The sequence below is a fragment of the Rhinoraja longicauda genome, chromosome 20 (genome assembly GCF_053455715.1).
Source record: "Rhinoraja longicauda isolate Sanriku21f chromosome 20, sRhiLon1.1, whole genome shotgun sequence".
NCBI lineage: Eukaryota > Metazoa > Chordata > Chondrichthyes > Rajiformes > Arhynchobatidae > Rhinoraja > Rhinoraja longicauda.
Genome location: NC_135972.1, coordinates 26,395,444 through 26,467,532, shown reverse-complemented (window position 1 = coordinate 26,467,532; position 72,089 = coordinate 26,395,444). Strand labels below are relative to the sequence as shown.

Sequence of the window (72,089 nt, the reverse complement as noted above, 5' to 3'; positions counted from 1 at the left end):
CTACCTGTTGTACTTGTTTGATTGTACTCAAGTACGGCATGATTTGATTGCATGGCACACAAAACAGTGTTTCACTGCATCTCAGTACAAGTGACGAAAATAAACCAATAGCAATACCAATGTCAGAGGAGGAGATTCAAAAGAACAAAACATGAGTATAAATAGTTTAGTTTTGTTTATTTTCACATGTGCCAAGGTACAGTGAAAAGCTTTTTGTTGCGTGCTATCCAGTCAGTGGAAAGACTATACTGTACATGATTACCATCGAGTCACCCTCAGTGTACAGCTACAGGATAAAGGGAATAAAGTATTGTGTCAGATAAATTCCAGTAAAGTCAGATTAAAGATAGCCCAAGGGTCTCCAAGGAGCTAGATGGTTGCTCAGGACAGCTCTCTAGTTGTTGATAGGATGGCTCGGTTGCCTGATGGCAACTGGGAAGAAACTGTCCCTAAATGTGGAGGTGTGCGCTTTCACACTTCTGTACCTCTTGCTTGATAGGACAGGGGAGAAGAGGGAGTGAGACCGGGGTGAGACTCGTCCTTGATTATGCTGGTGGCCTTGCCAAGGCAGCGTGAAGTGTGGATGGAGTTAATGAAAGGGAGGTTGGTTTATGTGATGGTCTGGGTTGCTTCCATAATTCTCTGAAATGTCTTGCGGTCTTGGATGGAGCTGTTCCCAAACCATGTTGTGATGCATCCCGATAAAATGCTTTCTACAGCGCATCTGTAGACGTTGGTGAGGGTTGTTGGGGACATGCCAAATTCCTAAGCCTTCTAATAGTTGGTTCAAGAAACCTGCCTTAGTGTTTTTATTATAGCTAAAATAACATTGAATAAACCACAAAAAAGCTGTTATAGAGTTATTATCACTGAAGTACATGTATGGACCACAAGGTTCATACCTGCCTAATCCCATCTAGCAGAAATCTTGGTGGTTCAGCGGTAGAGTTGCTGCCTTACAGCACCAAAGACCCCGGTTTGATCCTGACTGCGGGTGCTGTCTGTACAGAGTTTATGCCTTCGCCCTGTGACAACGTGGGTTTTCTCTGGGTGCTCCGGTTTCCTCCCCCACTTCAAATACGTACAGGTTTGTAGGTTAATTGGCTTCTGTAAAGTGTAAATTGTCCCTCGTGCGTAGGATAGAGCTAGTGTATGGGGTGATCGTTGGTCGGTGCAGACTCGATGGGCTGAAGGGCCTGTTGTCACGCTATATCTCTAAAGCCTCAAGTCCTTTCTTTGCCTTTATTTACCTACCGTCAATAGCCAGCAGTTAGAAGAAGGGTTCTGACCTAAATTGTCACCGATCCACTTTCTCCAGAGATGTTGCCTAACCCGTTAATTTACTCCAGCACTTTGTGTTTCCTTTTCCAGTAGTTATTGACCTCTCTGGTGAGAGAACTAGCACCCTCTCATCCAGTCCATGTTGGCATCTCATCATTTTCTCCGTCTCACTATAATTTTCCCCTCAGTGTCCAAAGACAATAACCGCTGCTCAGCCAATCTTTCATCTCAACTAACATTCTCTAGTCCAGGCAACCTCACAAAATCGTCTGAACCTCTGGTGCTATCTTCCTGCAATGTGGAAGTCAGAACCGTGTGGAACTCTAAGCTGCTGTTTGAGCATGACCTCCTTGTTGATCTAAATTGTGCTTCAGCCGGAGTAAGAATACATTCCACAGGCCTGCATGACCATCATGTCTATTCCTCCTGCTACCTTTGGCAATCATAAATTCATCAGTTCATAAGTTATAGGAGCAGAAGTGGGCCATTCGGCCCATTAATTCGACTCTGCCATTCAATCATGGCTGATCTACCTTTCCCTCTCAACCCCATTCTCCTGCCTTCTCCCCATAATCCCTGACACCCGCACTAACCAAGAATTTGTCAATCTCCATCTTTAAAATAGGTAAGGACCTGGGGTTCAATCCTAACTATGGGTGCTGTCTGTGTGGAGTTCGTACGTTCTCCCTGTGACCATGTGTTTTTTTCTCCAGGTGCTCCGGTTTACTCCCGCACCCCAAAGACGCACAGGTCTATAGGTTAATTGGCTTCTATAGATTGTTAATTGTCCATGGTGATCGCTGCTCCTATAACTTATGAACTGATGAACATGGTGATCGCTGGTCGGCAGGGACTTGGCGGGCCCTTGACTTGGCCTGCGCAGTCTTCTGTGGCAATGAATTCAAAAGATTCACCACCCTCTGACTAAAGAAATTTCTCCTCAATTTTCTTTCTAAAGGTACTTCCTTTTATTCTGAGGCTCTGGTCCTAGACTCTCCCACTAGTCTAGATTGGTGGTAGGTAGTCCATTTATTCCTGCAACTTTTTTGCTGTGACCTCTGCCTTAGTTTTTCTAACTCTGAAGTTCAGATGTCTTGAGAGACATACAATTGGCAATCTCCAGCAGTCATGCACCTGCATAGTTTGGAACCAGGCCCTTAGTTCCAGATCAAAGCTGAGCCACATGAATCCCTCACAAACTTCCAAGGGTAAGTATTATAAAATAACACCGTTGATTTTAAAGAATGATTTCATTAGCTTGATTAGGAATAAGATCAATTGTTGACATTTTACTGGAAAAAGCTTTCGCATTGCAAAGTTCTGATGTGGCACTGAACCCATAACTAAATCCATCCTTAGGATTGTGATATCTGATACGTTAGTTAAAGAAAAATTGAAAATAAAAGCTAGCAGCACATATTTTATTGTTTTTTATTGAAAACTTCAAGCAAAGAAAATTTGTCATTATCTTCATCCAAGAATTTCTCTCATTTTGGAAAAATAAAATAAGTCCAGGTGGAAATGAATTCGTGACACACAGACCAAAATGTGTGTCTGTAAGTGGCTGCCTGTACTATGTGTAGATTCCAAATATACAGAGAAATTCCCAAGAGCCATCTGAAGTTTTGTGGTTAGTACACTCCACACTGAGACGTCAGTTTGCTGCATTCTTTTCATTAAGGCCAGGAATATCACTATCAACAGTTCACAGTATGCACAGCAACATGGTGAATTGTCCTTTAATTTTACAAAAGAAGTCGCACTTATATTGCACTACATGCTTATAGCAAGCCAAGGTGTGTGTCTTTTTCCGAACTCACTTCAAGTCAAGAGGCAAGAGAGTTTTATTGTCACATGCCCCATAAAGGAACAATGAAATTCTTACTTGCAGCAGCACAACAGATATGTAAGACAAATAAACAAACAATAATAGTGCAAAGTCAAAAAATAATGTCCCCAAGTCTACAGTATAGAGTTCAGAGCCTATTTGGAGGTTGTAGTGTTTAATAGCCTGTGTGTCAGTAGGAGCTGCAGATGCTGCTTTACACCGAAGATAGACACAAAATGGTGGAGTGACTCAGTGGGTCAGGCAGCATCTCTGGAGAAAAGGAATAGGTTGTGGCGAGTCCAGAAGCGGGTGAGTGTTGAAGACGGAGTTTATTTGCATGGACAAAAAACCCCGTAACAAACACAATTCTCACAACTATAGACAGCCAACGAATACGTCCTTACCGGACGGAGTTCAACACTAGACTAACTTGTCTCTCCCGCGCTGGCCCACCTCGTGACATCGTTAGCCAATCCGAGGGTTCGAACTCTCAGCCAATCCCTATGTCCCTACAAGGTGACATTTCGAGTCGAGACCTGAGTCTGAGGAAGGGTCTCTGCCTGAAACGTCACCTATTCCTTTTCTTCAGAGATGCTGCCTGACCCGCTGAGTTACTCCACCATTTTGTGCCTATCTTTGGTGTTTAATAGCCTGATGGTTGTAAGGAAGAAGCTGCTTCTGAACCTGGTCGTTACAGTTTTCAGTTTCTTATACCTTCTTCCCGATGGCAGGAGTGAAATGAGAGCGTGGCCAGAGTGGTATGGGTCTCTGATGACGCTGACTGCCTTTTTGAGGCAGCGACTCCTGTAGATCCCTTTGAAGGTGGGGAGTTTACTGTAATCTATGCGTCTAAAAGGAAATTAAAATAAAACTGATGTTCAACTGCCCAATAAGGATTCTGCTTTTATGTCCCCAGACTGGAGGGCATTCATTATAATCTGGATGAAGTCTTGAATCAGGATCTTTTTAACTTAAATGACTTATGAAGATGGCCATTCTTCTCTTTGGGCTCCATACCAGCTCATAGCAGAACCGTCTTACCAGCCCCATTCCCACTCTTCCTATTTCCCTGTTACCCTGCAACTTATTCTATCTCATATTCCTATCAGTCTTTCACAGATTATTTTTAAAGAATAGTTTAATTCTCCATGAAAAAAAATAACCCATGGATGCACAGTGGCCTAGTGGCACAGCTGGAAGAACTGCCGCCTCACAGCGTCAGAGACTGGGTTCGTTCCTGACTTCTAATGCCATCTGTTTGAAGTTTGCACGTTCTCCTTGTGAGAACGCGTGGGTTTCCTCTGGGTGCTCCGGTTTTCCCCCCAAATGTGCGTGGGTTTGTAGGTTAATTGGCCTTTGTAAATTGCCCCTTGTATGTAGGAATTGGATGAGGAAGTGGGATAACATAGAATTTGTGTGAATGGGTGGGCCAAAGGGCCTATTTCCAAGCTGTATCTGTAAACTAACTAAACTTAATGAATTTTTTAAAAACACGCTTTATTAAAGGTAACTTCTATGCATGTTCCTCAGCAATCTTCTACTTCGTTTTTAAACATTTCTAAAAAAATACAATATGTATATTTGGGCATGTGATAGGGAGAAAAGCAACAATTCCTTATTGTTTTATCGTCAACAATGGCTGGCATGTGTTAAATTGACAATCTTAAGGAATTCAGTCATCTCTCCATATTCCAGTCGCTCAATGGGTATATGATACATGCCAACTTACCCACTCACTGTCTCGTCCAGCAACATCTGAAGAAGCAACCCTTGGAGCCATAATGTTGCAATTTGCCATGGTTTTCAACTGAATAGGCCAATAATAATAAATAAACTGTAATAAGAAACAGATTCTATGTCTGCCTTTTAACGGAGGCTTTGATACAAATTCTTTCTCAATAATTTAATTGATAAATGCAATGAATATGTGGCTGCTAACGGTACAAACTGGCAGATCGCGATTGGGCCATTGTCACAAAGATGTAAAGGGGAATATCAAAATATTGCAAATTCTGGAACTTAAAATTGTGGAAATACTTGGCAAAATGGGCAGCAAGATTGGAAAAAGACACAGAACTATTTTTTCAAGTAAATATCCCTTTAGCAGACACACTCGGTCCTTAAAAAGAACTAAATGCTTAAGTACATGAACATCCATTACATCAGATACAATATTATAACATTTTTAACATGATGAAAATATTTTTTTAAAGTTATTATTGGTTTACCATATTTCATTTTCTAAAATAATCTGCATTCTAATCTTCAGTGAAGTGAAAAGAAACTTTTTCACCCAGACAGTTGTGAATTTGTGGAATTCTTTGCCACAGAAGGCAGTGGAGGCCAATTCACCGGATGAATTATAGATGGAGCTCTAGGGGCTAGCGGAATCAAGGGAAATGGGGAGAAGGCAGGCACAAGTTACTGATTGTAGATGATCAGCCATGATCACAATGAATGGCGGTGCGGGCTCGAAGGGCCAAATGGCCTCCCTCTGCATCTATTTTCTATGTTTCTATGTTTAATTTCAGCCATGATAATTTTTGAAACGTTGGTTAGAAATTGTGCAATATTACATTGTGTTTTTCTGTCTGAGGGGATGAGATTGGAGCTCAGGCTACAAGGTGGCATTGGTGTGGCAGGATCCCTTTGAACTGATGCCTGTGGGGACTTTGCATGGTTTCTCTGTGACCACATTGGTATTGGTATTGGTATTGACTTATTATTGTCACTTGCACCAAGAAACAGTGAGAAACTTTGTTTTACGTGTTATCCAGACACATCATAGCATAGATGAGCACAATCAAACCATGCACAAGTACAAGTTAGTGCAGAGAAAATACAGTGTTGCAGCTTCAGAGAAATTGCAGATAAAAACAAAAGAGCAAGATTAGATTTGAAGACAGGGACGACACTCTTAGCTAATGAAAATAGCAGCAAGGAAGAATCTGTTCCTAAATCTGGTGTTACTTGCAACCAAGCTTTTGTATCTTCAGCCCATCGGGAAAGTGGTCTTTGATTATATAGCAACAAGGAACTGCAGATACTGGTTTACAAAAAAAAGACACAATGCATCTTTAAGGCACAGAGACTGTCTTTTTGTACGAGTGTCTGGGGTTATGGGGAGAAGGCAGGAGAATGGGGTTAGGAGGGAGAGATAGATCGGCTGTGATTGAATGACGGAGTAGACTTGATGGGCCTAATTCTGCTCCTTTCACTTATGGCCTTATGACCTTATGTGCTGGAGTAACTCAGCAGGTCAGGCAGTATCCCTGGAGAACATAGATGTGTGATGTTTCGGGTCGGGACACTTCTTCAGAGCGGTTGTTCATTGTGTAGAAACAAAGAACCGCAGATGCTGGTTTACACCAAAGATAGATACAAAGTGCTGGTCAGCGGGTCAGGCTGCATCTCTGGGGAAAAAAGGGCGACTTTTAGGGTCCCCACCCGAAAAGTCACCCATCCTTTCATGGTTTTCTCCAGAGATGCTGTGTGACCCGCTGAGTTACTCCAGCACTTTGTGTCTATCTTTAGTTGTTCATTATGTTGCCTGTTTTTCTGAGGCAGTGTGGTGTAGTTGGAGTTGATGGGGGGTGGAGGAGAGAGGGGGGGGGGTGGAGACTGGTGAGCATGATAGACTGGGGTGCATCCTCAACTCTCTGCAACCTCTTGAGGACTTGGGAAAATAAGTCGCCAAACCAAGTTCTGCAGTGCATCCTCAGAAATTGGTAGGGGTCATGGAAGGCATGTCAAATTTCCTTAGTCTTCTGAGGTCGTGGAGGCAGTGGTGTGTCTCCTTGCGCGTAACGTGCTGTTCGACCTGGATTGAGTAGATGGTGATATTTATAGAAGTGTTCTAAGTGTTACAACTGCGGATAAACTGGAAGTGCAAGGCCTGCAGTAATATACGTAGACTGGGAGACATGGACTACACCTTTACCTGGCGGGTTTCACTTGGGTGCTCCAGTCTACGTCCTCATTCTGAAGATGTGCGGGTTGGTAGGCTAATTGCCTCTACTTTGCCCCTAGTGTGCAGGTGGAGGAGTCTAATCTGGAGGGGGTTGACGAGGATATGAGGAGAATGAAAAAATGTGTTTAATGTAGGATGAGTGTGATGATCAATGCAGACTCATCGGGTTGAAGGGCTTGCTTTTGTGCTCTATGATGCTATCACCCCGTTGCAGGTCCTGATATCCCTACCATTTAATTTGTTGGAATTTTTGGAGCAATTTTCTTTCAGGTCAGTGGCGAGTGCCCTTTGTTAATGGGCGACTTCTAAATCCAGGCAAATGTTATTTGGAGAAGAGAAGCAAGTAAAACAGTTGTAAAGCAACATTTGAAACATAAACGTAAGTGGTTATATATTCCTCAGTCTTCACAGGGTTGGCTTGGTCAGTTGCAAAAACAATCTGGTTGGAATCTTGAGCAATAATCTCCCAAACAAAGCTATGAGCATGAGATGGATATAAAAGTAAAATTCCTGGTTAATCGCAACTGGGGCTGGAGCCACTGACCTTCACTGCCTTCCTAGAGAAGATTAAGAGACTCTCAGATTACATACAGAAAACACAGATGATTTATTTGTCATACTTATTCCCAAGGGCATTGCAGAATTTTCATAAACTGCAGCTTTTTTAACTCTGGTCGAGAGTAGTTTGTCTAAGTCTGCCTGACTGTTAATCAAAGGTCTTTTTTTATGTATGAAACCAAAGGAGTGTATTTGGGGGGGAAAGGTATCCTTATTCTTAACTATGCACTGAAGAAAACCTCGAGACGTGGCTTGACAGCTTGTTCATATCAAGATGGAAGAGTTGTTTCCCAAAAGTGAGTAACAATTAATTTTATCGTTACAAAGGTTCGGTGAGTTGGCTGATTCCGGCCACAATAGGAGCGGCAGAGCTGGACTTAGGGAAAACTGGACAGGAATTTCCACTAATGGTCCTTCGCATGTGAATCTGCAATAAAATGTGCAAGTGCAGACAATGCGCTGATAATTGGGAATGGTCCGTGTGGATATGGTGCATCAAAGTGCATGTTTCTGCGCTGGACGACTCTGTAACTCTATGAAATCAACCACAACAAGATTGAATCACGGTTTCACAGCAGCACAACCAGAACACTTAGAAGGTGAGAATTCCGCAGGGATCCTGCAACAAACCTATGACAACTCTGATGGAGGATGAAGGACACACACAGTCTTCCCTGGGGTGTTCGCCGATGTTAAGGCAGACGGTCTGGGGAGAAAGCAGAGAGATTCTGTTTTACCTGGTTTAACTGTGATTCCCTCACAGATGAATAGTTTTAAGTGAGTATAACTATTGACTTTATATTCCTTAATGGAAATAATCCTCTTTATTTTCAACAAAAATGTTAGTGTTTAGCTTACTTTAGAGAAGTTGTGTGGAAACAGGCCCATCTGCCCACTGAGTCTACGCCGTCCGATGATCGCCCATACGCCCGTTCTATGTTATCCTAGTTTCGCATCCTGCACATCCTACACACTCGGGACAATTAACAGAAGCCAATTAACCTGCACGTCTTTGGAATGTGGGAAGAAACCGGAGCACCCGGAGGAAACCCACGCAGTCCCAGGGAGAACGTAAAAACTCCATACAGAGACTACCCGGGGTCAGTATCGAACCAAGGTCTCTTGCTCTGTAAGGTAGCAACTGTACCACTGTGCCACTGTGCCACCTTGCGTTTAATTAGGTTTTAGTTGCTCTGCAGCAAATCTAGATCGATTGTACTAATTGTTTTTTAGATTTTTCCCTTGTACGCAGATTTACTTCAGAGATGTAGATATTGCTGACAAGGCCAATGTTATTGCCTTCCTCTAATTACTTAGCAACATCTTGAGCTGCTGCAGTGCATTCTAAATGGCAGCACTTCCACAGAATTATTGGCCTGGGAATTTTAAGATTTGGACTTGTTACCAATGAAGGAACAGCAATACAGTTAGAAGTCAATGTAATGGATCCATAGTAAATTGTGCCATTTGTAACCAGTTCAGTACCGTGGGAGTTTTACTGACTGCTCATCCCCTGTCACCACTGAGCAAGCAAACCAATTTGAAAATTCATGTGTTTGATAGAAGAAGGAGAAAAAGAAGATGAACAATAACAACCACAACAATGGCAACGGCAGCAACAACAACATTAACAAGCAAAATACAAAGTGTCGGAGGAATTCAACAGGTCAGGTTGCACTTGGGGACAGAATTGCCAGGTGACCTTTTGGGTTGGAACCCTTCTTCAGACCTAAAGAAGGGTCCTGACCTAAAAGATTGCCTGGATCTGAAGAAGGGTCTCAACCCAAAGTGTTACCTGTCCATTCCATCCTGAGATGCTGTCTGACCAGCTGAGTTCCTCCAGCACTTTGTGTTCTGCTCAAGATTTCAGCATCTGCACTTCCTCGTGTCTCCAACAACAATAAAATGCACCTTTGTGTCAGAATGTTACAGCCAGGCATTGTCCCACCCTCACATCTTTTCTAGCTTATCCCCCCCCCCCCCCTACTACAATCAGTCTGAAGAGAGGTCCCGACCTGAAACGTTGCCTGTTCATGTCCTCCAGAGATGCTGCCTGACGTGCTGAGGTACCCCAGCACTGTCCTCTGCACCAGTAAGCATGTTGTCCAAGATGTGTTTCAGAATAGCAAGAAAGGCGTATCGGGACATTGGGGGTCGGATCTTTCAGACATTAAATTGAAGTGCTGTCCATTATCTTGGATGGTTGCAAAACACAATCCCATGGCACTATGTAAAGAACAGCAGAGGACTTTTCCCAGCATATATTTGATCCTCGGGCAACGCTACTGCAAAGAGAGAGAAATTCATTGTAAAATACCAGCACTAAATGTATGTGAGAACATCAGCCTCCAGTTGTGTTGACCTTGATCATCCAGTTCAATGGCAATAGACAATAGACAATAGACAATAGGTGCAGGAGTAGGCCATTCAGCCCTTCGAGCCAGCACCGCCATTCAATGCGATCATGGCTGATCACTCTCAATCAGTACCCCGTTCCTGCCTTCTCCCCATACCCCCTCACTCCGCTATCCTTAAGAGCTCTATCCAGCTCTCTCTTGAAAGCATCCAACGAACTGGCCTCCACTGCCTTCTGAGGCAGAGAATTCCACACCTTCACCACTCTCTGACTGAAAAAGTTCTTCCTCATCTCCGTTCTAAATGGCCTACCCCTTATTCTTAAACTGTGGCCCCTTGTTCTGGACTCCCCCAACATTGGGAACATGTTTCCTGCCTCTAATGTGTCCAATCCCCTAATTATCTTATATGTTTCAATAAGATCCCCCCTCATCCTTCTAAATTCCAGTGTATACAAGCCCAATCGCTCCAGCCTTTCAACATACGACAGTCCCGCCATTCCAGGAATTAACCTAGTGAACCTACGCTGCACGCCCTCCATAGCAAGAATATCCTTCCTCAAATTTGGAGACCTTCCTCAAAGATCCGACCCCCAATGGCTTCAATTAATTTACTGCTTTTATGTGTGAGACAAGGTCTATGCATTAAATAAACACTACTTCTCATGGCCTTTATCTAGTTGCTGATTGTGGAAGTTCGGAAATCTAAATAAAGCAATACATGATACGGCATAGGTTTCACCATACTGAGATATCTATTTATAAATACCCGGCTTAACAAAATAATCTTAAATTGCATATTATTTTGTTTATTGCGTTCAGAGTTCCTATGCTTTTATATCAATGATTTCATTGTTGAAAGTTCAGAAACTTTGATAAAAGCATCCAGCATTTGCCGCGTTGAAATTCAAACAAACTTGCTCTGTTTAAACAATGAAATGGTTTGCTCTCATTTTGAAAATACAAATTTAATTTCTATTTGATATATACTTGATACACTTACTTAATGATATATAATTGATATATACTTTAATCAAAGGGTCTGAAGAAGGTTCCCGACCCGAAACGTCACCTATCCATGTTCTCCCAGGATTCTGCCTGACCTGTTCAGTTACTCTTAGGGCTAACGGAATCAAGGGATATGGGGGGAACGTAGAAACGAGGTATTGATTTTGGATGATCAGCCGTTATCATATTGAATGGCGGTGCAGGCTCGAAGGGCAGAATGGCCGATTCCTGCACCTCTTTTCTATGTTTCTATTTTGTGTTTATCCTTGGTATAATCCAGCATCTGCAGTTCCTTGTTATTGCATATAAATTTTATTGTTTTGTTTGCCTTGATAACGTAACCAAAGAGTCTTCCATTAGCAATAAAGTCAGCACTCAAAGGCCACAGATTTGGCAAACAAGAAACAAATACAGAGATGAGGGGTTGAGGCAGTGAGGGGTATTTTTTTCAATGTGGCACGTTTTTATGGTTTGAAACATACTACCTGAAGAAATATTGGAAACAGATTTTATATTCCCTTTCGTAGGGAAAATTGATACATACTTAAACCAAAGGATCATAAGGCTATATATAATGCCAGAGCCAGGGAGCAGGAATACTTGTGCAATATCATGAACAAGCTGTTGTAGACTTGATGGGTCAAATGGTCTCCTTCCTTGTTGTAAGAATTTTTGAAGCCACCGTTAATTAAAATTAAATTATATTCCAAGCATTGCATTAATAATTGTCAATGTAGTCTTGGTTTGAATGGAAATATGCACCTAAACTTGTTTAAAGCCAATAAAAAAGCAGGATTTAAAATAAAATGTCTCCATGCATGTTATTAGACAAACTATGAAAGACGTTTCTTCATATAATGTACAGAGCAACACACAATAGGTTTCCAAAGGATGTATTTAAGCCTTTGAAATGAATTACAAGCAGATGGAAAACTACATAGACCTTGAAAGATTCGCACATAAAGAGACCACTTAAATCTATTGATTTAGCATTTCAACATTTTGATCTGCCCAAAATTCTTGACTACTTCAAGTGATTTGCTTTCATTGTTTGAGAGTCAGACTGTTGTTACAATAAGAATAAGAAAATAATGGAAATGTAAAGATAGTTACTGCAAATCAACCAAAATAGTTATATATCTGTTTTTTTTTTACACTTTCAAATAATTCCTGACCGTACGGTAAATGGGAACATTTTCTTGTTAAAAATAATTAGGAGCTTCAAGAATTATAAATGGTGGGATTAAGTCCAATATAGAGTTGCAAAATGGTACAACTGGTTTGGCTCTGGCATAAATGACATAATATAATTCAGAAATAATCCTGTATCTTGCCAAAGTGTTGATGCTGTAAGATCATACTTGACTGATTGAAATGTTATTGTCTGGCATTTACTAATCAGAAGCCATATGATTTCCTTGGCTGCGATGACTTTCTGAAACTTTTTGTATGAAAAAAAAAAAAGCCTTACCCTAACCTTCTCATTTTAACAATATAATTTATGGCAAGGATTTAAGGAGGACTACTCCTCATTAGAAGCAATTCAAAGAAAGTTCACGAGTTTGATTCCAAGAAAAAAGAACTTTTTAATGAGGAAAGGTTAAGCATATTCAGAAGAAAGAAAGGTGAAATGTGACTGTGCTGGACTTGATCTTGCACTAAACGTTATTCCCTTTTACCATGTATCTGTACACTGTGGGTGGCTTGATTGTAATCATGCATGCAGTCATTCCGCTGACTGGAAGCACAAAACAAAAGCTTTCGACTGCACCTGTGACTGTACACGTGACAACAAACTTAACTAAACAACCAATGCTGAAAACTATATTCTGCACTCTGTATCTTCCATTTTGGTCCATCTATTGTACTTGAGTTTGAACTGATTGTATCAATGTATGGTCATTTAATTTGTTTGGACAGCACACAAAACAAAGCTTTTCACTATACCTTAGTTCATGTGTCAATAATAAACCTAAACCTAAATCATGTATTATTATATTCCTATATATTTGAATGGGAAATTCAACTAGTTGATGGATTTATTTTCGGCGTCGACTTTTCTTTTATAGATATTTAATACCTAGCTCGTGTTGTGCATATAGAGATACAAAGTGGAAATAGGCCTTTTGTCCCACCGAGTCCACACAGACAGGGACGTTTTTACAGCATTATGGGCCCCCGGGCAAAGCAGTGTACTGGGACCCCTACCGTTACTCTCCCCCACCCCCCTTTCCCTACCAGCCCCCCCCCCTGTCCTGCCGGCGAAAAGCACTTACCGAAAAGCACTTAGCGATGGACTTAGGGTGCTACTTTGTTGCGAAAAGCACTTACAGATCGCTATGAGAAGCACTTAGTGACCGAAAATGTTGCGAAAAAAGCACTTATTGAACCTACATTTTTAAAGTAGTATTTATTTATTGCAAGTCACTTAACATACACAGATCAGCATGGGGCCCCTATGCTCGTGGGCCCCCGGGCAAGTGCCCATCAGGCCCATGCGTTAAGACGGCCCTGCACACAGACCAACGATCACCCATACACTAATTCTATCCTTCACACTAGGGACAATTTACAGAAGCCAATTAACCTACAAACCTGCATGTATTTGGAACTTAGGTGGAGCACCTGGAGAAAACCCTGGGAGAACGTACAAACTCCACACAAACAGTACCCAAGGTCAGGTCAGGTCAGGAATGAACCCAGGTCTCTGGCGCTGTAAGGCAGCAACTCTACCGCTGCACCACCTTGCCGGACTTATAAATGCAAGTATATTTTTATATATAAAGCACAATTTCTTGCTTTATTATTTGAATAATTCACAAACTTATGTGATGCACATTTACACAAGTTAGAAGAAAAGAGAAAGGGATGACAAAAGACTGAAAAGATAACTTTCAAGGTGGGGAAAGTTAAAGAGAGATCGTAAGAAGGCGTGAGAAACCAAGCTCCAGTTAAGCCCCGTAGACAAGAATAAGGATTTTGCATTCAATGCCACAACCTAAACAGCTTTGCACTGAGAGTTGGTGGATAAAAAAAGACTTTGTGCTGGATTGTGTGAGCAAACAAATTTTGCAAGATGTGTGAAAAGCTTTAATGGATAGCTGGGGTGATTTAAGCAGATTTTAAGAATTCCAGAGGTTTCCACTTGACTGTGCAAGGTATTTAGTGGGCACAAATCTTCTGAAATCAGAGTAATTGGCTAAAACGATCCTCGGTGTTTAAGCATAATTTGCATCAAGGCAGCTGGAAACTCTGCTATTTTCTGTTGGCTTTAAAAACATTATTCAGGAAGAAGGGCCTCCCCAAGATAGAGGCCTTACTCATGACATCATCACAGCTGGGAACTTTGAAACATTGTGCTTATCCATAGTGTTTAATGGAGATTTTTTGTAATGAAGCTTGATATTTTGAGCATGACACAAATAAACAGTTTTAAAAGTTTTAAAACAAGACTTTCCTTTCAGATTTTCCAAGAGATTGATGCACTCAATTAAACTGTGGGACAGCACGATGGCACAGTGAGGTGCTGGAAGATATGACCGGGTTCGATTCTAGGACTAGGGGTGCTACCTGTACAGAGTTTGTACGTTCTCCCCGTCACCTGCATGGGTTTTCTCCGGGAGCTCTAGTTTTCCTCCCACACTCTAAAGACATATAGGTTTGTAGGATAATTGCCATCTGTAAATTGTAAATTTTCCCTAGTGTGCAGGATAGTGGTACTGTGTGGGGATCGCTGGTCGGCGCAGACCCGGTGGGCTGAAGGGCTTATCTGTATCTGTGCCGTATCTCTAAACTAAATTAAATTAAACTAAACTGTGTAGAAAGGAACTGCAGATACTGGTATGTACCGAAGATAGACACAAAGTGCTGGAGTAACACCTAGAGTTTGGCAGCACCTCTGGAGAAAAAGATTGGGTGACGTTTCGGGTCGGGACCTTTCTTCAGACCTTCTTTGGATGATGATTCTGAAGAAGGGTCCCGACCTGAAACGTCATCCATTCTTTTTCTCCAGAGTTGCTGCCTGACCCACCGAGTTACTCCAGCACTTTGTGGTACTCAATGTAACTGGTGTGTGTGAGCTTTAGATGTTTTTAGAGATGTGTTTTTTGCAATTTTATGTCTCTTATTCAGAGATGATGGGTGGGCATTGTGTTGAAGAATGATTGTTTTTCTGTGATTCAGTTTTTGTAATCAAACTTTTCCAAGTTACTACTTTTAAATGCATGAAAGTGGAATACATTTTTAAAGTAAATAACTACATCTTAAAATGGTCCCTGATTGCATTAATAACAGAAGCTAATGGAAAAGTACAACAGATAAGACTGACCAGATGATCAGATGACAGGTGTGTGACCTTGAATGCTGACTAACCTACTGAATATTTCCAGCATTTGATCTTTTATTTTCAGATTTTCGGGACCTGTAGTGTTCTGTTTTCTGCTTGATTGCATTATTTCATTATACACAGAGGGTGATGTGTAGATGGACTGAGCTGCATCAGGATGTACTTCAGGCAAGTACTATAACACCATTTAAAAGACATTTGGACAGGTACATGGATAGGAATGGTTTAGAGGGATATGGGCCAAATGCAGGCAGATGGAACTAGCTAGGTGGGGCATCTTGGTCGGCATGAGCATGGTGGGCCGAAGGGGCTGTTTCCGGAAGCTGTATGACTCGATGACTCTATGCCAGTATTTTTTGACATGCAGGCATGTTGAAGCAAAACTGCCCCAGACATACCTTTTCAGCCATATTTTTGGGCACAATCCACATTGTCCCTTGTGTGAAGGATAGAATTAGGCAGCAATTAGAGCTGCTGCCTCACAGTGCCAGAGACCTGGGTTCGATCCTGACCACAGGTTCTGTCTGTGTGGAGTTTGTGCGTTCTCCCTGCGATGAGTTTCCCCCAGGTGCTGCATTTTTCTTCCACACTCCAAAGATGTGCAGGTTTGTATGGCTTTTCTAAATTGTCACTGGCGTGCGAGGAGGGGATGAGAAGTTAGGTTAACGTAGAACTTGTATTAATGGGTGATTAATTGTCGGTGTGGACTTTTTGGCCAACGGGCCTGTTTTGATGCTGTTTCTCTAAATCTCTAAAACTAAATTAAGTGTAAAGTGAAAACTCTAACCAGTTTTACCCTCAGCAATAGTAAGTGGGGCGCTATAATCCTCGAAAATAGCAGTGCTTTCCAACCTTGACCTCTGCAATATTTTATTGATCCCACTATTGATGTCCATGACTCCCTAATCCTCCTTTCCCTTTTGATGACACATCTTAAATCTACCTCTATAACCATGTTTTTGGTCAGCTGTCTTTATATCTCCCTGTGTAACCTTTAGAACCAGTCACTACAGAAACATAACCAACAGTGTCTGAACTCGTCCCTACACCACTTCTATTTCCAGCACTTGACCCACAGACATCTAAACCTTGACGTTTCAATTACTCTTCTGAATAATTGTTAAATGTTGTGCAAGTACTTACCTCCACATAGGCAAGTTGCTCCAGATTTTAACCACCCCCTGGTTTTATGAGTCCCTCTCTCCCTTCCCACTATATCTCCTTCCTCTGACCTTAAACCTGCTCTGGGGTAAAGGTTCTTCCCATCTATCCCAGGGGCGGCACATTGAAACAGCGGTAGAGTTGCTGTCTTACTGTGCCAGGGACCTGGGTTCAATCCTGACTTTGGGCGTTGTCCGTGCAGAGTTTGTACACTCTCCCTGTGACCATGTGGGTTTTCTCCAGGTGCTCCGGTTTCCTCCCACATTCCAGAGATGTGCAGGATTGTAGGTTAATTGGCTTCTGTAAATTGTCCCTCGTGTGAAGGATAGAATTAGTGTACGGGTGATTGCTGTTTCCAAGTTGTATCTCTGAACTAAACTAAACCCCATCTATGCCCCTTGAATACCTCAATCAGGTCATCCCTCATCCTTCCCAAATACAAAGAAGACAAATCCAGCCTCCCCATTCTCTCCTCTGGACTGAAATGCTCCATCTCATGTAACATCCCGAGGAATCTTCTCTACACCCTCTCCAATGCCATCATGTCCTTCCTGCTGCATGGTGATCAAAACCACACACAGTTCTCTTGCTGTAGCCCTAATCAGTGCTTTAATGCTTGAACTATAACTTCCTTACATTTACACTCTGTCTAATGCCAAATAAAGGCATGTATTTTATATGCCTCCTTATTCTTTTCAATTTTTTATTGTGAATATTTCTATGAAGTGCCTTTGTTAAATCACAGGAGTGATATCAAGAGAATTTCTTGTTATTGATAAAACAGCTTGTACACAAATTACTTGACAGCAGAAGGACATCGCATTTGGACTATTTACTGGTGTTTCAGCCAAGTTGTTTATTGTAAGTCAGGGACATCAGGCTCGGAGACTGGTGCCAATAGACATCACCCATGCCAGGTGATATTTCAGCAAGCAGATGAAGTGCCAAGAACAATTGTGCCAAGGGGCACTGATGGGCAGGAGTTGGTTTTATTTTAATGTGTTACAGGTGCCAGCATTGTATTGAGAACAGGGTTATCTTACTTGTTCCAAGAATAATGGCTGCTAAAGACATTCTGATATTTTGATGTTGCCCTTGATGAAGACTAAAAAGCAATATCCCCAATGGCAGCAAAATTTCAATTATACTTTTGGGTACATATTTATTACGAGGTTTTGCATTTTTTTCCTAACCATAGGAGTAATCAGGTATTTGAGAATGATATTTTGTCAGGTAACTATTTCAATATGCCCATTTGCTTAACCTGCTCTTGAGTGAGGATGATGAGAATTATCCAATTAGCAATCATCGTTTTTGTAATGTAAAATGAATGTATGTGTTGTTTATCTCAGAACCCATTGTAAATCAGAACATATCTTTAATATATAACTGAAGCCCACCTTTACAGCATTTCTCTGTAAAATGAAAGTTCAACCAGGAGCCTAATTAATATTTACTTTATTCTGTACTAGACAGCTTCTTTGATGTAGAATAATTCTATTCATCATACCAGGCAGTAACTTTCCTTGTTTGGTCTGTGTGTACTTTCCATGCCTTTGTCTTTGCCTCTTTTACCCTTGAAGACCCTTGAAGACTTTGCCTTCCCTGCTCTCTTCTATTGTTTCACACTGATGCCGTGACTTTCAGAGAAAAATCAATCAATGGTTCACATAATATGCGTCCTCTTCTCCTGCCAATCATTTATCTCACATGTAAGAGCAGCTGTTAAACAAGATTGTTATTAGATCCCGCGTAAAGTCAATAACTGAGGAGGGAAATGAGAAAGTGTATTCCATTTCTTTATATATCAATCATTATGTTTGTTCCTCCGGAACTATCAGATATGATGGCATAGGATTTATCAATCATTTGTAATGTATTACTTGCTTACTTAAAAGGAAACCCTCTCCAAATTCTGCATGTGAAACCACATTCTTAAGGGGTTGGAGAGGCTAGATGCGGGAAGATTGTTCCCGATTTTGGGGGAGTCCAGAACCAGGGGTCACAGCTTAAGGATAAGGGGGAAGTCTTTTAGGACCGAGATGAGAAAACATTTCTTCACACAGAGTGGTGAGTCTGTGGAATTCTCTGCCACAGAAGGTAGTTAAGGCCAGTTCATTGGCTATATTTAAGAGGGAGTTAGATGTGGCCCTTGTGGCTAAAGGGATCAGGGGGTATGGAGAGAAGGCAGGCACAGGTTACTGAGCTGGATGATCAGCCATGATCATATTGAATGGCGGTGCAGGCTCGAAGGGCCGAATGGCCTACTCGTGCACCTAGTTTCTATGTTATCTTAATCCATGTGGGCGGCAAGGATGCACCACGGTAGTGTTGCTGCCTTACAGCGCTGGAGAACCATGTTAAATCTGGTTGTATCTTCTCTCTGTGACCGCGTGGGTTTCCTCCCACACTCCAAAGAAGTACAGGTTTGTAGATTAATTGATGTGGAATATTGGATTAATTGGCTTGGTGTAAGTGTAAATTGTCCCTAGTGTGTGAAGGATGGTGTTGGTGTGGGGATCGCTGGTCAGTGTGGACTCGGCCGGCCAAAGGGCCTATTTCTGCGCTGTGTCTCTAAACTAAATCCAGATTTTTTTTTCTCCCCATTCATTGAAGGGCCATACATCTGACATCAATGGTCAGAGTATGCTGGAATTTATGAGGGATATATCAATACATTGAGCAGTTAATGTGGATTTATGAAAGGGAATTCACATTAAACTTTTCCGTTAGGGTTGCTAAAGGTGAGCATTTGTTGAGTAGATGAGAGGCATAACTAGTAACTGTGGTGCATTTGGATTTTTAGAACACTTAATAAGGTTGCAATGTCTCAACAAATGTGGATACAATTAGAGCAGATGGATTTGACGCAATGAACTAGTGTGAATTGAGAGCTTGTTAACAAAGGGAAAGCAAGGAGCCACATACGAGCCCTCCTTAGGTTGACAAGCAGGGACTAGACTTGGGCTCCAAATATTTATGATCAAAGGCCTGAATAAAAACAGTATACTATGTTTTCAGATGCATTAGAGAAAGCATCCTCTTAGGATACATCACACAGTGGTTTGGATAATGCTCAAGACTGCAAAACAAAACTGCAGAATGTTGAGGACACAACCCAGCCCAACATGCAAATCAGCACCCACCATCACCCCCGACCCTCTCACCCAACTCAATTTACACTTTCTGCTGCCTGAGGAAAATAGGTGACATTGTCATGGATCACTCACACCGGTCATTTCCTCTTTTCCTTTCTCCCATCGGGCTGAACATACAAATGCTTGAAAGTGTACTTCCAGATCAGCTTCTTTCTGGCTGTTTCCAGATGACTGAACAGGCCGGTTGGATCTTAAGGATGTATTTATTCCTAATCTACCTCCCTGCAACACCTGCACTTTTCTTTGAATCAGCACTTTGTGTAGCGGTTACCTTTCTTTTCTTATGCACTCTGAATGGTTTGATTGCATTCATGGTATGATTTACCTGGATAGCACAAAACAGTTAACACAGCTGTAATAAACCAACATCAATTTTTCAATTGTAGGAATACCTTTGATTGAAGGTTCTGTATCTGCATGGAATGTGACAATTATCATTTCTCAGCCTTTACTATTTAGTGAATCCTATCTCATCCTGAGTTTAAACAAACAAAAAGGATGTTTGAGATCATGGATATTCAAGAAGTGAACCTATTAGGGAGAACAAAGAGCAGAGAAATCTGTTTATTTTTCCACATTCTGATTCAACAAGCCAGTGATTCAGGTTTAAAGTCCTAAATTTAATCTCAATCGGTAAACTAAATGCAATTATTTGGAGTAGGATCAATGATCTAGTGTGACGCTTGGCTGAGAAAGATCTGAGCAGGATTCCACAACTTCTGTCCAATGAACATTGGTGAAAAGCGTACACTTAAAATCAGTTGAGAATTTCATTTACTATAGCACTTAGATGTATTATCTACAGCACTCACTGTTCAGGTCATCAGCTTGCAAACCATTTTTCCAGGGACCCCACTTTAACCAAATAGCTCCACACCCAATATTGAGCTGCTGGATCTGCAGCCTGGCATTTAAAGCAGAGATAGCATTTATTTTTAAATCCCCAAATCACCCCGACGGTTACAACATCTGCTTTTAAATTGAGTTTTGGTTCCTATTCAACACCTTTTTATAAAAATACATTGTTGGTGTAAATGCAGCTTGACATTACTGGTGAGGGAAGATTGGTGCACGTGTATACTTGTGCAATATTCCTCAGCAGCCCAGGCTGTGATTAGCGTAGTGGGAAATAGAGTTCACAAATGCAGAAAAATGTTCAAACAGGATTAAAGTTGATTTGGAGCTCAAGGGAATAGGAAAGGTTGATGAGGAAAGTATTTAAAAAAAATTGGCCTAAATTGCAAGGACTTTATGACTTTGGAATCTGGTTTTGAATCCAGATCAATATGCACATTTTCATTTATATTTTAGTGTATCATAATGCATGTTAAAATCATGCAATACAACAACTGTCGGAATTTGAGGGGCTATTTATCAGATACCAAAACCTATTCAAAAGGAGAAATAAAACACAGTAAATCTTGGGATTTTCTATACAGCGACAAGGCACATGAACTGTAGTTAAAATGAATGAAATTTCCAGCCTCCCGATATGGGCCTGATGCAAAGGGAATCCAGATCAACCCTCTGTACATCACTGCCGTTGAGCCCAGCAGCATAGTGAGTCTTAGCTCTATGGCAGACAGACTGTAGCAATGGCATCTGATCTCCATTTCAACTTGGGACTTGCACCTTTCTTTGTGCATGCAAGTAGGTCCAAGAAAAACAGATGTGAATGGCTGAGAGACAATAGATGCAGGAGTGGGCCATTCGGCCCTTCGAGCCAGCACCACCATTCAATGTGATCATGGCTGATCATTCTCAATCAGTACCCCGTTCCTGCCTTCTCCCCATACCCCCTGACTCCACTATCTTTAAGAGCTCTCTCTAGCTCTCTTTTGAAAGCATCCAGAGAATTGGCCTCCACTGCCTTCTGAGGCAGAGAATTCCACAGATTTACAACTCTGAAAAAGGTTTTCCTCATCTCTGTTCTAAATGGCCTAACTTTTATTCTTAAACTGTGGCCCCTGGTTCTGGACTCCCCCAACATTGGGAACATGTTTCCTGCCTCTAATGTGTCCAATCCCTTAATAATCTTATATGTTTCAATAAGATCCCCTCTCATCCTAAATTCCAGTGTATACAAGCCTAGTCGCTCCAGTCTTTCAACATATGACAGTCCCGCCATTCCGGGAATTAACCTAGTGAACCTACGCTGCACGCCCTCAATAGCAAGAATATCCTTCCTCAAATTTGGAGACCAAAACTGCACACAGTCCAGGTGTGGTCTCACTAGGGCCCTGTACAACTGCAGAAGGACCTCTTTGCTCCTATACTCAACTCCTCTTGTTGTGATGGCCAACGTTCCATTGGCTTTCTTCACTGCCTGCTATACCTGCACGTTTCCTTTAAGTGACTGATGCACTAGGACACCCAGATCTCGTTGTACGTCCCCTTTTCCTAACTTGACACCATTCAGATAATAATCTGCCTTCCAATTCTTACCACCAAAGTGGATAACCTCACATTTATCCACATTAAACTGCATCTGCCAAGCATCTGCCCACTCACACAACCTGTCCAACTCACCCTGCAACCTCATAGCATCTTCCTCACAGTTCACACTGCCACCCAGCTTTGTGTCAACTGCAAATTTGCTAATGTTACTTTTAATCCCTTCATCCAAGTCATTAATGTATATTGTAAATAGCTGCGGTCCCAGCACTGAGCCTTGCGGTACCCCACTAGTCACTGCCTGCCATTCTGAAAGGGACCCATTTATCCCCACTCTTTGCTTTCTGTCTGTCAAACAATTTTCTATCCATGTCAGTATCCTACCCCCAATACCATGTGCTCTAATTTTGCCCACTAATTTCCTATGTGAGATCTTGTCGAAGGCTTTCTGAAAGTCAAGGTACACTACATCCACCGGCTCTCCCCTGTCCATTTTCCTAGTTATATCCTCAAAAAATTCCAGAAGATTGGTCAAGCATGATTTCCCCTTTGTAAATCCGTGCTGACTTGGAACGATCCTGTTACTGCTATCCAAATGCTCTGCAATTTTCTTTTTTATAATTGACTCCAGCATCTTCCCCACCACTGATACTAGACTAACTGGTCTATAATTTCCTGTTTTCTCTCTCCCTCCTTTCTTAAAAAGTGGGATATCATTAGCTACCCTCCAATCCACAGGAACTGATCCTGAATCTATAAAACATTGGAAAATGATCATCATTTTGATCATTCATGTGGCATTCCCCTTGGACTGAAGATGATCACTCAGCATGATTCAAGTCCATCTTTTTTAAGTTTGACACAATCAGTAACATCAGCAAATGTGGATCTTTTGTTAAAGGTATCTCAGACATCTTTCATTGCAGCCATCTTGGGTTAAGAGACAGTTGCAAATTACAAATGATTACACAGTGCATGAATTCAAGTAATAATAGAAAAACAAGGTGCACTTTTAAAATTAGCTCGAAGCAAAATGCTATTTTATTGTCAATGTAAATGTGCAAATAAGGCACTAAAATGCTGACCTACAGTCAGATTTAGCACCATGTAACTAACATGCTGTACCATCAATGATAAAATTCTAATATATTGACAAACAATTCATTAAGTATTTCCTATTATACATAGGTAAAATACTTGTTATTTACATAATTTACAGGTGAAAAATTAAAAATATTCAGTAAAAAAGTATAAAATAATAAAAAATATAGCAAATTCATCATACTTCAGAAGATAGTGCTCTCAAAATAAAAGCATACAATAACAATGCTTCCTCTTGGTCCATTAATCATCAGTTTATAGCGATCTACAATCTTTGAGATACAAATAATTCTTAGAAGAAATCACTTTTCTGGAAAACTGAAGCAACAGTTTTGCTGAGGTAGTTAAGTCTTTCTTTGGTACAATAAATTTGAGAAGTTTAGTTCATGTTGATGGTATCTACGTTTTAACTCTGCAAGGCTGAAAAGTTGGAGTCCTGCATTTATCAACATGTTCATAAGTACTATTGTGTTTCCCTGTGATGGAAGCAGAGAGACTCTCCGATTCTGTGTCAACATCACAATCACTGTCCAATGTTCCTTGAGGATTATGAAGAGTTAAAGACCGAGTTGCAACTGGCTGAATATAATCGGAGTAGGGATCCTGGTGTGTTCTCCACACTCGTTTTCCAAATGTTCCTGGCAATAAATTGCAAACATTAAAGAGGGCAAAAACAGAACCAGATTATCCTATATAATTATGGAAATTTTCAAACTACCAATTGCATAATACAATTTCTGGATATCAGTTGGTTTCTCTACAAATATTCAAACTCTATTTTTGCATAAATAAAAATGAGTGAAAGACTCAAGATAGAAATAAAATGCAAAAATGTGATTATGTAAAAAAAAATATTAATTTTTTTAAAAAACCAAATGTGATTATGTATGCTTCATAAATTCAAATAAGTTTGAACCCTGCTAAAATTTCTAGCCTAAACACAAGACTGTTTAACTTGAATAAGTTTTAAAACTTTAGTTGATTTATTTTTTGACAATTAGAATACCATTAATAAACCCCATGTTGCAAGATGTCCTTAAATCTTGAATATAATGAAGCTGTTCAATATTGTAATATATCTCATGGATGTGTGAATGCCTCAGTGGTTTCAAGAACGTTGCTTTTCAAAGAGTCACCCATGAACATACTATAAAGCTACCAAAGGATTTTAAGTTGCTGACATGCTTGTGTCCAGTAAAAGATGGAGCCATAAGATAAATTATTTTCTCTTCATGTCCAGTTAAGCAGAAAAGTTCTGTAAATTTTTAATCCTGAACAAAAGTCAGGAAGATTCACTGAACCACAGAAGTCACAACGTTCTTTGAACACCACTCAAGTCTCCAGTTTCAAATTTTTTAAAAATCTGTCCCATTTACAATGCAATCTCTCTTCCCACAGAAAAAAAGCTGTGATAAGAATCAATTGAAAAGCAGCCTGCTTTATATTATTAAAACAAATGAAACAACATAAAGGTCGAACTGCTTAATCATACAAATCTAAATCAGACTATTCCAAAGAGCATTTGAATGTGCTAAAGCTCTGATGTCTGGACACATTAGAGGCAGGAATCATGTTCCCAATGTTTGGGGAGTCCAGAACCAGGGGCCACAGTTTAAGAATAAGGGGTAGGCCATTTAGAACGGAGATGAGAAAAACCTTTTCAGTCAGAGAGTTGTAAATCTGTGGAATTCTCTGCCTCAAGAAGGCAGTGGAGGCCAATTCTCTGAATGCATTCAAGAGAGAGCTAGATAGAGCTCTTGAGGATAGCGGAGTCAGGGGGTATGGGGAGAAAGCAGGAACGGTGTACTAATTGAGAATGATCAGCCATGATCACATTGAATGATGGTGCTGGCTCGAAGGGCCGAATGGCCTACTCCTGCACCTATTGTCTGTTGTCTGATTATTTGAGCAGCCGATCCTCATGGCTTGCAGTTTGCCATAAATATAGCTAGATTGCTGCGGACATTATATTATCTTCAAGTACTCCAAGGTACGAAACAAAATTTAACAAAGTGGCCAGAGTTCATAATTATGCAGGCATGCAATAATGAATACAAAAGACAATAAAGTTGGTCAAAAATCAAAGGGGGGCAAAAAATATATTGAATTATCAAATCAACTTAAGATATCATAAATGAGCTTTAGTATTTAACTGTTATATTATTGCAGGGAATAAAACTTTTTAATTGAGAAAACTGATGGCCAGAAAAGGAGCACAGCAAACATTTAAATAAAACATTCAGAATTGTTTAATCTTTTGCAATAATTTTACTGTAACGTTGAAAAAAATACCTACCACCATACATATTGTGGGTTGCTGTTAATCTTTCTGGATTCCCGTTTGAAACTGGTATGTCAACTGCAGTCACTTTGTGTGGAGTTTGAACATGATTGAATAAGTTTGAATTTGGGAGCTGTGTTGTTTTTTTTGCTATAGCTTGGTCAAAGTAGTCTTCTGGTGGCACTTGAATGAACTGAGAGTACCCTTTCTTCTTTGAGTAGATGCTATCATCGTAGGCACCAGCACAAACTGCCATCTGGTCACTTTCACCTGGTTTGAAAAGCAAATATTAGTCAGAACATGCTAGATTGCGATGGTCAACAAATCAATAGATTCCACCAAGTACTCACTTAAGTGATCAGATCCATTTGCGTTTAAAAGATTAAGAGACTATCTCCAGCTGTCACCTCAGATTTATGAAATAGTCATGAAAACCTAAGATAGGTGCACTGGGAGTGGATGAGTGAAACTTGGGAATGTAGACAGCAGGGTTTTGGATGACCAAGCTTTGCGCGGAACATATGAGAAAGCTAATAGTTACGTTTAAAGGTAACAATCACCAAAAAGAGGTTCAGCAGATAAGCTGAAGTGGAGTGGAGTCAGATAGTTCTCTGGAAGTGGGTACATGCAGTCCGAGCAATGATGTGCATGTTGGAAAATTTGGAATTTGTATTGTCAGGACACAAACAGGCTCTTCCCATTCATGGTGACCATTACACACCTGTCTCTACTAATCCCATTTACAAGTCTTGGGCCATATCCTGCTATGTCTCAGTGATTCAAATGCTTATACTATAAATGTTACAAATATCGGTCCCTACCAACCTACGAGGCAGTGTTCCCGATTGCAACCACTCTCAGTGAAAAAAATCTTTCTTGGTTCCACTCTAAACCTCACTCAGCACCTTAAACCAGAACCCTCTGGTCTAAGGCACTTCTACCATGTGGAATTTGACAAGACATGACGGTCGCTAAACCACGTTCAGACTTCAATTGCCAAGAAGAGGGCTGCACGGTGGCCTAGCGGTAGAGCTGCCTTACAGCACCAGAAACCCAGGTTTGATCCTGACTACATGTGCTTGTCAGTACTGAGTTTGTAAGTTCTCCCTGTGACCTGCGTGGGTTTTCTCCAAGATCTTCGGGTCCCTCCCACACTCCAAAGGCGTACAGGGTTGTAGGTTAATAGGCTTGGTGTAAATGTAAAAATTGTCCCTAGAGTGCGTAGGGTAGTGTTAATGTGTGGGGATCGCTGGTCGGTGGGGACTCGGTGGGCCAAAGGACCTGTTTCCGTGCTGAATCTCTAAACTAAAGAGGGATAATATTGATGTTAAGGGAACGATTTGAAGTGAGGACCAAAGTTTCTGCTCATCTAGTATTGATGATGGACATGCAGTCCAATTGATTCAGCAGATGGGTGAACAGAGGCAAGGTAGAACTGGATACTGACAGCTCATTTAAGGAAAATGGCATTGTGCTTTTGTGGACATGGCTGCAGTGTGACAGTAAATACGAATGAGACGCCCTCAACATTAGATCCGTGGACATGATTGGGCAGTATAAAAAGCTGTTTCAGATGATTATTTTTTGTAATACCAGGGCAGGTAAGAAAAAGATACAACTTTATCTAGTTGGATGATGATATCAAGTTTTAGGAGGACTATACATTCAGCAATGGCAAAGGGTGGAGAAAGAATATGAGAAAATAGTTTTCATCTTTGTCACAATCATATCATACATGATGTCACTTATGAGACATTTTGGTCCTGTGTTAAAAGCAGAAATCTATTTGGAAGTATTCAAATGCTTAATTCTAGGAAAGATGGGCAAGGAGTTAGCCCTTTGTATGAAGGCCTGATCAAGATGTTGGTGTTTGACAAGTCAGCAATAACATTTTACCTGAAGAATGCTGAAGAAACAAAAGTATTTGCAGGCAGAAAAAAAAGGCCAAATAAATTTTGGGTGTTGGTTTAGGAAACCTTACAGATCACCATTCTAACATTTCAATCATTTGGGTTTGGTTATGCCCAAGTTAACATCCTATACAAATTTGTTGCATCAGTTTTCCGTCAGCTACTTCAGTAAGGCAAGACAAGTTTATTTATATAGCAGATTTCAGCAACAAGGCAATTCAAAGTGCTTTACATAAAACATTAAAGAGCAGTTAAAAATAATTAAAAACAGTCATTAAAGAGAATAGAAAATAAAAACAAGCTAAAATAGAATAAGACAGGTATAAAATACAAAATTAAGAGTTACGGTCCAGTGTAAGAAATGAATAATTATTTGATTTAATAAAAGGCAGCATCAAACAGAATAGTTTTCAGCCACGATTTACAAGAACAGAGTTGCAGCGAACCTGCAGTTTTCTGGGAGTTTGTTCTATATATGTGTGCATTAAAACTAAACGCTGCTTCTCCGTGTTTAGTTCTGACAGTAAACAAATGAATTCCAAAACTACTGCCACAACTGCCAAATTCTTATTTATAGCATTGAATTTCTAGGTAATGTGAAACAAATCTGCAGGATGAATTCAAAATTAAAGGTGCTATCACAAAATGCTGGAGTAACTCAGCTGGTCAGGCAGCATCTAGGAGAGAGGGAATGGGTGACGTTTCGGGTCGAGACCCTTCTTCAGTCTGAAGAGTCTCGACCCGAAACGTCACCCATTCCCTCTCTCTTAGATGCTGCCTGACCTGCTGAGTTACTCCAGCATTTTGTGATACCTTCGATTTGTACCAGTATCTGCAGTTATTTTCCTTCAAAATTAAAGAAAATTACTTTCAAATTCCTGAGCTAAAATTGTTTGAAAGGGCAAGTGGAAAATAAGAGTGTTATGGCATTAGTCAACTATCAGCACCAGGACGATCAGTTGCTGAGACCACTATTCCAATTGCAACCAAGATAAGTTTCCTGCATTGCACATAACCTTTTCTTTAATTCCACTTAATAATATTATTGTACCGACACAAACTCAGAAAATTATGTGGAAAGTATCTAACTTGCTCTTACCTTGATGGCTGATTATGTCCAGTGTTTCAGCATCATACACAATTCCTCCAACGTACATCGAGGCTGCACGGTCAGTGTTATGAAAAACTAGAGGATCAGATATGCCTTCTATGTCAGTGTCACTTCCATTGTCAATGTGACAAAGATCTTAAAGAAAACAAAGAGACACTTTAATCACACTGATCTATGCAAATATTTCAATTTCCCAAAATACAATTTTCCATACATTATTATCCTTAGAAACTGCTTGTAATACTATTCTTTTTTAATTGTCAGGTGTCATTTTTTTTATTCATAGAGTTCAGGATCACTGTCCAGCTGAACATATATTACCCATCCTTAATTATTCTTGAGAAAATAGTGTGCCAATTTCTAGAAGCAGTAAAAAATACTCTTGATACTGATAGCATGATAATTCTAGAATTTAGTAGCAATTTGGTGACAGAACAGCAATATATTTCCAACTTGGCATGATGCAAAACTTGGAATAAGGTAGCAATATTCTGATGTGCTTTAAGTCTTTCCCTCCTTGGTGGTAGTGGTCATAACTTTGAGAGATGCTGAAGCAAAGAGCTGCAATGTATTTTGTAGAGTATGCAGTACTGAGCTCAGATGGGGAAGAAAACAAATGCTTAGGTTGGGTACCAGTCAAATGCGATGATTTGTCTTGGATCGAATTGGGCTTTGAGGTGTTGGAATTGCATTCGACCAGGCAAGTGGTGAATATGGCATCACATTATGAATGTTTAGAAGATTCAGGGGATCAGGAGGTAGGTTACCCGGTACAGAACATCCAACCTCTGATCTGCTCACGTAACCAATTTAGTTGACTTCAATGGTGGACCCTCCCCCTCCTCCCCCCCAGCTTGCAGTTTCTTGCTACCATGTGGAGTTGAATCAAACTAGTTGGAGACTGCTTTCCATGATATGCAAATTTCAGAAAGTGGAGACTGATCCATTCACCACTTCTGACTGATTGTATTTACAAATGTTTCAGGTTTGTCCTCAACCTTTTTATGCTAAGTGCTGCTACTGTGCAAAATCAGAAATGTTATGCGAGCTTCCTTCCCCAGTTGACAGATGTAGTAAGCTGCACAGATGCATTTGATCCACCGGTCATGAGATTCTTTACCTCCATCTACTGAGTGTTATGTTGATTACTAGTTAGCACGCACTACCCAGTTTAACCATCCTGATACTGCAATTTTAAGCACACTCAATTCTACTTGTCCTTTTGACCGGTCATCGATTTGCTATTAGTAAAACCAGGTCTTGAGGGTGTGGAAACACACATTTCTACTGCTGCTGTGCCCGTGGCACATTAGAAGCCCAAATTTTGAATTGTTCCCAGTTAATGCATTGGTACTAGACACAAAATGCTGGAGTAACTCAGTGGGACAGGCAGCATCTCTGGAGAGAAGGAATAGGTGAGGTCTAGTTATGGTGAGTGGAAAAGTTGAGACTGTTGATGTCACACCGGCAGTTCAAAATATATATATAAAGGTCTAAAGAGGGTAGATGGCCACCCGGTGGAATCCAAGAGGGAGACTGGTGGAACATCTGCAGTTCCTTCCTACACAATGCAATTATAATGTTATATAGCAAGATTGGAAAATGATGTGGCAAAGGTTGGGGAGTGTTGGTGAAGAGGATTTGCTCACTATGAAGCCAGAACCATGTTTATAAATTGCAAAGTGGTCAGTTCTATTAATTCTTTCACAGAGAGATGCACCCACATCTAGATTGATGGTGTCAATTCGTTTAACCCAAGCGTTGGTTCACTTACTACCTGCCGCAGAACCAATCTGACAGCCACTGAGTGAGTTGACTATTAAACCACTTGGTAATGGATGTTGATATCTCCCACCCAGAGTACACCTTGCGCAAGCGCTACTTTCAAATGATTCAATATGTTGCACGTGGAGTACCAATTCATCAACTGAGAATATTTTTTGGTGAATAAGGAGCATTTTCTTACCACGTTCAACCCAAAGCCATGAGACATCATGAGGTCTGGATTAAATGTTGAGAACTTCCAAATCCTTTCAATTTGGAAGTCCTGCCAAGGCAGGCAGAATATACCTAGGTATTGGAATGGAAGAGGACTCTGACATGTTGTCTGCATGCTATGATTTTGCAGGTGTGACGATGCCAGAATGTTACTTGATAAGTCTGTGGGAGAGCTCACAATTAGCCCCCAGATGTTTGAGAAGAGGACTCTGCCTGGTTGATTATGATTGAACTTGGTGCCTGGATCAATGCGAAATAGCCAATTAATTATATTTATTTTTTGTGGGGATAAGATGGCTTTCAATTCATCACACCGCCATCTACAGTGTCCTCCATAATGTTTGGGACAAAGATCCATCATTTATTTGTTTGTCTGTACTCCACAAATTGAGATTTGGAATAGAAAAAAAATCACATGTGGGTAAAGTGCACCTTGTCAGATCTTAATAAAGCCCATTTTACACATTTTGGTTTCACCATGTAGAAATTACAGCAGTGTTTATACATAGTCCCCCCATTTCAGGGCACCATAATGTTTGGGACACAGCAATGTCATGTAAATTAAAGTAGTCATGTTTAGTATTTTGTTGCATATCCTTTGCATGCAATGACCACTTGAAGTTTGCGATTCATGGACATCACCAGTTGCTGGGTGTCTTCTCCGGTGATGCTCTGCTAGGCCTGTATTGCAGCCATCTTTAGCTTATGCTTGTTTTGGGAGCTGGTCCCCTTCAGTTTTCACTTCAGCATATAAAAGGCATGTTCAATTGGGTTCAGATCGGGTGATTGACTTGGCCACTCAAGAATTTACCATTTTTTAGCTTTGAAAAACTCTTTTGTTGCTTTAGCAGTATGTTTGGGATCATTGCCTTGCTGTAGAATGAACTGCCAACCAATAAGTTTTGAGGCATTTGTTTGACCTTGAGCAGATAGGATGTGTCAAAACATTAATTCATTATGCAACTACCATCAGCAGTTGTATCATCAATGAACATAAGTGAGCCAGTACCTTCAGTAGCCACACATGCCCAGGCCATAACACCCCCACCACTGTGTTTCACAGATGAGGTGGTATGCTTTGGATCTTGGGCAGTTCCTTCTCTCCTCCATACTTTGCTCTTGCCATCACTCTGATACAAGTTAATCTTCGTCTCATCTGTCCACAAGATCTTTTTCCAGAACTGCAGTTGCTCTATTAAGTACTTCTTGGCAAATCGTAACCTGGCCATCCTATTTTTGTGGCTGACCAGTGGTTTGCATCTTGCAGTGTAGCCTCTGTATTTCTGTTCATGAAGTCTTCTGCAGACAGTGGCCATTGACAAATTCACACCTGACTCCCAGAGTGTTTCTGATCTGTCGGACAGGTGTTTGGGGATTTTTCTTTATTATAGGGAATCCTCCTGTCATCACCTGTGGAGGAGTTCCTTGGCCTGCCAATCCCTTTGTGATCAGTAAACTCACCAGTGCTCTCTTTCTTCTTAATGATATTCCAAACAGTTGATTTTGGTAAGCCTTAGGTTTGGCTGATGTCTCTAACAGTTCTATTCTTGTTTCTGTTTCATAAGGGCTTTTGACTTTCATTGGCACAACTTTGGTCCTCATGTTGATAAACAGCAATAAAAGTTTCCAAAGGTGATGGAAAGACTGGAAGAAAGACTAGGTGCTGAGAGCTCTCTTATACCTGCATTGAGGAGGCAATTAAACGCACCTGAGCAATTACACACACCTGTGAAGCCATGTGTCCCAAACATTATGGTACCCTGAAATGGGGGGGACTATGTATAAACACAACTGTAATTTCTACATGGTGAAACCAAAATGTATAAAACTGGCCTTTATTAAATTCTGACAATGTGCAGAACCACATGTGATTTTTTCTATTACAAATCTCAAATTGTGGAGTACAGAGGCAAATAAATAATGGGTCTTTGTCCAAAACATTATGGAGGGCACTGTATGTCTTTGAGAGCTTGAAAATTAACATTAATACATAGAATATAATAATTTTGACTAAGTGGTTTAGTTGGCAACCTGGACTGATACGTTTACAGTCTATCAAGAACCAGAGCATGCATGCACGTTTACTTTGAAAATGAAGTAATTTTCATGGGCAATTTTTTTTCCCCAAACTCACCATCGCTTCCTCTGTGTTGAAGCAAATATCCATTCATAGAACCGGTCATAAGCTGATGGTGACTTCCAGCTTCGGATCGCCCATAACCTTCCTGATGATCTGACAGTGTTCCCTGGGATGACAAGTAGCTTGAGATATCTGCAGGCAAGTTCGTTTCATCTGAGAAACACCAAGAATAGCTTTAACATCTGGTCAACTGGTTAATTCATAACTAAAATAGCATATTAAGAAGCACCAACCTTGCTTAATTAACTTTGAAAAACATGCTTAACATTTTAAAATTGACACAAGTCAAAGAAAATATTACGCATTCAAGATTCAGCGTTCACTGCACAATGTCTACATTATGCCGAACCAAACTGGATATGCAAGGTCTCACGGGCATAGTGCTAGCACCTGTCTTAGGTTAGTTAAGCTCGAAGGAGAACTACAGGGACCAAATAAAGCCTTCAGGACTCTAGTCATAAGAGTTGGTGATACTGTTTGGGGGTGGGTGGGTGTTTATTCCACATCGACACAATTGAGCAGGAGTCACAAATCAAAAGTAGGACCAGTTAGACAGTGGCTTTTCACATGGCCTAACAACAGCTATCAAGTGTGAGGAAAAAAATAAAGGATAAAAAAAAACAAAGGATGAGAACTCCAGTGATACATTAGAGTAAAGCAAACTGCAACAGCTGTATGATTTTAATCAAAAATGTTCATAAATATTTCAATTTCAAAACCCCAAAGTAAATATTTCTCAGAGACACAACTGTCTACAGTTGCTCTAACCTTGGGAAAAAAAGATTGGAGGAACTCAATGGGAGAAGTAGTAACTGTGAAGACAGATGTTTTGGGTCATGACATCTTCCAAATCTATCTTTTACAATAATAAAAAGTGTGCTTTAAAGGAACAATTATGCCAAATGGATGAGTATCAATATACCTTTTATCTTAGGAATAAATGCAGAAAAGTTTTCATCTGTTTTTTTAAAATGCTATAGTGGGTCACAAACTGAAAATGAGAATACAGGTGCAAGTGATGAATTAACCACCCTGGGAGCAGTTTTTATGTACGGGGGGGTTCTAACGAAAGGAAACAAAACATTACTGGAAAAAATATACCAGTTCCCTCGATAGTTCAGCAACATAATCCAACAAATAGTTAAGCTATACGTGTCAAAATCTTAGCTTAATCGCCGATCCATGCTGGCTTTAATGATTTCAGTAGGAATAACAAGGGAACACAACCTGTCCTTGGATTCTTAAGAGGGGTAAAGATCAGCTGGGATTCTCATTCTCAACTGTTGACTAGTGGCTCATTAAATATTAATGTCTGAGCTTGAAATTAAGACGCAACTAAATCAGATTGCAATACTTCCTGCAGTTGAACAACATGACAGTACTTAAATGTCAGACCCCTGTAATAAACAATCACTTTGCCTTTTGCAGCCATGTAATCACACAAGCTGAAGGCAGCTTTTACCTACAAAAAAAATGCATTGACTGCTCAGTAATGATTAAATAAGATACAAAAATAATGTATTTATTATCCCCAAGACCAATATTTTAAGTAATACAAAAAAAAATGCTCTATTTTCTAATAGCACAAAATTATATCATGCCTGGACAGGAGGAGGAAGAGCATAAAACCATTTTTTTTAAAAAATTCAAATTAGATATTGAGTGTATTACTTTCTTTTCTATCTCCGTCACTTAAAGCCAAAGAGGTTTCTGTTTAAGTTTCACACCTGTGTTTGTCACGCTGCAGTCCTCACTCTTCCTTCTTGTGTGGTATATAATAACCACCCAAACCAAAGATGTGCCAACCACACAACAGACCACCGCTATGATTACAATTCCAATGGTAGACCATCCATCCTCTTCAAATGGTGTAGCACTTTGTGCAGAGTCACAGTTTGGTGTAGGAAGGACATTAAGGCGAATGTTTCCCCGCTCAGTTCCAAGGGTATTCGACATTTCACACGTGTACTTCCCAGCATCATCCAGGCTGCTGTCCACAATAATCAACAGTTGATTTCCAGCAGCAAAGAAGTGCCTTTCAGTTACTGATAAAGGACTATCGTTCTTTGTCCAGTTCAGTTTTGGAGGTGGATTCCCAGCTGCTATGCACTGTAGAACTGCAGTTTCACCTTTCGCCACCGTTTTATCGACAAGAGGACGCACAAATGAAGGTGTTTCTGGATTGAAAGTAGTTCGAAATTAAGTTTTATATATCTATATATTCATATTTTTACCGTTAAAATTATTAAAAATTCATCAATTACATAATAAGGATTACACAGGATACCAAAAAAAATTATATCCCAAGACCAACATTAAGATAAAACAAAAAATGTTTGCTCTATTTTTAAAATGACACAAAACTATATATTTCTTTAAATTTCTGATCTGCTCAGTCAAATGACAAGCTTCTACATGTACTCACCTAATACAGTTAGCGTTGCATTGGCTGAAATAGCTCCAGCACTATTTTGAGCAGTACAGCTATAAATTCCGATGTCCTCCACTTTGACATCTACAATAAAAAAAACATCATCTTCTGGCATAACATGCATTCTTCTCTCTCGTGCTGCGGGGAAGTCAGTGCCACCATCTTTTTGCCATGCTATCTGTGGTGTAGGATGCCCAATGGCAGCACATTCTAAACGGGCCATTGCTCCTGCTCGAATAGTGAGATCTGTGGGTGACTTTGTAAATGATGGTAACACTGCAAAGGGCAACAAAAGCAAATTATTGAATATATTGTCTTTATGTCTGTTGTACACATTAATTCTCGACATAACCATGACATTTACTTCTTAACTACAAATAGACTTATGAAATGGCAAGCTTTGGAAATATACATTTCATAAGGACAAAGACAGGTAATTACATTTTGAAATGCAGGCAATAGAATTCTCAGAACTGCTATAAATGAATTTCTCAAGAATTCATTCTGAATACCCAGTTCATGGGTACGCTTGGCATTCTTTTATTAATGGTTTTCAACATGTTTAAGTGTCTCTTCTATCCAAGCCATTGGCATATTTATAGATTGCCATCAGATGACTTTAAGTGACTACCATGTTCATCCTTTGCTGGTATATTTAACCTTTTGAATGTCATCCCTAATTAAAAACATCCGAAACAACTAAATCACCAAAATATACTTGCAGCTCAATACATACTATTCACAGTCAGCTTGGCTTTGTTGGAGTAGGATGAACCAAAGTGGTTGGAAATCACGCACTGGTATTTTCCTTCACTGCTGAAATTTACATGTCGAAGACGCAAGATGGTAGTGTATTCCATTACTTCACCACCTTGAGAACGAAGATGTGCATAGTTCTCAATCTCAGCTTCATGAAGCACCTCATTATCTTTCTTCCAGGCAAATGTCATTGGAGAGTCGCTGCTGCTGGCTGCTGAGCAGATGAAGCTCACATTCGAATGCTTTACAGCTGCTTGTGTTGCAGGCTGTTCCATGATCTCAGGTTTGGGAAAGTCATCTGTAAGGAATTATTTTTCAGTAAGTTTAAATCCAGCAAAAAAAAATGTAAGTCAGAAATAATATTGACGGACTTTTTGCAATGGATTAATAAAACACTTTAAAATTATTCGTATTTATCACCTTTATTCAAATGATTGAAAATTTAACTTGGAGTTTAAACAAAAACTCGTAACTCACCGCATACAAAGTCTTCTGGTTTAGTAGCAAATATACTTCTTCCCTTCAGCCACTGCGGATGGGCACAGCTTGCATTAATGAAAGGCTGAAATCCATGATCAATTGCCCACTGGTGCAGCCACTTCAGCTGACAATCACAAAGGAGGCTTGAAGTATTCAAGTACCTGAGAAACAAGTGCGCACAGTTATGCAGTTGGAATAAGATGAAACGTAAAAGAAAATCATATTGCCTGCATCCGAACTAAACAAGCAGGATTGGAGATGTTTATGTTAAGATGCAAGAAAACTCCAAAATAAAGTTAGACACTTCACATGATATAATATCCACAATGATCTCACTTACAATTCATGAAGTTTCTTCATCTGAGAAAAGGTGTTGCTCTGGACAGACATAATCGCATTATTACTCAGATCCCTACAAAAAGAAAAGAGGTACACTAATTAAAAATATCATCCACATGTTTCCACCAACTTTTAAAAAAATAAACATTTGCAGACATTAATTCAATTACTCTTACAACTTTGCCCAATTTGAAATATATTGCATTAAAATTATTAGTTTACTTAAAAGGGCACTGGTCAGGTGACCAGTATTCTATAATTGGCAAATAGATTTACGAGGATGTTGCCATGAGCTGACAGCCTGAGCTAGAGAAAGATTGGGCAGTCTAGGACTTTATTCATTAGGGCACAAAGGGGCTGAAGGGTGACCTTACACAAGCGTATAAAATAAAGATAAAGGGAATAGATAAAGTGAATGTGTAAAGTCATTTTCCCAGGGTAGGGGAATCAAAATCTAGAGGGCTGAGATTTAAGATGAGAGGGGGAAAGTTTAACAGAAACCAAAGGGGCCACTATTTCAGACCATGGCAGATATAAGAAACGAACTGCCAGAAAGTAGTTGAGGCTGTTTAATAACAATATTTAAATGACTTTTGGATAGGTATGTGGAGGGGAAAAGTTTATAGATTATATGGGCCAAACACATGTTAAAGGGACTGTTTTAGCTAAGGCACCTTGGTTAGCATGTTGTTCGACATTTTACGACTATGACAAAGTAAACATTGTGTTATCTAACAGTTCATCCTAAATTTGTGCATATTGAGATCACTTCTCATTCTTCTAAACATTTGACTATAGGCCAAATTTCTCCAGTTCCTCAGAGGCCACACCGCTCCCACATATTCCAGGAATAAATTGCATAAATCTATAAGACAGAGGGACCCAAACTCTATGCAATAGCCCAAACATTGCCCGACCAAAGTCAATTGGCTTTAGTGCTCAACGCCATCTGTGCTAGAATTCCAGAATACTTACAGATGTTCAAGTGCATCCAGACCAGAAAATGCTTTCCTTGTGATCGATCTGATTCGATTTCCCTGTAGTCCCCTGGGGAAAAGGCACTTAGTTTAACAATAAATCTAAAATGTGCATCTTTGAATAAGAGGACTTAGTAGCAGAATCATTTTTTCACATAAAATCTCCCTCTCCATATTCTAACTACATGCTCCTCTCAACAAAGATCAAATCCTTTGCAAAATAATCAAAATAAAGGGGATCGTGTACTAACAATTACAAATGGTCAATTTTGAAACCAAAAACTGCAACACAAACTTGCGAATTATCAAGAAATCCAGCTTTTTTTATTAGTCGGTTTTCTCTAATGTGTCAGATTTAGATATTTTTGTCTTATTGTATTGTTTGAGTATTCAACCCTATTCAATTCCAAAAGCATTGAGTTGCAAGCTGTATCCGGCTGCCCTGATCAAAGCCCTCAAGCACACTTCCTTTCCTCATCCCACAGAGTATTGGATTCTCAATACATTCCACACCAAAAGGCTCACTGAGCTTGAAATAATTCACTTGAAACATTTAAGTCAACTTTTTGATCTAACTTTGTACACAGATTAAGCTCACATGCACAAAACAATGCATCATGAAGACATCTTCAGTGTTTCCACTGGAGTAAAAATGAAGATCACTTACAATTTCCTTAGTTTGCTCAATTGAGAGAAAGCCCCATTCATATCTTCAATAGTCCATGAGATTTCATTATTTTTCAGGTCTCTGTTAAATGTTTTGGGAGGGGGAACAGTTGGCAAGGGGTGAAGAATACAAATAGAGAATAAGCATTACACAAAATACTTTAAAAAAAATTCTATGAAACCTGACAACATCATACAAAAAGAGCAAGGACTCATCTGCTGCAACAGATCTATAGGCCATAATTCATATTGTTAACAAATGTGTGTGAAAAGCCATAAAATAATACATAGATAAATCTCTTGTCTTCAATGTCTTTATCAAGCTTTACATGCAAAGCTAAAAATGTACCAAAGAATTCTGGCAGACCTCAGTTGGTTAAAATTGGTTGTAACATTTCCTCCATCCTGACCCTCAGATACACCTCAGGACTGTGTTTGCAGTATCTTGCTCTGGACACCAATGATAGCATAGCCAAGCACAATGCTAACTCAATCTCTAAGTTCACAACAATACCATTGTTGTCAGCCACGTCTATAACAATGATGAGACGACATACAGAGTAGTGATCGAGAACAGTGTCAGGACAATAACCTGGCCGGTAATGTCAATAATCCTATCCCACCAACAAGGCTTCAGGACGGATGGCTGACAGCTTCGCTCTTTGGCATCCATATCACCAACAACCTAACTTGGTCTGTTCACACTGATGTAGTGATTCAAAAAAGTGCATCAACATATTTACTTTCTTAGACATCTGAAAAGATTCGACATATTCACAAGGATTTTTATGAACTTCTACAGATATGTTATAGAAAGTATTTTGTTCTTGGCTCCCTGAACCTTTGAAGCAATGAACATGGACTAGCCTTTCACATGGTTGTCACTTTCTTCCATTCATTCCATCTTCATGGTATGTTACATCAAGAAAGTAGGAAGTATTATCAAAGATGTCCATCATCCTACTGGGAGAAGATATAGGAGCTTGAAAGCTTGACGATCAGACTTAAGACTAGCTTCTTCTCCACTGCGCTGTTACCCAAGTGATGAACAAATCATCTCCATCACACCCTATTCCTGGAGGTGCTACCACATATTCTTACACTTCACTCTACCTCATTGGTTATTCAGTTTTGGTACAAAAAGATTATTTTGCAGTCCTGCACTATTCTGCTGCTATGCATCCATATTTAACATTACTATATGTATTCTATCTACTGTGAAAGAATAAGGAATTTCATTGCAAATTGGTGTACAGGACAAACTAACCTGATCACTAACCAGAGTATATCCTTCAAATAAAACTGTTTATGGAACTTTCTAATTGTCTGGGAGGCATTTTGAAACTACTTGTGATTTATAACTAGTTGTAAATTTCCAGAATCAAATCTTTATTCAGAAAACAGCCTGATTGCAGTTTCTTATTTACTCTTGTAAAAATCCATCAGGAATTGCAATAGTAATTCCTACCAATGACAGAATTGGTTATCCTATTCTGTAAAGAGGTTTAGCTGATAGGTCCACTCTCTCAGGTAACCTTCATCAGTTTCAGCTCTACAAAGCAGTTCTGAAGATTGCATGGCTTTGAAGCTCTACTGTAACAACTTGTGTATGGTTGAAATACAGTTTACAAATGAACCTGCTTCTAGGTGCTGCTGCATGACAGTTATGCAGCGGCATCCAATTACACAGTTGTAATTTTTAGAAAATTTTAGAAAATTCACTTGCAAGTGCATAGCCAGCATGTTACATGCCTTTAAAACAAATGTAAACAAGGCATTCAGGGGGTATGCATAAAATGCTAACTCATTTGCACTATGCTTATAAACATGAAGCTCATTTCATGATACCGAGGTGCTTCTGAATGAAAGATATACTGACTTTAAAAGTTCAAATACACATTAAGCCATACACTAAAGATAAGAAAACCAAATTTTATATATAAAGATGTACTTACAGACTATGCAAACTGGATAGTCCTCCAAAGGCACCATCAGCAATGTAACTCACTTGGTTATTTCCTATATATAACTGCCCAAGGAGGCTCAAACCAACAAAGGTGGAATCCTCCAGACGTGTTAGGTCATTAAATGAGACATCCCTGTCAATGAGAAACAAAATACATTTGTAATTCCTTTGTTCTGTCTGAATTGCTAAGTTGATACCCATACATAAAAGTAGTCTTATATTTCATTATTCATGGTTCATTAGATTTGTCTAGCGACCAGTTATACTACAAAAACTAGGTATGAACAAGTTTGAACCATGTTCTTGTCCAAAAATCCTTATTCAGCATGGATTTACTTCAGTATATCTAGATTTATAGTGTGGACAGAGATACAGATGATTTATATTTGATGGCCCACAAAAGAGGAGAATGCCCAGACATGCCTAGGGTTGTTTCATACGTATAGTGAGACTTTCCTTCATCATTTTGTCCAATATTCACATAACCTGCAATTATTTATTGACCAGGCTTATGCAAAAGTGACACCATATTGTAGAATTACTTCAGAAGAGAACTTAAAAGACATGTGGATAGGTATACAGATAGGAAAGGTTCAGAGGAATATGGAACAAATGCAAGCAAAAGGGACTAACTCAGGAAAACACATTGATTGCCATGGACAGATTGGGCCAAAGGACCTATTCTATGCCGTATAACCATGTATAACTTGGAGAATATAGCTGATATGTGAATAACTCCCAGCAGTATCTAATTGAACAAATTAAGTAAAATTAATTTAAATCTAGAAGTGTTCAAGCTTAGAATGTCAGCTATACACTAGGGTCTGTTTTGTACTCTAATAGCAGTGAGCTAGAAAACCAATAAACATTTGTTTAAAGCCCGCTGTTAGATTATTCTAAATTGCCCAATGAAAAACCAGAGAGATAAATTCATTCCAGCTCAGAGGAACTGGAGAGATGCTTTTATTTGCTGCATTCATTTAGATGCAGTCACCTTTATTACATTATTGAAGTTTTGTATAGCAGGATCACAAGCTTCAAGTCTAAGTTTTACAAAGTCCTAGAATCCAAATGTTTAAGGTGGCAGGCAGTTCATTTCCAGGCAGTGTGTGGGGAAGTCACCCAGATTATTAAAGTGGGAATACTAGAAGTAAACCAAGTATTATTATGCATGGGTGGGCAAAATGGACCAATGGTCTTTATCTGCCTTGAACTGTGACAATGATCTTTGCACTTTTAAAATTAAATAATCACTGATGACATTTTACAGACATAGAGACGCAGACAAAAGAGAATGGCGGGCGATTGACAATGGCAAGACGCCTGTTTGAAGTGAATGGACCTGAAAATTTATGGGTACCAGGTACACTCTCATTGAGGCCTGGGGTCATTGGCAAGGCACATTTAATGTACATTGGTCTGGTAAATGAGAGCATTAATTGAAATCTTTCTTTGGCAACTGGTTTACGCAAGCAAACGTCTGATTAGGGTTCATGCCCAAACTGAGGTAAAGATTTTTCCTGAGCGCTCCCTCCCCTACTTTGAAAAGCCCCATAAGAGCACATAAAAAAAGATTAACAATGAACAATTAGGAAAATTCTGTTATGCTTAATGCTGCCATCCACATGAGTAAACGCTAAGTATAAATCATTGCACAATTTGTATGTTTTTTAAATCTGGATTCCTAGATGTTTTCCAAATCACAGGATATTGAATTACCAACAAATCTCATTTGAGAACACAGGTCCCAAAAATTTAAAAAACAACTAATCTCACCCACCACAGAACCAACAAGTCATTTGTGGTTTTAAAAAGATATTTTGTATCTCACGTCTTGTAGAAACACTGCTTTGGCCATCTTCATGAAATCTTTATATAAAAGAAACCTCAATTGCAAAGCTAGCATTTTGGCATGATGTCCACAGAGAAACTGGAATGGAATAAAAGGTACTTACAGCTCACTGAGCTTTTGGCAGAACTCCCAGGCATCTGGGTTGATCTTGCTGATGGCATTCTGGCTGAGATTAAGTTGCTGCAACATCAGCAAGCCATACAACCAGCCTTTGGTTACTTCTGTCAAATTGTTGAAATCCAGTTGTCTGAAGAAGAAAAAATTAGGAAGAAGAAGAAAAAATTAGCTTGCATTAGCCCTAAAATGGGGGTTTTATTTGTCTTTTCCCCTGTTTGTCATGCAGTTAAAAAGCAATTTAAACATTGAAGCCATGTGGCTGGATTCTCTGGAATGAGAGTCAACTGCCAAAGCTGCGAGGCCAAAAAGGTAGAAAGCAGCTCATTTTACAAACAAGTTCTTACATATTTAGCTGAACCAAGTACTTCTTTGTTTAAAACAAAACTTTAGTTTAAAACAAAACTATGGTGAAGCCATCTGTATCTTGTGAACCTCCGAGCAAAATCTTTTACAAAATCTACAGGATTTACACATTGGTTATTTTCGGGGTATGTCATTATTTATAAAGAGATATTTAACAATTAAAACAGGACTCACAATATCTCAATGTTGCTCAGTCCCCAGAAAGCGCCATCCATGAGTTTACTAATGCTATTTCTTTGTAATTTAAGAGATTTCAAAGCGCTCAATCCTTGAAATGCAAGGCCATCCACTTTCTTCATTTTGTTGCGACTAAGTTCCCTGCAGCAAAATAAATAAGATGTTCATCTTACAGAACGACTATTTCTACTTCAGCAAAATTGAGAACTGAGGCAGGGTGGGAGGGGGAAGGAGGAAAGAGATCAAGTACTTAAATGAAAAATTACATTTGAAATTCAGTTCCTTTTTGTGATTTTGTTACAAGATGAACTTACAAGTGCTGGAGATGCGGTAGTTTGAACATCTTGGAAGGAATAGATGAAATTTTGTTTCGGTTTAGCTTCAAGACTTGAAGTGTATTCGAAAGATTGTCAAAGCAACCAGGATCCAGAGAAGTTATTTTGTTATTGTTGATGTATCTAAACAACATCACACATTTGGGTTACACAGCTGTCGAACTATACCAAAGACATTCATAACAGTGTTCATTGAATAAATCTCATCTTGTTTCTTACTCCTGCCAATGGCTCACTTTCGCTCTCTTATCCATTTCTAGCCAAGGTAGAGATCAACCAGCCCAGCTTCCTTATGTGCAAGACTATGTCCTGCTTAATGGACAAGCAAGCATACTTAAACTAAATTATATTTTTAATTAAATTACATTAATTTTTACAGAACATTAATATGATTAATATTATAAAAACAACTCAAAGAATTGTTTTATTATATTCTATGCAATAGGAAACAATGCAGAACCCTACAATACAATATATTAACATTTTTGTTCATAATCATGAAACAATATACACTAGGATATTACAAACCAAAACAGAGCTTACTCCAATCAATTTGAATGCAACTTTTTAAAACGTTTTTACAACGATGATTGACCTGCACTGTGGAAACTTTGTATTGCTATATTGTGAAATCATGTAAATACTAGATTCTAATACAGGTTTGTATTAAATCTTGCCCTTCTCACCTTAAATATATGTCCTCTTGTTTTTGATTACCCTCCCAGGGTTAATAACTCTGTGTAGTCTCCCTATCTATTCCCCTTATGATTGTATACACTCTAGGATCACCCCTCAGCCTCCTGCGGCCCAAGGAGGAAAGTCCTAGCTTGGCCAACCTCACTAGATCAGCCCCTCAAAACCTGATCATCTCTGCACTCTTTCTACCTGGTGGAAACCACAGGTCATAGACATTCAGCTAGAATAACACCCTTCCTCTATTAGCCTCTATGGGCAAGCCAGCTCCAAATCATAACGACTAAGTCACCATGGATTCCATGCATCTTAATCCTCTGGATTAGCTTGGTCTGGCTGTCGACGAGAGTCTATGAACATAACATCCAGTCATATCTGGATCAATCACCTTCGTTGCCTCCTCAAAAAACTCAATCAAATTTGTAAGATATGATCTGCCCGGCACAATGCCATGCTGATTGTCCAGTACATAATTGCTTTCACAGTCTGGAAATTTCCAGTGTAACGGAATAGTCATCACGAGTTATAACCTAGTCCTTGTTATCTTGTCTCCAGTCATTCTCAAGACTCACCCAGCTGTACTCAACAGTTACCATCCTGTCTGCAGTGTACTAGAATAGCCTTCCTTAAAATCTGCCCCTGCTGAACTGTTTTCTTGATTTTGTTTTCAATAGCACCCCAGGACATTACATTAAATACATAATAGATAACACAAATTTAAATTATTTGTGATTACTGCTTATTTGTTATTACTACCACTATGTTGGAGCCGTCGGAACAGTAATAATTAAGGCAACTAATTGATTTACAAGCTGTAAAGCCACTCAAGAATAACATTTTACCATTATGAACACAGACACCCCTTATATTTAAAAGATTTTTTGTTTTAAGGACCACCTCCATTCTAAACTCCTGCAGCACAACCATTAGTGCATACATGTCAAATAATCACAATATACTTACAGATTTCGAAGTTGTAGAGCAGGAAATTTTTTCAGTTCAAAAATCAGGTTATTACTGAGATCAAGCGTTTCCATAGATTGAAATGGCATCAGCTGTTCAGATAGTACTCGAGTAATTTTGTTATTAGATCTGGAGAGAAAAAAGCAAATGGAGAGAAACCCTTAGGGAGATAAAACTTTTGAAATAAAGTGAAGAACCATTCTTATCATTGCCTAAAATATCAAAATACATGTTTGTGATCAACGCACAACCTAAATTTTAAGTTAAAAGACTGCAGCAAAATATTTAAATCTAAATTTTAAGTGTAACATGTTAGACTGATTAATAGCACAGAGGAGACAAAATATTTGCAATACAATAATCCCAGTAACAATGCAGGCTCCTAACGCTATGAAGTATGCACTGTTAAAGATGTTTAATAGCTTACTTCCGGGAACATGGAATTGGTCTATAAGCACAATGTTAAAATACAGAATGTCTTACAAAAAACATTACAGCCTTTATAGGTACTGGGAGTTCTGCTGTAACGTGCTTTACCACAACATGAATTGGATATGATGCGAGTGATGAATATGGGAACATTTGCATCATGTGGACTGAATTGCTTACAAGCAGATTTTGATTGGGAATGAGAGAACCACGTAAAATGATATTAGAAATTGACTAGAAGAAAAGTGATGTATAGGATGTAAACAGTATAGAGGAACAAAAAGAAATATATATCCATGTAGCATTTTCATACTAATCAGACACTATTCTCTCTTCAGAGCACAGCTGCTACTTTTAACTACAAGTGGCCACAGAAATTGACAAGCAATTACTTGGAATGACACTCGTGCAACCAAACTCAATTAAACAATGTAACATACAGCCTTTCGTATTTTTTGCTTGCAGTAAGAAAAATAAACATTGGTAATGAAAGGACCTTTATTTTTGAAAATCCTGTGGGAAAATAACTTGTTTATTGCGAGTCAAACTCTCTAGTTTGAGTCAACCCCCTTTCCCCGTTGACACAACTGTCTTCATAACAATTTTATATAACTCAAGACTTCTTGGGAACACAACTACTGAATTTTAGAACTAGCTGTAAATGGTTAATATTTGAAAGTTAGCACATAAACATTTGTGCAAAATTCTGATAAGAAGCCGTTTGAAATGAAAGTAGAAATAGGCAACATTTGTTCCAAAGGTAGACTGCAAGTATTTCTGCATCCATTTTATTTTTACAGCATCTATTTTATATTTACAGACAAGCAATTGGGAGAATACGTGAACCTATATACTAGCGGTAGATGCACGCCATTGAAGAAAGGTCATCAAGCCACTCTAGTCCTTAACTGCTCTGCTATTGCTTTCGTTACTGTGCAATGTACAATCTACATTTCTTCAACAGTCATCCTAGTGTAGCTACTAATTTTTATTTGACAATTTTCAGGGTCTCTTCATCTAATTGAGTGTTGCACATGGGGTGGGGGGGAATGGCATCCGTTATTAGAGATTGTCCACTATAACAAATTAAGTGATTACTGGGTAATAGAGTATCATTGTATAAGTAATAGAAACAAAGAAATACAGATGCTGATTAATACACAAAAGGACACAAAGTGCTGGAATAAATCAACGGGTCAAGCAGCATCTCTGGAGAACATGGAAAGGTGATGTTTGGGTCAAGCCTCCTTCTTCAGACTTTTGGTGGAGGCTTGGAATCCAGGCGAATTATTGGCCTAATGAGAGTTGTAAATCTGTGGAATTCGTTGCCTCAGAAGGCAGTGGAGGCCAATTCTCTGGATGCTTTCAAGAGAGAGTTAGATAGAGCTCTTAATGATAGCGGGGTCATGGGGAGAGGGCAGGAATGGGGTACTGATAAAAGATGATCAGCCATGATCACATTGAATGTCGGTGCTGGCTCGAAGGGCTGAATGGTCTCCTCCTGCACCTATTGTCTCGGCCTGCTGGCGGCCAGGGAAGAGGCAAGGATAGGTGGATTCATTGGTTGAGGCCCACCGGAGTGCAGGTAAGGGTCCGTAGTGTAAACTGTGTGAGCCAGCAGGGGCAGAAAAGTAGCTGTGTGTGTGGGGGGGGGGGGGGGGGGTGGGGTGGTGTGGGCACCAGTTGCCCAGCCTGGTGGTAAAGATCAGTAGGTTCGTCATCACAAGGATTTGATGTATTGCGCTGCTATGTATGTAGCAAGATACTAAATTCATTGCTGTGAAGTTCCCATCTCATTCAAAGAGCCGGTGGTGCAATCAGAGAATACCCCAATACACGCAAAAGGTAGAGCAAGCAAGGAATCAGAAGAAATGCATTGGTATTTTAATGGAATTCTCCGAAATAGAATTAGACGCGGGTTGGTACTGGAATGAAGATATTCAAAGTTGAGCGGTTTTGTTAAGCAAGTCCGGGAAAAGTTCTTTTCACTGGTTATAGTCAATAACCAGAAAGGAAAAAAAAAAAAAGGGTTAAATGTGTACGCTAGTAATAAAAATGTCAATAGATGAAAATGGCCCTCCATCTAAATTTGCTGTCATTTGATGGTACTGTTTGAGAGAAAAACAATTAGTGTCTTTGAAAGTTCCTACTGAGCGACTAACTCTACATTGTATTCTTTAATTCATCAAAATTTTCTAAAAACACAGTTTTGGGATGCATACTTATGAACCTGCACTGAATTTAGAGCGTACCATAAATTTATGGTATGAAAAGTAACAAACATAATAAATTCAGTAAACTATGGGGAATAGTTTGAAAATACTTCCATATTCAGTTCTTCTAGTCCGCAGCAGCTTCATTTCTATGACAATGTATTGTACACTAAATATACAGTGTTCCATTTCAAGATTCTTTTATGCAAATATCCCAAATTCTTTCTTCAAAATGAACACTTTGATGTACTAACTATATTCATTATTACAAGTATCTGATTGTATCACTGCTAACCTATTTAAGTCACAGCTTTTACACTGCATGATATAACAGAATATAATTTGATCCACGATGAAGTTTGCTTTATTGTTGAGCTAGGACGAAGAAAGATGTATTTACTCCAATATTTCGGTCAGCGATTCTTCCACAAATATCAATGTCAGCATTCAGTGGGTCAAGGTGATGAAAGGTTATCGAATGTCAGCGTATTTATTGAATTTAGAAGAGCAGGTCTTCAGATGTGTTTCATGACTTTTAGTGGATGGCAAATAGTCAATAACTATCAAATGGGCAACATTAGAGTTCATAAATACTTGACAATATGCAGTGCATATCAAAACCAAAGTAGTCTCCAGAGCAATGTCTTAAATTTCTCAAGTTTTACAAACTGAAAACAAATTGAGTTATTTTACATCCATCAATAAGAGGAAAAGATGGAGAAATCAGATCCAGAACTGCCACACATACTTAGTTAAGTGAAATAGCAGGGAATAGACATCTTGACATCACTTTCATAAAATGTATGCATTCTGGGTCTGTAAAGTCCATGGACTATCGTGACCAAATTGGACCTAACTGTTACATTTTAGCTGGGTGAAAAAGTTTTTCCTCATCTCAGTCCTAAATGGCCTACCCCTTATTCTTAAACTGTGACCCCTGATTCTGGACTCCCCCAACATCAGGAACATTTTTCTTGCATCTACCGTGTCCAATCCTTTAAGAATTTTATATGTTTCTATAAGGTTCCCTCTCATCCTGCTAAATTCCAGAAAATACAAGCTCAGTCGACCCATTCTATCATCGTACGTCAGTCCCGCCATCCCGGGAATTAACCTGGTGATCCTCCCTCAATAGCAATGATGTCCTTCCTCAAACTAGGAGACCAAAATTGCATACAATACTCCAGGTGTGGTCTCACCAAGGGTCTGTACAACTGCAGTAGGACCTCCTTGCTCCTAAACTCAAATCCTCTTGTAATGAAGAACATGCCATTGGCTTTCTTCACCACCTGCTGTACCTGCATGCATACTTTTGACACGATCATATTGAATGGCTGGCATACCTGCTCTTATTTCCTTGTATCGTGCCTTGTGTTTGCAATATGGTACTTGACAATGTGAGGGTTGTAGAAATGGTCATTAAAGAATCTCTGTTAAACTATAGAAACACATTGTAAACTGAAACCGGTGAAAGCACTTATAATGCAGTCTTTGTGAAGAATAATTAAATCCGAATATCCAGTCTAAATTTGGAAACGAACCCAACAAGTCAAGCTTCAGCCGGCTTGTATGAAATGTCAGCACATTCAAACCGCTTCATGCACAATTTTGCCTCAGGATGCTCAGAATCATAATGGCTTAAGAGTACTTATGAACTGTAAAAGCACAGAATCATGACGAAGGTTGTTACTTCTACTGCATCAGTGTATTAGTCTGGCTGAACATGCACATTTGCAGATCTTCATTTAAAACTGTAATGGGTTCTGCTTTGACATATTCCAGGGGCTTAAAATCTGCCCGCACTGATATCCAAAGGCCACCTATTCACTTTAACTGTGCATTTGCAATCGATATCTTTAAATTGTAATCAAACTTGTCAGAATTGTTAAGCCAACAGCTGAAATGGATAATTTCACTGAATCTTCATAACTTTATTAAATCAACTTTTCATTGGCATTAGAATTTATGCACAAGTGTGTATAGGAATTAGCAGCATTAACCAAGCAGAAAAACTGAAATGTACATGGATTAGTAACATTCCAAATTTAAGTCATTAAATGGTGCCAGGTTAACTCAACAGTGAGGTCGTGTACATGTAACTAATAACCTCAGCACCTCAGGAAAGGCAGGAAGTAACAAGGCTGGGTGGGAAGGGGATTGCTAAAGTGTTGCAGAGAAAAGGCCTAACATGCAGCCAATGGTTTTGCAGACATTTCTTCCTTCCATTTTCACTAGCAACACGTGCCCAATTATTTTCTACGTTTTACTTTAAATTTCAATTTCAAACAATTTACGCACTTTGTCTTAACAGTGAACAGGAGGAAATTTTAATTAATTTGAATATTTTCAGTTCAATTTCACCTACTCTAGACTGCTGAACAACATCTTAATGCAAGTGTATGTAGTCCTGCATTAAGACAAAGAGTTAGCTATGATGCCTTTCTGGTTAAAATATGGAGATGCGCATTTGAATAAGACACTGGAGGCCATCATTCCATGTAACGAAATTGGCATTTTAAAGGAAAAGTGCAAATTCTAAATGTATTCCCACCACTAGTGTTGCTGGTTAACAAAATCACAGCAGGCTAATGCAAATGAAACTTAATACCTTGCACTCTTTTTCCAACCAGCCCCAGTATTATCATCTTGATCAATTTGTTCCCCCAAGATAAGTCACTATCACCATGATCTCTGACAATATTACTATCACCCAGAATATTTTATGGCAGCTAATAATGCCAATTAGCCGGCATTGTGAACTTCTGCTTATAATCCTCCTTCTTACAACAGAATTGTTTGGCAGGGTCAAGAGAACTTTTGCATTGAATCAGTCAAAATAGCACACTTTGTACAGCACAGTGGAGCACTAAACATAAGATTTTACTTCATATCCCATTTCTTTAAAATCTCTCATCCACAAATTGAAGAATGGTGGCACAGCGGTAGAGTTGCTGCCTTACAATGAATGCAGCACCAGAGACCCGGGTTCGATCCTGACTACGGGTGCTGTCTGTACAGAGTTTGTACATTCTCCCCGTGACCTCACGGGTTTTCTCCGAAATCTTCGGTTTCCTCCCACACTCCAAAAAAGTAGTTAATTGCAGGTTAATTGGCTTGGTAAATGTAAAAATTGTCCCTGGTGTTGGGTAGTGTTAATATGTGGGATTCGCTGGTCGGAGTGGACCTGGTGGGGCAAGGGGCCTGTTTCCGCGCTGTATCTCAAAACTAAACCATCACTGCATTACAAAACTGCAGTACGTGAGGCGTTTCAACCAAATTAAAATTCTGCTATTGCGATTGAGTTTGAAAACAAGGCAGAGTGCATTATTTTGAAATCCAAAGGATGCTATTGCTCACAATAATTTTGGGCAATTGATTGTGTATTCAACAATGGATTAGAAACATTAAGTTACCACACCAATTAAATAAAAGGTGTCTACTTTCTCTTCACATTCTTTTTGCCTCCTTTCACAAATCATCCGGTGTTTCGTACATTCCAAATAAACTTAGTTTGCTCAGAGGTCACAGATTGAAGTGAATATTATCGAACTGTAAAACTAAAATTACAAGTGCACAAAGTTAGTTTTAAAACACTGGTCAACCTTATGCCATTATCAAAAGTCATTTAAAAGCTTTATTCTTTAAAAAGAAAAGCCAAAATTCACTAAGCACCCCATCGCTATTCAGACTTCAATCTGTGTCACTGGCCAAGCCACAAATAGATTTACTCCACTTTCTTTAAACCATTTGTATGCCTCAATTTGCAAATCTCAGATCAATAAACAGTCATCAATTGCCAGGCACAATTTGAACATTCTTCCCTTCCTATGCAGGAAGGAACAGCAGACGCTGGTTTAAACTGAAGATAGACACAAAAAGCTAGAGCAACTAGGCAGGACAGGCAGCATCTCTGGAGAGAAGGAATGGTGACATTTCAGGTTTCGACCCTTCTTCAGACTTCAATGTGAAGAAGAGCCTCGACCCAAAACGTCACCCATTCCCTCTCTCCAGAGATGCTGCCTCTGAGTTACTCCAGCTTTGCGTGTCATTCTTCCCTTCCTTCTAAAGAAATCACCCAATTTTACCATAACCTGGATCCTTTAAAGCACTTCACATATGCATACACCAAGCCACAAAGCTGCACATAGTTATTCTTGCAAACTGTTATTTATTTGTAATTGAGATTTCCATTTAAAAAAATCTGAAATTGACTTAAAAAGAGCAAACTACCTTTCAAGACAGTCAAAAATAACATAAAAAATCTTCCTTAGCTAAACCAAATTGTATTCAGCAAGTTTTATACAGAAACAAGTGAATCACATGATCAAAAAACAATGAAAATAATAAATTTTGACGACGTTTAGTTCATGTGATGTGCACAAATCAGCAGCTAGCTGCATCAAAACTCCTGTTGCCCTTTTATTTGCAAATGGCATGATTGATGTATGCATATTCAACTCGGAACGGCAGACTCTTTGGCTGCCTGAATGGCAGCAGATAATCTGGTACATTTTATAAAATGTAAATAAAATTTTATGCTTTAACTCTCACCAATAAAACTCTTTGCAAGTTTGTAATTCAAATTTTGTGGCACATTTCTCAAATGCCATCTGCTTTTCTCCTTTACCATTGGAAAACCCATATTCATATCATGTGTCACTTAGCTCTTATTCAAGCAGCACTGGAGACATACTGGCTGCACTAACTGACCTGGGCCTAATAAAAACAAACCCCAATAAATCACCAGATGTAAGTAATTGAGCAGTGATCAGATTAATTAATTGAATAGTTTCCTGGGAATTTATTGTTACCCAACCCCCAAAAATCAGAGCTCATTTTGAAGTAATCATCCTAGATGTTAACTGCAACTAGAAATTGTGGCACAATACTTGTTACATGAAAGAAAGTTTGATTAACTGAATTTGAGAATTTTGCTACAAATGAACATATGGAGGTAGTATAACTTTAGCCTGAAGAAAACTTGATTAGCTTGCACCCCATGTTTATCTGGTAACATTGCGTACTAATTTAAAATTTCTATTTCATCTTATGCCTCAGAGTCTTCAAAGTGTAGAATGACTGTTTTTCATTAAAGACAACAAGGAATAAAATATTTCATATTATGGTTTACAAATGTGTGTTCCTTCTCCAATAGGAAATGCCACACATGCAGTGTAGGATGTGCCAATGTTGAATATAAAGCAATTACACAAATCAGTTTCAAAATCCTTCAACAGGGATACAAACACATTAAAACAAAGGCTATCTCTTTCCCCTCATCCCAAATAGCTGTGTCTCAAAAATGCAAGAAAACTCCCTTGTTTTTAAAAACTTGGCCTAGGTACCATTAGTTTCAATAAAAAAAATATCCAACCAATTCAACAGCACCAGTAAAGGTGGAACACCAACAGATTTTAAAAATAGAAGATAACAGCCAAGATTAACCTTATTTATGTCAAAACTTCTGCAAAGTACCACATGTAGGGCAGTGGACGGTATGGATTAAAAAAGATTCCTTTAGTTTCCTTTTCATTAAACGTTTACAAAGACTTAGCTTACCATATAGATGAACAAACCAGTCAGCTGTAGCACAAACCCACTAGTTTCATGGTCTGTTACACATTTATGAGGTGAAACAACCTTCACCCATCATTGATTCAATTCAAGCATTTTGTTAAATGTGGTCTTGTACACTTACTTCTCGCATCACTTTGCTTCTCAGAAACTTCAACATCCCATTCTTCTGCATGGAATGGGAAGAATCTTCAATGAAGATGTGTGTGGAAATAGATGCATATCCACTGTAAAGGCACTCTGTATCTGAATCTCTGTATCTGAGCTCCAGGACACAAATGTGACTCAGTTCCCTTACTGACAACTTGTTAGTCAGGATGAAAGGTAGTGTGATCTAGGCTCTGGTAGTTCACCATAACAACCTCCTACATTGACATGGTGAATAACCAACATAACCTGAAGGGCAGAGTGTACAGGATTTGGAGATATTTAAAGGACAAAAACCCTCTTAAAAAACACAAGCTGATCGGAAATGTACACAGATAGTGCTTATAATACTAAGTATATTAGATATAGTTGTAGGCCACAGTAATGGACCCTTCTGCCCAGCTTATCTATACTGACCATGATCCTCATCTACACCAAAGATTGCTTTCTGGCAGTGCACACAACTCCAAGTCAGAGAGCATGAAATTTCCAGTCCCCATTTTAAAGACTCGGGTAAATCTAGGCAGGCACTCACATGCAGTACTGAGAATGTGAGCTATACTCTCAGAAATAGTCTTTCAGATTATAGATTAAACCACTACCTCAGCAGCCTTTTTAAGTGGACAGGATTCTGTAGCTATTTCAGAGGTCATTATCTCTCTGCTGTTTGCAAGATCAAAATGTGTGAACATTTTCTGCCACATTTATTACTTTACAACAGTGACCAAACTTTAAAATACAGTATTACAGTAAATGAATACTGTAACATGACTTTTAAATACTAAAGCTGGAAACGTGAATACTGGGTTTACTTTAGAAATGACTATAGCTGGTATATTGTATCATACAACACAAATATCCTATAACATGGAAACAGGCTATTTGGATTTAACTCATCCAAGTTAACCAGTGGGCACCCTTCAATATTAATCCCATTGTTCAGCACTTGGCCCTTAGTTTTCTTTACCCAAGAGATAAGTGCTCATCAGGACATTTAAATTATATCAGCTACCCGGCTTCAACCAGTCTCTCAGGCACATCAGTCTGGGTGAAAATAATCACCTAAATCTCTTCCTCTCATTCTGAACCTATGTCCTCTAGTTTTATCCATCTTGGGTATGGGGATAATTTCCTCCAATCTATTTTATTTTTACCTCCTTGTTCTTGTATAACTCTTAACCCTTCCACTCCAGAGTAAACAAGCCTATCTTCAAGCCTTTCTTTATAACTACATTGCTCTATTCCAGTCATGTCCTGGTGAATCTCCTCCACACCTCACCAGCACCATCCATACATTTCCTTTAGCATGGTGACCAGCGGGCACATGGTGCTTCAGCCAAGATTTGACCGGGTTTTATAGAATTACTTCCCTACTTCTATATTTAACAAATGAATGGCAACATCCCATGCATATTACGTTTTTTCATTCTAGGAATATGCGACGTCCATTTTCTTTAGTAAATGTGGTTTCACCCCACCAGTCCCCACATCGAACCCAGTCTTTGACATTTTGGTCATATCCAACGTGATCCCACCACCAGTCACATCTTCAAATTCCAGTCCCTTTTTGCCTTCTCACTGCAACTCCTTGGTTCACTTGTCCCTTCCCACTCAAACCACCCCCTCCCCACTCAAACCACCCCCTCCCCAGGTACTTTGCAACTGCAGGAGATGCAATACCTGTCCTTTACAGTGAATAAATTCCAACTTGGAACCTCTGCCAGTTCCAGAAAATAATCAAAGACAACATTCAAGCACAGTGGCCTAGCCATACTAACTTTAGTGATACGCATCATTGGCCACATCACACAGTACACCAAAAATCCTGTAATTTAAAAGCCACAAAATGGATACATTTAGGTTTGCCTGCAAATCCAATTCAAGCAACATCCTGATATTTTTACTTTTCCTTGCATTGGCAGTGTGCAATCGGCAATGTGCAAGACCCATCAAAACCCATGCATAGCCAATGCAAATAAAAGATCGTATAAAACCCAAAGCTAATGTAACTACAAAAATTAACATCTGCATTGTATAGCACTTCAATCATTGCTTTTGAAACATAATACATTTGATAAATGTTCATGCAACCAACAGTCTGCACTGGCAACATCCCTCTACACAGAAATAGACAATTGGCGAGATGGAGGCAAATAAAACTACACTTGCTGGAATTCAAAGCAGAAAAAGAAGAGCAGCTGGAGGAAGTCAGCATGTCAAGCAACATCATGGAGTGAAATACAGTCGATATTTTGGGCTGAGACCCTTCATCTAGACTCAGACTGAGACCAGATATTTCTCCTTTTGGTAAAAAGAAACAGAATACGGAGGAACTGCTTTTACCAATACACAGAATTATTTTCTGTGCTGAATAACATTAATCGAGGCTGATAAAACAAGCAAACATCCCACTCAAAGAGTGGCATCATCATCATCACTAGGCCGGCGCGGGTTCATTGTTTAGATTATGAATTTAACATACAATCAAGCCAATTTCCACAAAATCTTCTCCCTCCCTACAATGCTAGGAATAATATTCCTGAATTGTCCAGTACCCATGGACACCACCATAAAAGATGAATGTGATGATAGAATGTACATAGCCTTGCTTTGTGGCATTTCAAAAAGCTACAAAGTCCTGAGTAATAAAAAAGTAAAAGGTATCACTTACAGCAAAAGAAGGGTAATGTTTGCAGCTATAATTCCAAAGCTTGGGATTGTAGTTAGTTCATTGCGAGTTATTTTTCTGAAAATCAAAAAGGTAAAGTCAGAAATGGATAATACACACCAGCAGTAGTTAATTCTACAGTGTACAAATACAATGCGACTTACACTTCCTGTAAGTTGTGCAGATGGTTAAACAAGCTGCCATTGATAGAAGTAATTCGATTATGACTCAAGTCCCTGAAAGAAAATTACACATTAATGTGAAATTCCATTTTTAGCATATAATTTGTAACATAATTTAATAAAATTCACTTAATTTTTCATGCCAAGTATTATGCGAAAATTAGGCATGAACTAAACTTGCTTCAACTTTTGGTTTAATGAACAAAAAGCAATTCCCCAATAGCAGATAAACCAGACTTCCTTATATAACTTTGAGATAGCAAACCAAATAAGTCACAATTACAACTTCATGCTCTTTAGTTCGGATACAGGACAATGTGTGGGAAGGAGCTGCAGATGTTGATTATATACCGAAGATAGACACAAAATGCTGGAGTAACTCAGCGGGATAGGCAGCATCACTGGAGAGAAGGAATGGGTGACGTTTCAGGTCAAGACAATATAGTTCTCCTACTCTGGTTCCTCGTGATGTGTACAAGAAGCAACAGTATGATCAGATGCCTCTTCCTGCAGTTACTAAATGCTCAAGATAAAATACAATCATCTATGACATTCTTTGGGGCAAAATAGTCAGCTGAATAATCACTAAACAGGTTCACTTGGTGGATAAATATTATGGGGCTGCTGATGTGAAAAGAACCATGCCTCTGCTTGTATACAATGCTGCCCACAGAACAAGAGTCTCAGATTTTTTTCCATTAAAATGTTGTTAGACCATGCTTTCTAAAATTACACAGGTAATGCATTTTTCCCAATCATGTAAATTAGTTTTAAGACAATAAGTGACAAATGTCATCACAATTTGTTGTAGTGACAAGGAACTACAGGTGCTGGATTACACTAAAGGACATAAAATGCTAGGCAACATCTCTGGAGAACATAGATAGGTGACATTTCGGGACAGGGTATTTCAGACTGATTGTAAGGGGAAACTATTTGTTCTGATACAGTCCTCAACAAGAGAACGTTATTTGCTTTGTTTAAGCAATTGAGAAGCACTAGAATTATTCTTCAGCGAGAAAAAAAACCACAGAAAAAACATCTTTACAAAATTTCTTAAGCATCTGTATATTCAATACTGAAACATACGAATATTAATTCAAGTTATTCCTTACTTGAGTGTGAAGAATTAAAGCCTGAAAATTTTTACTTGAACTTGGATTTCTGGCCAATATTTTATTTGAGGCAACGTTGTTCAAAATGATTATTCTAGTTGACATTAATTAACTACTTTACATCAAGGGTTGTGCACAACTAACTCTCAAACTAAACAGGCAGAGTACAAAAACCCTGCAGATTTTGAACTGCAATCTCTATCACAACACGCATTGGAAATAAGCTTGCAGAAAGGCCCATTAGACAACTATAGACAAGCAGATCGGTTCTGCTGTGGCAGAATAGTGTTCAGTAAAAAATGGGTTTAAAGTACAAAATTCTCCAATTACCAAGATCTGTGCAAGAGCATCATACTGTGGAGCAAGACACCAGCTTAGAGTTCAAGCACTAAATATGAAAACAGCATTCAACCCATTTTAAGCTGCCCTAGCTCCATACTGCAGTTACATAATGTTGAAAGGCTGGAGCGATTGGGCTTGTATAAACTGGAATTTAGAAGGATGAGGGGGGATTGGACACATTAGAGGCAGGAAACATGTTCCCAATGTTGGGGGAGTCCAGAACAAGGGGCCACAGTTTAAGAATAAGGGGTAGGCTATTTAGAACGGAGATGAGGAAGAACTTTTTCAGTCAGAGAGTGGTGAAGGTGTGGAATTCTCTGCCTCAGAAGGCAGTGGAGGCCAGTTCAATGGATGTTTTCAAGAGAGAGCTGGATAGACCTCTTAAGGATAGCGGAGTGAGGGGGTATGGGGAGAAGGCAGGAACGGGGTACTGATTGAGAGTGATCAGCCATGATCGCATTGAATGGCGGTGCTGGCTCAAAGGGCTGAATGGCCTACTCCTGCACCTATTGTCTATTGTCTATAAGAACAAAGTAAAAATCAGAGACATTAACAGTACAATAAGGCAAGGAGATTTCTGTGAACAATAGAAACATACTCAAGTTCAATTTGCATCATGCTTGCTTATAGGCTTAAACAAATATTGTAAATCACTGTCACATGTATCTGGGAGCAAGTTAGCAACTAAATTATAACAATAACGCATTAAAAATGTTTTTTCAATTCCAAAATCAATTTCTAGAATTCTGGCTTTTAAAAAGATCCACTCAAAATGCACTCTTTTCCCAAAGACCAATCCGTTACCACTTTTTCTAAACTTGGTTTTAGAAAGTGCAGACACAAAAGTCTGGAAGCAACATAGGTGCAAGTCTCTACTAGAAGAACAGCTTGTTTTAGTAAAGGATTATTTTCAGCTAAGGAATTTTCTGCATATGGCAACTTGCCCTTGAAAAGTGCTGTGTCCCACTTCACACATAAATTTCTTCACACTTACAAAATCCAAACTCAAGACAGTCACCATTTATGGAAATAGATTCCAGACAACTGTTTTGACCAAAGAAGTTTAAATAGTGTCTCACCTTTTTGCCTAAAATTGGTTGAACTAACGTTAAGTTCAAATGAGATTCAAACTATTTTATATCCATTTTTTTAGGACTGCTGTTAACACCAAAATAAAAGAAAATGTAAGTAACACATTTGCTTTACAATTACAATGCTATGATGTGGCTCAATCTGTATTTCACTGTGGGAAGTGAAACAGACAATCTGGTCAAGACAGATTTCACAATTGACCTACATTTGATTAACTGGTCTCACCAGAGCTGCACTGAAAGTTAAACAATTATTGTTGCTGGGACAAGCAGTAGAGAGGGAAATTATTCACAATTCCTTCTTGATTGCTCCAGGTTTAGCATTCATGTGAACTTTAGATAAAGAAACACATATCCAATATCCCCATCTTCAAAACAAGAAAAATGTTCTGACATGTTCACGGTCACTTTTGTTTTTAGAAGGCAAGGGAAAGACAGCAAGTGTCATACCTTACTGACTTCCTACAGATTGAAACCATTCATAACTCAGGTCACTCTCCTGCACATCAGATCAACATGTTATTTTTATGATCAGTCTTTCCTGGTTTAGTTTTATGTATAGACACAAGTTAAAAAAGGCTAGAGAACTCAGTTGAAGCATTCTGAAACTAAACCTAACGCCTCATTTAGTATCTAACCCAGCTTTCTCAGTAACTTTTAAAATGCCAATTGCTTTTTGTAATATATACAACAAAACTGTCCAACTAATTCCAATATAATTTTCAATGCTCTTTGCACTCAGGCTTCTCACCAAGATAATTTTTGAAAAATTGCTATATTACTATATTTTCAGTGCTCTCCAATCACAAAAAAATGATCAGTTACCACCAATAGCACTCATCACCTTAAAAACTGTAACTGACTTTCCTGATCTAGCCTCATCTGCTTCAGTTAAAGTTGGTCCAGTATACTCACCTTGTTCATTCACATTACCGATATCATTTGATAAAGCTATGTTCATTCTGGAAGGTTTTAATTTCTTTTAGATTCTAGCATTCAATAATAGACCAAAAAATAATTATTATATACAAATTTATCACAATGACTGTTCCATTCCACTACTTACAGACTATATTAGTTGCGACTATTACCAGATATCGCTTACAATCTAATATAATATGTAATTAGATTGCCCATAAAGCTTCATGGTGATGGAATACAGAGATGTACTCAAATGTCCATGGGGTTAAGTATTCAAGCAAGGCTTAAGCCATGCCTTGTGGAAGCAGAGGAATTACTGGGGTTAAGGACAACAAATAAAACACTTGAATTTATAGAGCAACTAATCATATGTTTAAAACTTTCAAAGTACAAAACTCTATGAATCTGTTAGCATGTGGTTTCCATTCATCGGGCAATCACTTTACTGATTACTTCCCATCTGATAAAGGTTCTAGATTAATCACCATTCAAAAAGGTACTGACGAGGCAGGATATTAAAAACAAATGTAACTCAAAACACCTCTATTATATTAACTAAACGTAGGGATGTTTATAACTTAAACTTTGATTCCAGTGCTGCAATTAAACAACTGATCTGGGTTCCAACATTTGATGAATAGCCAACAATCTAACGTCAATTAGATGACCATGCTCAACAGTGCTCATGTGGGCTACCTGTTTGCCAATAGTCATCTTAAGCATGAACGAATGCGACCAGTCAATACCACAGTGCAAAGGCAGTAAAGAGCTAATTTCAAAAATTCTAAGAAAATGGAAACTTGAGGACAGATTGCTATTTGATTGCTGCTATCAAGAAATGCTTCTGTGCTACAAAAAGTTTTATCTCACAGTAGACACTTCTATTTGAGTAATGCTAAACAGATTTTAAATCAATACCGTAACATGGGGTAGGATCAGCTAATTCAGCAGAAAATTAAGCATACTGGGAGGAGAAATCACAAAGCTCTAACTACTTTTAAGACACCAATATTGAGTGACCCATTAATCAGCCCTGTATGTGAAAAGTTCTCAGTCTGGATTGCATACAAAAGCAGCTGCAGAGAACAACTCCTTACCATCTGTTTTCCTGAGTTCCAAAATAATAAAATCAAGTGTTATTCTTTTGGATCCAATTCATTTTTTGATTTTCTTTAGAAAAATTCAAGTTGATAGAATGTCATTTGCAAAAAAAAGGGTTTCATATTGGGCCACAAAGTTACTTATTAGTGGAGAATTAGATCTGATAACGCCAATCACTCTACTGAGTAAAGGCTATTAAATAAATAAAGATTCCATCAGCCTGAGAATGTCAAAATCCCCCTCACCATTACCATTTTCTAAACAGTACATAGATTATTAGTGATAACAGATTATTAAAGATCACAATCTAAACTGGAAACCATAAAGGGATTTCTCTCACATTTCCAATCTAAACCCTTGATTAGATAGCCTCAATCAGTTCCTTATAACCACAAGATCTCCTTTGTAATTAACTGTGAACTGAGAAGCAAGATTTCTAGTATGTTAACTGCAGTGTTAATTTTAAAAGTAAAAAGGAATTTAGCAAAAGATCTATAGAGTTTTTTTGCCTTATTTCATAGATATTTCTATCACGGTCCTGCATGTGGGCTCTAGGAAAGGTTTTTTAAAGTAGGATAATGTGGCAGATGGTGTTACACAGTCACTTCATATGTTGCATCTCACATTTGTTTCTTAACATCTATTCTCACCTCCACTTAACAGCTTTTAAACACATTTAATGGAATGTGGATGAAGAATAAATAAACCACTAGAAAGCAAAAGGAATGGGGCATTGCTATTTTGCTGCTTCTCATTTCATTTATAGCCATTGAATTTTAGCCGACTTGCATGGCAGATAAGACCAAATTTAAAAAAAGTATACAACAGGCAACAGTTCAAACAACAACCACAACCACCCTAGTCAGTAAACCCTTAAGTACGCATAAAGAATCCTTACTAAAAGATCAGCTAATCACACTTTTACGAATTTACCAGTTAAGTTAGCATTAACATACAACTTTTAATTTGGTTTGGTAAATTATAGTTATGCTTTCCACTGCAAAGTACTTCTCCAATTAGAAATTATTAACTTTTGTATTTACACTGCAATTGACAAGTGCTGAAGTATTTATGTTTGACCACAGCTTCAAAGAACAAATAAACAAGTTGGATGGTAATCCAATGAGTGAATTCAATTCATAAATAATTACTCAGAGGCCAAACATAAGTTTCAGTCCTAAAATAACTACGCCAGATTGATTTTTGGGCTCCAAACCTTTCCCATACTTCAGCTAAGATTCTCTCTTCTACTTGCTCCCGAAGTTATCCCAAAGTCTCTAGTTGCCCCAACTGTGTGATGCCAACATACAAAAATGAATAATGGGTTTCTAAGGGCTATTCAACAAGAAACCCATTTCCCTAAAGAGATAGAAACAAAATGCTGGAGTAACTCAGCGGGACAGGCAGCATCTCTGGATAGAAGGAATGGGTGAAGTTTTGGGTCCAGACCCTACTGAATGTCTGAAGTTCTAGACCCAAAACATCGCCCATTCCTTCTATCCCGAGATGCTGCCTGTCTCGCCCAGTTAGTCCAGCATTTTGTGTCTATCATCAGTGTAAGATAGCATCTGCAGTTCCTTCCAACACATTCCTCCCCAAAGAGATCCTGTCTGCACTGCACCATGAATTTAGTTTTCAAATTTAGTACATAAAAAACGCAAATCAGGAATTAAAAAAATATATGCACCTCTTCCTTAGAATAACTACACTGGGACTATTGCAGATCAACCACTGAGATCATATTACCAACTAACTATGACCTTAAGTTCATGCAACTATTCAAGCAAAACCCCCAGCAGCATTCGTCACACTGTCACTTTGTCAGCTCTTCCGCCCCCCCCAAAAAAAAGGCCAGAGTCCAAAACCACTTATCAGCCAGATATCACCTGACACAATTACTGGTACAACTACTATTACTTGCATATTGATTGTAGTGCAGGTTCAGTTTCAAATTGAACCAATAATATAAAAGTGCAGCAACGGCAAATAGCAGAAACTGCAAGAATCCAACACTTCCCCATTCAAAAGCTCTATTTTTTAATCCTGATTTATTAATTAAATGTTGCATTGTTCCTCAATCAACAATCTGTGCCGTGGATGCATCTTGCCTGGAATGTCTCCATCCACTTTCTTCCTCTTACACTGAGGAGAAACAACCTGTTCAGCATCTTATGCTGAATATTGGAAAAGATCAATCTTCTGCGTAACTACTGGCTGGGGGAGAAAAGTTCATACTACTAAAGTGCCAATAAGGTGTGTACCAACTCGGAGAGCTGCCCAAGTTATTTTGGTATAATTATGAGGAACATTGAAAATACAGCAAATAAACAGGCCCTTCAACCCACAATGTCCATACCAAACATGATACCAAGTTAAACAAATTTCCTCTATCACATGCCTCCATTCACTGTGCCTATACAAATGTCTCAAGCCCTCCTGTTGTATCTGTCTCTACCACCATTCCTGACAATGTGTTCCAGGCACCCATCACTCTGTAAAAAGACTTGTCTTTAAACTTTGCTCCCTCACCTTAAAGCTCTGCCCTCATGTCCATCCTGGAAAAAAGAACATTGAATCTTTCCCATTCTAATTATGTCTTCTGCTTATTGGACGGAATTGCACTGATAAAGTAATTAAAACATCAGATTACAGTAACCATAGGGTTAAAAGGATGAAAGGTAGCAGAGTTTCAAACATTCCTTCTAGAGCCTTGTAACTTTGTCTTGACATGCAACCTTAAAATCCTTTGCTTTTTGACCATGCATTTGTCATTTGCTGACTATCATAATGTAGATGATGTCACCTCGAAACTACCATTTCAAGCAACTATTAAAAGCACAAACTGGTATGGTAAAATATCCTATCCATGAGTGAGGACTACATCAAACATGGAGTAAAACATCCACATTTAAATCACTTTCCCTTGTATTTAAATTTAAGTTGAGCAGTCTTGACCCGAAACGTCACCTATTCCTTCTCTCCAGAGATGCTGCCTGCCCGCTGAGTTACTCCATCACTTTGCATTTATCTAAAGTGAAGTTGAATTTATTTGGGTTAATTGGAATTAATTGTGTTAGCAGCCAAACATTCACAGTACCATTTTGCTGAACACTAGTGCTTGCTCTGCCAAGGTCTGCTGCATCTCCCATTTGCTAACCATTTTAACTCTTCAATACCATACTGACCTTTCTGTTCTGGGCCACCTCCATTGCCAGAGTGTGGCCACTTGCAAACTGGAGGAACAGTACCTCATATTCAGCTTGCAACCTAATGGTATGAACATTGAATTCTCCAATTTTAGTTGATAACCCTCCTCCGACTTCCCTGTGCCTCACTTGGAAGCACACCTATTTCACTCCTTCCCCCATCTCCTGCTACATATTCCTTCCTCCAGTTTCACATCTCGCATCACTTCTAACCTTATGTCATACTTTTTCTCTTTTCATCTCTGGCCTTTGTCAACCATCTGCTCATCAAAACACCCCCTCACCTATCATTTGAAAACTGCCTTTTGTAAACCTATCTACTTTATCTCCCCCCCCCCCCCCCCCCCACCCAACTACAATTCATCTGAAGGGTCCAAACCAAAATGTTGCCTATACACGTTCTCCAGAGATACTGCCCGACCCACTGAGTTACTCCAGAGGTGTTCTTTCTTTGTAAACTGGCATCTGCAGCTCCTTGTGTCTACATTCACAGTACCTATTTTGTTTTAAACACGTTAATTGGTTTGCATTAAATAATGAATTCCAATACGCGAGATTTTCCATAAAGACTGAAGGCATCTTGAAAATCAGAAACAATAACGATTATAGAACATCAGGAATGCACAAGACTGGTATTGCATTGTTTGAAAATAGTTAAGCCAAAGTAGCACAGCAGAGATGCTAGAGTTGGTCCAACTCCCAATCTTCTAGAGGGCAAATAAAAGGAAATGCAATTAAAATTGTTTTGTGGAAGATATCAAACAGGCTACAGTGGTTAACAATACTAACCCATGGGTAGTAATCCTAAGCAATGTGGGCAGGCTAATTAAAGGAAAATGAAAATATCAAGAGTAAAATCATGACATTAAGTCAAAGAAGAATGTGAATTTCTAGAAGCCAGACAACAGGAAAGACTTTAGTGAAGGGTTTAGTGAATTGTTTAAAACTGAGTACACAGATAACATCGAGATGTATTATGAATGTGATAGTCGGTGTGCGAACGACGATAATAAAGGTTGGGTCAATCCACATCACAATGTCACTCGCTGCAAATAATCGTGGATGTAAGGAATATTTTGAAGATGTGCTGATATCAGAGATATGGCAGAAAAGAATTAACATTGAAGGGTGGCAAAGTGAGTTGAACATTTTTTGTTTGGAATCATTGAAAGAATATTTTCAAATGTATTTAATTTGACTTTGTAAGATCTTGCTGTGTGTATATTGGCTGCCTTGCTTCTCTATAAAAAAAATGCGATGACCATACTTCAAAATTAATTGGCCATAAGGTGCTTTGGAATGCCCGAAAGTACAAAACAAAAGTTTATTTTGGTTGTTAATACTGAAGGAATTAAAATGTTCACCTTCATTTCCAAAATCAAAACAAATAAGGGGCGATTTTGGAATTGCTGATGAAATTGCCCAAAACTTTGCCAAATTAAATTACTACAAGTATACAGTGTTAGGTATACCTGGACAATGAGAGGTTTATATTAAACTGATCCCCAATCCCAAAGCAACACACTATTTTTCACAGGAAGTGTTTGATTAACAGTGAGACATTTAGAAATGTAACATGAACAAGGTATGATGTAAACAGAAGAGATACTGAATGTTTTCTTTTGAGCCATTCGCAAATTCTCTGACCGGTGATCACAATTATGTGCCCCAACTGAGCTACTAGTACTTGTTTACACAACTGGAAACTATCCACAGCTGCTCTTCCTATAGACATTTCTCAGCTAATAGAACATGTGGGTGTAATTCCACAATGTTGAAGTGAGTGAAATATTAACAAAAAACATTACATACTAAAAACTGTTCCGGCAGTTGCATTGGCTTTGTGCACAAAAAATGTACTATGGAAAATTTTAAAGCAACAAAACCACTTTTTGTTTTACATCATCTAATAAAAATGGAATCCCAACCACAAATTGGAGTTCCATTAATTCTACCAAGTTCAATACATGTTTTTAAATCAGATTTCAAGATGTTTTAAAACAAGTTAATTAAAAAATTGGGCATGATTGTGTTTTTTTTAAATTTCAGGCAATTTCCCTTTTAAATCTGTTGCATCTAAACACTATATTATCTAAAATTATACTTCTGTTGTAGTTTTGTGGACAAACACAATACAAAATTTATCCCACGCCAGATTTTTAACATACTAAGACCAAACACTAAATAACCAAAAGTTGATTTTATTTTAATTGAAAAAGGAAACATTCTCCACAAATCAAATCACTTTTGAAAATCCATGTAATTTACTTATTTTTAATTCTTCGATAGCATGCCGTTTGTGAGTAGCCAAGAGTTTCAAAGTCCATTTAAGAAAGAGCTATTCATGTTTCGTGAGCAAGGCAGCATTACTGCAGGATGAGCTAATTTGAAGGGAATTAGCCAAAACTAATTGTACGCCTTCCTGCTTTGTTCAACATTTGGACCCTTCTCTACACATGGTCAAATGATGAAGAGCTGCAAAAGTTAGGACTACTAATCTATTGATTTATTTTATAGTTTCCAGCAATATTAATTATTTCAACTCAAATATTCAACCTTTTTCTCGCTCTTTGGCTCCCCTACACTTTCTAAAGGACCTTTGCCCTTTAGGTCGCAATTCCAGATGTACTAAACACTCTTCCACTTCAGTCAAGTGGCCACAAAACTACATAATAAACGGTTCCACAGGAGGAAGCATCTCACACCATCTATTTCTCTTATTGCCTTAAACATTGCTTTTTAATAAAACATCAATTGCGATGAAAAATGTAAATGGCCACAAATAGCAACCAAATCAGAGGCGTCGTTTAATCGTTAAACGGAAACATTACTTGCTCATTTACATCTCGAATGCAAAATGTTACAGGGCGGCACGGTAGCGCAGCGGTAGAGTTGCTGCTTTACAGCGAATGCAGCGCCGGACTCAGGTTCGATCCTGACTACGGGTGCTGCACTGTAAGGAGTTTGTACGTTCTCCCCGTGACCTGCGTGGGTTTTCTCCGAGATCTTCGGTTTCCTCCCACACTCCAAAGACGTACAGGTATGTAGGTTAATTGGCTGTGTAAATGTAAAAATTGTCCCTAGTGGGTGTAGGATAGTGTTAATGTATGGGGATCGCTGGGCGGCACGGACTTGTATATATATGATGATGATGATAATTTGTTTAACTGGCTTACACTATGACATCGAGCGTCGTAACTGGACCTCCAAATACATTAGGGTGAAAACTCGTTCGTTGTCCAAGTGCAATATGCGTTGCAATGTCCAATACAGATGCACTTGGACACCCAAAGGCACCAGGATCTCTACCCCAAACATAAATGTTGCAAGAGAGCCCTCGAATCAACATCTCAACTCTACGGGAAAGTTTTATTTTTAAGAAGACCGTAATCGATTTAATCAAGAGTTGTAAACCACGTTTGTGCAGGGTACAGATGTACATCTTCGAAGGAGAAATCCACCTTTCGTTGTCAGGTTTTCACTCAAATCGGCAGCAAATCATGAGAACTTTGCAATGCAACAAAAGTCCCGTTTGCCAAAACACAAACGAATGCGTTTTCTCTCCATTGCGAAACTCGGATTTAAAAAAAAAAATTGTGTGGGTGGGTGGGTGGAGAAATGTTTCTGGGAAGGATGGAGGAGAGTGGAAAAGAATGGGGAAAGTTTACATGGGTGCATACTCACAGGCGGACGATGTGGCCGGGCAGCGGGTGAGGCAGGCGGCTGAGCTTGCAGCGGCTGCAGTCCAGCAGCTCAGCCCGGCACGAGCAGCAAGGCGGGCAGGCGCGAGGCGGCTCCAGGGCAACGGCGGCCGGGACCGGCGCGCAGAGCAGCGCGAGCGCCGCGCCGAGCAGCAGCAACGGCGTCGAGCTGAGCGGCCACTTCCGCATCCAAGGCATCCTTCACTTCTCTCTTATTGTTTTCCTCAACCCACCACCACCACCTCAGTTTTCTTTATGAGAGTTTTTCTCTCTCCCCCCACACCACTACCACGAATCCCCCACCGTCCAAACTCCGGATTCCCGTCAACAATATATCTTGTTCTCAAGATAAATGTAAGACGATCGGTGAAACTCGACTTGGGGGGGAAAAAAAAGTTGGTAAGTCCTGAACTCTTGATAAATTCCAGTCGGCTATCGATTTGCCGCAGTTAAGGACACGACTATGTACGACGTCTTGCAGTGAGAACAAACTAGTCTCCAGCCGCCTCCCACTCCACAGCCCTGCTGCCGCCTCCCTCCCTCATTGGGCCGCGCTGATTCCCACGTGACCGTCCCGCCAGGTGAATGCTGGGATGAGTAGTTGCACAGTGTCGGGCGGGCTCGCCCCGTGCCGCCATGGCGTGTGCCGATAGGACTACAGTCCGCAGGCCGCATTGCGCGTCCATGCATGCATGTGTGCAAAGGGTAGGTGTCATGAAGGGTGCAATACCTGAGGGGTGAGGGTTGGACTGTGCAGTTTGTGGTTACCTCACCCCTAACGTTGAAATTATGAAGGGTCCACAGTGCGCACCCATGCATGTATGTAAAAGGTGTCACAGTGCGCACCCATGCATGTATGTAAAGGTGTCATGAAGGGTGCAATACCCCTGGGCGAGGGTCGGAGGTGCAATACCTTGGTGTTGGAAGTGCACTTTTTGGTTCCCACGCCCCTAACGTTAGTAAATTGTAATAAAATGTCTAAAGACATTCCCGACGTGAAACGTCACCTGTCCATATTCTCCAGAGATGCTGCCTGACCCACTGAGTTACTCCAGCACTTTGTATCTATCGTTAGTAATTATTAGTAATCCTGCGTGGTGTTTATTCACAAAACATACTCGTTTTACTGGTGCCTTGCATCTTTACATGCCCCTTTGCACGTTTGTTAGCTCGGGATTGTTCAATGTTATGATTTATCTTCTTCGTCCACTTCTTCGATGCTGAAACCAGTTGTGAAACTGTTACCCATTAAGAGTTAGCACCTTCAGGTGGAGTATAGGAAATCAGAAATTGAAAGCCAATTATCACAAATGATTCATGTTTGAGTTACAATTTGCACCTCGCAAGGATGCGAGAAATAAAACAAACATATATATTTGCATAATATATGTAGCAACAAAGAAGTGCAATGTAAAGCAAATATATATGTTTGTTTTACTTTTCGCATATATTCTCATAAGTAAACAACTTTGTATTTGCTTTATTTCTCTTAACCATACACGTTTTATTCAGAAACCTCTCAATAATTGTTCAAAGTTCGCATTTCATGTCTGTTTTGCAATGTGGTTTATGTGGATTTGCGATCTGTTATGCTTTACTAACAATTCATGAATCGAAGGTAGACGCAAAATGCTGGAGTAACTCAGTGGGTCAGGCAGCATCTCTGGAGAGAAGGAATGGGTGACGTTTCGCGTCGAGACCCTTGTTCAGAACATGAATAATTAAGAAGGTGTCCTTACTACAGTACAAACGTACTACGAAAAAAATCAGCACATTTATTTCTCAGACATTACGTTTCTAATTGTTTTGAACATTGTATTCCTGCCTCTCGCCTCCCACCGTGTCTCAGCAGGTAATGGAAACATGCCGTTAAGAAAACATTGAACAAAATGTCCAACTGTGTTCACGGTCTGCTGAGTTTCCTCGGCGGGGTTCTACGTTTAACTTTGGAGTTCCTGGGCTAAAGTAATGGAAATCTTTCCCCTCCTGGGTGACTTCCCTACTGGGGAGTGTAAATAACAGCTGAAGATGAGATCGGCCTGAAGATGATTTCCATTCACCCCGCCCCCACCAACTCGCACATCACATCACCGGACGCTCCATCACCCCGAAGTCAAACTATCTATTTTCTAAGTGGTTCGTAAGGGTCGCGGATGCCTTGCTTTCAAACCCGTTCCGAGACCAGTGTGGGATGCACGGATTCTGTAGTAGGTAGATCAGGAAATATTTAGTGGAGTGGTAAGAAAACAAACGGATGGAGGACGACATAAAGTGCTAGAGTAACTCCGCGGGTCAGGCAGCATCTCAGGATAACATGGATAGGTGAAATTTCGATGGGAACCCTTCTTCCTACTGATTGTAGGGAAGAGAGAGATAGCTGGAAGAGAGGAAGGGCAGGTTGAAGCCTGGCATGGAATAGGTTTATTCACAAAATGCTGGAGTAACTCAGCAGGTCAGGCAGCATCTCGGGAGAGAAGGAATGGGTGACGTTTCGGGTCGAGACCCTTCGGTTAGGTTGATACATGTGCAGAGGCAGGTGGTTGGACAAAGGCCAGATATGAACAGACAGGTGTGAGACAAAAGGATTAAAGAGTTGCGAATTGTGAAGCTAAAGAATGGAATGTAGGTGGGGGGAGAAGGGGGAGGATATATGGGAGAAGAGGGGGAGGGTTTTGTAGTTACCTAAAATTGGAGCATGTAAAGATGGAAATAAATGGAGGAATTCAGTGGGTCAGGCAGCATCTGTGATGGAGATGGACAGACAAGATTCAGGTCAGGACCCTTCTCATGTCCGAGGGAAGAAGGGTCCTGTCCTGAAATGCTGCCTGTCCATTTGCTCCCCAGATGCTACATGACCTGCTGTGTTCCACCAGCCATTTGCTTTTTATTCAATAATCCAACATTGCCTCTGCATTCTCTTGTGTCTTTATTTTAAAGGAATGGTGGTGAGGTGATGTTCCCATTGTTTTCTCTTTACCTCTATGACTTGTCAACAAAAGGCCAACATTTTCAGTGTTCCCAAATACTCATCCATTTTGTGTGATCACATACTCAGTTGGCTTTCCATGAGTCAGCGAGTGCTTGAATACAAGAATTAGGTGCAGGAATCGATCATTTAGTGCCTCGAGTCTACCCCCTCCACCATTAAACAGAATCACGGCTAACCCTCTACAGGGTCAATATAGGAACATTCCCACTCTACTGCCCAGTCTCAATAGACCTCAACCATTCATAATCTAAGTTAATAATGTAGATGATTGGACAAAGTGTGGTCAAGCCAAGTTTGCTAATGTTACAAAGAGTGGTGACTTAGCATGTTAAAAGGAGTGTACAAAGATTTTACAAAGGAGTATAGATGGAACCATTGAATGGAGAAGAAGCTGGAGATGGAGTATAATATGGGAAAATGTGAGGTTCTCCAATTTGGAATGAAGAAAGAAAAAGTAAATTATATAAATACATTGAAACTTCAAAATGTTGCTGGTCAAAGGGATCTGTGGGTACATGAGACACAGGTTCACATTAAGGAAGAGTAAGTAATTGGGAATGCTAATGCAATGTTGGCCTTCATTGCAAGGGATATAGGGCATAGAAATAACAGTTTTGAAATAATTTCACAGGAAGCTGGTGAAGATACACCAGGTATTACGTATAAATGGAGTATTGTGTCCAACTTTGTAATCCCTATTTCATGAAGAATATACATGAAGAGGCAGCAGAGAGAAGATTCACAAGATTGGTTCATGCTATGAAAGAGTTGATGAATGAAGAAATGTTAAGCTGATTGAACTTAAACTCATCACAATATAGGAAAAAAGAAAGATGATTTTATGAAAACAAATAAAGTTCGGAAGGAGATTGCTAGCATGGGAGAGTATGTATTAAGAACTGGAAGATTTCAGACAGATGTTTCTTCCCAGAGAGAATATTCAAGGCATGATTGACAGACTTTTAAACTACAAGGAAGTCAAGTGGTACAGGGAGAATAGAAAATTATATTGCGGCCAAAATCTGATCAGGCATTATCTTCTGAATGGTAGTGCAGCCTTGAGAGGCTAATTAGCCAACTGCTGCTCCTGTTACTTATGGTAAGCAGATGTCACAGGTTCAAGTAGTTGACAGAACCAGAGGAGAAATGAGGAAAAATTGGCTTTCAATAAAAGCCCGATTATTCAGCCAGATTTGGCTGGTGCCGATTAATTGGGTTAGCCCAATGTCAACCCAGAAACTTGGCATTGCCCAGATGTTGACCTGGGCACTCCCTCTCACTGTCCCTCCTTTGCCTGAGGTAATCCATCTGAAATGGCAATCATTGGGGTGTGCTGGTTTGTGTAGAACCAGATGATGAAGCCATCAGTGTGATTTAAAATATTCTGCCAAATATCATAATGGAGACAGATATTTATAAAGTTTAAAAAAGTATATGAACGCAATAGATGATTGAGAGGAATGAGTCCAATTGAATCCATTTGTAAAAGTGTGAAAACATGGAGGATAAGTTCAATGTTTTTTTTTCTGATTTACATGAATTTACTGAAAAACTGAGAAGTAGAAGCTTACAATGCAGATTTGGAATCAAGTTCTGGCTTGCAGTAACCTGGGCTACAAAAAATGTCTTTCTTTCACAGTATTATTCTTGCACTATCACCACCATTTACATTGAGCATCAGTTTCTTCACAGCT

The 72,089-nt window shown here is 39.3% G+C and overlaps 1 protein-coding gene across 1 annotated transcript; it reads right to left on the bottom strand.

Annotated features, from left to right (window-relative positions):
- Positions 1-23,084: 23,084 nt before the first annotated feature.
- LOC144603423 (leucine-rich repeats and immunoglobulin-like domains protein 3) lies at positions 23,085-67,880 on the bottom strand. The gene is made up of 19 exons (XM_078416617.1): positions 67,390-67,880; positions 55,912-55,983; positions 55,751-55,825; positions 44,717-44,845; positions 43,040-43,183; positions 42,723-42,866; positions 42,172-42,315; positions 40,206-40,349; positions 38,252-38,332; positions 37,583-37,654; positions 36,609-36,680; positions 36,266-36,429; positions 35,766-36,086; positions 35,024-35,305; positions 34,326-34,775; positions 32,593-32,751; positions 28,449-28,595; positions 25,455-25,709; positions 23,085-23,796 (listed from the first exon to the last, which is right to left on the bottom strand). Exons 1-19 carry the CDS (start codon positions 67,602-67,604, stop codon positions 23,558-23,560), a joined length of 3,309 nt encoding a protein of 1,102 aa, XP_078272743.1. The 5' UTR covers positions 67,605-67,880; the 3' UTR covers positions 23,085-23,557.
- Between the last annotated feature and the right edge of the window lie 4,209 nt (positions 67,881-72,089).

Coding starts and splice junctions, on each gene's coding strand:
- LOC144603423 (XM_078416617.1), bottom strand. CDS start 67,604: ATGCCTTGGATGCGGAAGTGGCCGCTCAGCTCGACGCCGTTGCTGCTG. Junction 40,350..42,171: donor TGCCAAAAGCTCAGTGAGCT/GTAAGTACCTTT, acceptor TCTCATTGACAG/GGATGTCTCATTTAATGACC. Junction 28,596..32,592: donor TCAACACAGAGGAAGCGATG/GTGAGTTTGGGG, acceptor GTTTTCTTTAAG/ATCTTTGTCACATTGACAAT.